Raw genomic sequence first — 72089 nt, forward strand, 5'->3', positions numbered from 1 at the left:
AAAATTTTATTGAGTGAAGAATTTTCATTCCCTTCTCACTCATGTGCCCAAGCCTAATATGCCACAATGTCATATATGCTTCTACATATGCTAAAACATTAGAAAAATTAGAAATAGCATTGAATAAATACAATGTACTCGCCTTTTCTCCTTTTAATATTATTGAGGTTCCTTTAGTGACCTTGTAGGCTTTGTTTAGAAATTTAGTTATACATCCTCCACCTCCAAACTTCCCTATTTAAATTAGAGTTTTTTCATATCTAAAACATGTGCTACCTCCTATAGCAACCACTAGTTGCATTCTATTTTTTTATATGTACCTTTACCCATTGAAATAATTTTACACGGTTTATCATCACCCATAATTTTATTAATAAACACTTAAATAAAACTTACAAAACTCTTCTTAAAATGTTATAAAATTCTTAGGGTTTAGGGTTTAGGGTTTAGGATTTATGGTTTGGGGTGTAGGGTTAAGTGTTTAGGGTTTATAACAATTTAGCAAATTCTTTGAATAAACACTTAAATAAAAGTTACAAAACTCTTTTTAAAATGTTATAAAATTCTTTGGGTGTAGGGTTTACGGTTTATAAGGCTTTAGTAAATTCTTTTAATAAACACTTCAATAAAATTTGCAAAACATTTTTTAATATGGCATAAAATGCTTAGGGTTTATAACACTTTAGTAAATTCTTTTAATAAACACTTAAATAAAAGTTACAAAACGATTTTTAAAATGTTATATAATTCTTAGGGTTTATGGTTTAGGGTTTAGGGTTTAGGGTTTATAACACTTTAGTAAATTATTTTAATAAGCACTTAAACAAAAGTTACAAATAGTTTTAAAATTCTTATAAAATTTTTAGGCTTTAGCATTTAGGGTTTAGTGTTTATAACACTTTAGTAAATGTTTTTAATATACACTTAAATAAAAGTTACAAAACTCTCTTTAAAATGTTATAAATTAATTAGGGTTTAGGTTTCATTTCTTAGGGTTTAAGGTTTATAAAACTTTAGTAAATTCTTTTAAACACGATAAAAAAAAGTTACAAAACACTTTTTAAAATGTTATGAAATGCTTATGAAACTCAGCGCGATGCCAAGTTAGCAAATGAAGCCCATAAAAGACGCATCAAAGCACAATATGACAAAAGTTTCAAGCCTAGAGTGTTTTCAGAAGGATATCTAGTTCTTTTATATCTAGTTCATATTTGGCCATGACATTTATTGTGAAACTCGGGTCAAGAAATGGATTTGGAATAATCATTTTCCCAATATAAATTGTTATTATTATATTACTAAGGTCATCGCACTTATTAGGTGGGGTTTTTCCTAGCATTAGTTATGATAGCATCCCTACAACATTAACAATGGGAGGATTCTTAGTTTTCCAACCAATCCTTTTTACACGTATCCCCCTTACATTTTTAAAACCAATTGAGATGTCCATGATTGTTCTAAGCAATGGAATACTAAAACAAATATTTTTCAATTATTTCATAAATTCAAACTTAATGTTGAAAATGCAGCAAGAAAAGTCTCTATTTTAATTTTTTCCTTAATTAAAATTGAGGAAATTAGAAATTTCAATTTCAGCAGAATACTTGGAGGTAGTTAACTAAGGTGACATGGCTCTTATCACTCAGTTAAATCAGTAAATTAAAGTTGGAGACACTTGAGTTCAGTTATACATGATTTCTTGTTAATTTGTAGCAATATATTTCAATTAATTTAAGTTATTGTAAGTTTAACTAGTTCTAACCGTTTGAAGAAATAGTGGAGGTCATGTTTTGATTGTGGAACTTTTTCCACAGTGAGTGATCAACCAGCAAGCTAATTAATCAACCCAAAATATGCATGCAAAGAATTCTAGTTACCTAGTTGATATTGGAGTTCAAGGGTAGTGTACTATCAGTTGTAAACTAATCCAAGTTATAGAGGTGGTGCATGCAGTCATAGGATTAGCCTATGGTAATTGCGCAATTCCTTGGTGTGAAATTCCTAAATAATAGGGTAAATTTCCCAAGGGAACAATGCAAGGAAATAGGAGCTTGGGAAGGCTTGAAATTGGATAAGTATTGGCCAAATTTGGTTAGTTAGGAAGGGGGATAGACTATACTAGTGCAGGGTGTCGTTAGGCTTGAGAAAACATTGTATTTCTTCTCTATTCTCTGATTAATGCAATACAGATAGTAATGGGTTTTAGGCAGTTGTTTTACCCCTATATAAATCTTTGTGTATATGTGATGTTTCCTTTTGCATGAAAATGATTCTTGTTTTATACGGTGAATTAACTTTTGCAGATGATAGAGTAACATCATGTCTTGTGATTTAGTAAATTTCGTGAGCAATTTTTAATATACACATTAATTTCTACACTTAACACATGGATCCGTTTTATCTACATAAAATATTTTTTATAAATTAAATAACATAGAAATGAAACACATAAAATATTACAGAAACACAAATAAAAAAAATCCATAAAACAAGAGAGACAGATATACATGGCTCACCCAATTTGGGGTACGTCGTCAGAGAAATAGTTATTCATTCCTTTATATAATCTAAAAAAATGAAGGGAAAATAAATTCAAAAAATATGTTGTAATGTCCTCTTCACCATCACACAATATCCTATTTTTTTCCCATATAGAATAATACACAGTCGCAATAAAATTCCCTCATAAAAATTGAGGGTTTCCATTTAGGGAAAAAACTTAAATTAACATAGATTATATCGTCAAATATTCCACCTAATGAATAACCTAAATTGACTAAAAAATTACATTCTTTTACAAGGAAATTTGTATCTAAATTTATCCACGAGGATGCTTCCCAGAACCCTAGCGAGTGGGGGGCTAGAATCATGCTAACACCCCCTCACGATGATAGTGTGGGGCCAAGCCCCCCCACACCCCCTTGCCGGGGACTAGGATCCAAACATGGCTAAAAAGTGACCTCTAAATGAAGAATATAATTAGGCTCCACACCCAATAATCACCCATTCAGAGACTAATCTTTAACAGTCCACCACTGCTTCACTTATTGGACAATGCTTCTGCCTGGCCTTATTGTTTCTCATCTTTACCATCATACTTGAAGTTCAATTGAAATTTATTAGAATATCAATTTATCCATAGTCACCACCTTTGTTAACATGTATGTAATATTCTAGCTAGTGTGTATCTTTTCCAGCTCCAATTTTCCATCTTACAAAACTAACTGTATGAAACGGTAATTGAGTTATCTATTTTTCCTCTTAGAATGAAATGTTTAGTTCTTCGAAACATGAATGACACTCTGGTTGCCACTGTATAACCTTTCAATCTCCTGCTTCTTGCCCAATTGGTCCATAAACATTTGTAACCAAATCATTTCTTTACTCCAAACTGTAGCAACAACATACTCCACTTCCATCGATGAAAGTGCAACAATGAATTGAATTTTAGAAAATGAAATTATTTTTGTTCAACCTATCATATGGTGCTCATAGTATTATCTCTATCACCTTCCATATCTACATCAACATATCCCCTTAGAACAATGTTTAAACATCTAAAACATAATGCTTGATTAGTGGTGCCTCTCAAATATTTGAGAATCCACTTCACTGTCATCTAATTCTCTTTTCCTAGATTGCCCATATACCTTCTCACAACTCCCATTACATGTGAAATATGAGGCCTTGTACACATCATTGCATCCATTAGGCTTCCAACTACTCATACATATGGAACTTCAGACATATAATCCATATCTTTCTGAGTGTTGGGACACATATCCATACATAGTTTGAAATGGCTAGCCAAAGGTATATTAACATATTTTTCATTATAAATTTTAAATATTTCCAGTACTCACTCCAAGACAATGTTAATTTTCATTTTTTCTTGTCTCCAGGTATTCTCATATGAAGGATTTTCATTCCAAAACCAAAATCCTTCATTGCGAATGAATTAGCCAATTTTCCTTTGAGCACATTTATTTTTTGCATGTTATACATTGCAACAAGAATGTCATCTACATAAAATAACAATATAATATAGCTTCCATGATTCTCCTTCTTAAGATAAACACAATGGTCAGACTAACATCTAGTATAACCTTGTTCAGACATAAACATGTCAAAGTTTAGATATCACTACATAAAACTATCCTAATGATTTTATGGTTTTCGTAATCATATAAATGATAATGAAAATCATTAACACCATATCAAGTGAAGGTACACTTCTTTAATTTTTCCTCAATATTTGTTCTATTTTCTTTATTAATGTGGACAAATGCTTCACAACCAAAATTCTTTAGAAATGAGTAATTTACCTTCTTACATGTACATGTCTCCTCTGGAATTCCACCATCGAAGGAACTTGAAGGCCCTTTTTTATAAGATAAATAACAATATCAATAGAATTTTCACGACATTGTAAAGGTAACCTAGGATGCAATCTCATACACCTTAGATTCTCCATGGTTATTTTGTTCATCCTTTCTGACACACCATTTTCTTGTGGTGTTCCTTAAACTATCTTCTCTCCATGGATTTCATGGTATGAATAGTAATTATAAAAATACTTGCTACACTATTCACCTCCATTGTATGATATGAGATACTTTATGTTCTTTCCTATCTCGTTCACGACCAAAGATTTCTATTTCTTAAAAGTATAAAAAACATTAACTTTATTTCTAATACAATAAACCCATGTTTTTGTATTTACATCATCAATAAAAGTAACGTAATAGTGAGAGCCATGAGAGATGATACCTGACAAGGTCCCCATACATATATATGCACAATATCTAACTTTTCACTCTTCTTTTCTTTCTCAAATCTGAGAAATTTGACACTCTTCTATTTTCCATAAACACAATTCTCAAAAAAATCTAAATCAACATACTTCAAACCCGAAATTTTTTTTATTGAGTGAAGAATTTTCATTCCCTTCTCACTCATGTGCCTATGCCACAATGTCATATATGCTTCTACATATGCTAAAACATTAGAAAAATTAGAAATAGCATTGAGTAAATACAATGTACTCACCTTTTCTCCTTTTAATATTATTGAGGCTCCTTTAGTGACCTTGTAGGCTTTGTTTAGAAATTTAGTTATACATCCTCCACCTCCAAACTTCCCTATTTAAATTAGAGTTTTTTCATATCTAAAACATGTGCTACCTCCTATAGCAACCACTAGTTGCATTCTGTTTTTTTATATGTACCTTTACCAATTAAAATAATTTTACACTGTTTATCATCACCCATAATTTTATTAATAAACACTTAAATAAAAGTTACAAAACTCTTTTTAAAATGTTATAAAATTCTTAGGGTTTAGGGTTTAGGGTTTAGGATTTATGGTTTGGGGTGTAGGGTTAAGCGTTTAGGGTTTATAACACTTTAGCAAATTCTTTGAATAAACACTTAAATAAAAGTTACAAAACTCTTTTTAAAATGTTATAAAATTCTTCGGGTGTAGGGTTTAGGGTTTATAAGGCTTTAGTAAATTCTTTTAATAAACACTTCAATAAAATTTGCAAAACATTTTTTAAAATGTCGTAAAATGATTAGGGTTTATAACACTTTAGTAAATTCTTTTAATAAACACTTAAATAAAAGTTACAAAACGATTTTTAAAATGTTATCTAATTCTTAAGGTTTATGGCTTAGGGTTTAGGGTTTATAACACTTTAGTAAATTCTTTTAATAAGCACTTAAATAAAAGTTACAAATAGTTTTTATAATGTTATAAAATTCTTAGGCTTTATCATTTAGGGTTTAGGGTTTATAACACTTTAGTAAATGTTTTTAATATACACTTAAATAAAAGTTATAAATCTCTCTTTAAAATGTTATAAATTAATTAGGGTTTAGGTTTCATTTCTTAGGGTTTAAGGTTTATAAAACTTTAGTAAATTCTTTTAAACACGATAAAAAAAAGTTACAAAACACTTTTTAAAATGTTATGAAATGCTTATGAAACTCAGCGCGATGCCATGTTAGCCAATGAAGCCCATAAAAGACGCATCAAAGCACAATATGACAAAAGTTTCAAGCCTAGAGTCTTTTCAGAAGGATATCTAGTTCTTTTATATGACCAAGAGGTCGATAAGTTAGGTCTAGGAAAGTTCTACCCTATGTGGTTGGGCCGATACATTGTCAAGTGCGCCCTTGTAAAAGCGGCCTATAAGTTAGTAGTACTCGATGGAGTTCCACTGGCGTAGCCTAGAAATGGGTTGTACCTCGAAAAATACTATGCTTGATCCCTTCTCCCACTCTCTCCTCTCCTGTCTCTCTCTTCCCCTCTCCCTATTTCTCCCCCTCTCTCCGCCCCCTCTATCTCTCTCACCCTCCCTATCCCCCTCCCTCCCCCCTCTCTCTCTCCCTCCCCCTCTCACCCCCACTCCCTCTCTCTCCCCCTCTTTCCTTCCCCCTCTCCCTCTCCCTCCCCCCCTCTCTCTCACTCTCTCTCCCCCACCATCCCCCTCTCCCACTCCCTCTCCCACTCCCCTCTCTCTCTCTTCCTCTCACTCTCCCTCTCTCTCTCCCTCTCCCCCCTTCCCCTCTCTCACTCCCTCCCCATCCTTCCCTCTCTCTCTCCCTGCCCCCCTTCCCCCTCTCTCTCCCCTCCCCTTCTCTCTCCCTCTTCACCTCTCTCCCTCTCTCTCTCTCCCTCCCTCACTCTCCTCCTCTCCCTCCCCTTCTATTCTTTATCCATATCCATCCCTTCCTCTCTCTCTCCCCTGCCCCCCTCCCCCTCTCTCTCTCCCTCTCCCTCTCCCTCCCTCCCTCTCTCTCTTCCTCCTTCCCTCCCTCCCTCCCTCCCTCTCTCTCTCTTCCTCCTTCCCTCCCTCCCTCTCTCTCTCTCTCTTCTTCCTCCTTCTCCCTCCCTCCCTCTCTCTCTCTTCCTCCCTCCCTCCCTCCCTCTCTCTCTCTCTCTCTTTCTCTCTCTCTCCCTCCCTCTCTCTCTCTCTCTCTCTCTCTCTCTCTCCCATTATCTATTTCTCTCTATCTATCTCTCCCTCTCCCTCTCTCTCCCTCTCTCTCTCCCCCACCCTGCCTCTCACTCCTTCCTTCTATCTCCCCCTCTCCGTCCCTCCATCTCCATCTCTCCCTCCCTCTCTCTCGCTCTCTCTCTCTCCCCCCCCTCCCTCTCTCTTCTCTCTCTCTCTCTCCCCCTCACCCCCCTCTCTCTCCCTCTCTCCTTCCCTCCCTCCCTCACTCCCTCTCCTCCTCTCACGCCATCTCTCTCTCTCTCTCTCTCTCTCTCTCTCTCTCTCTCTCTCTCTCATCCCTCCCCCTCTCCCACCCTCTCCTACTCCCCCTCCCCCTCAACTACCCCCTTACTCTCCCTCACTCCCTCTCCTAATCCCCTCCTCCCACTCTCTTCTCCTTCCCCTTCCCCACACCCTCTTCGTCTCCTTCTCTCTCTCCCTCTCTCTCTCTCTCCCTCTCTTGCTCTTTCCCCCTCCCCCTCTCTCTCTCCCCTTTCTCCTCCCACTCCCACTCTCTCCCACCACCTCTCCCTCTCTCCCCATCTCCCTCTCCCTACGCCCCTCTCTCCTCCAACCTCTCTTCTATCCAACCCCCCTTCTACACCTCTCTCCCCCTCCACCCCTTCTCTCCCTCTCCCTCCCCAACTCTCTCCCTCTTCCACCCCCCTCTCTCCCTTTCTCTCTCTCACCCTCTCCCTCTCTCTCCCCCCTCTCCCTCCCTCTCGCTCCCTGACTTTCCCTCCCCCTCTCTTCTCGCTCCCTCTTCCCCTACCCCTCTCCCTCTCTCTCTCCCCCTCTCACCATCTCTCTTCTTCTCCCTCTCCTCCCTCACTCCTCTCTCCAAATCTCTCCCTTCCTCTCCCTCTCTCTCCGTCACTCTCCCCCTCCTCTCTCCCCTCCTCCCTCCCTATCTCTCTCCATCTCCCTCTCCTCCTCGCCCTCTCCCACTCTCTTCCCATCCCTCTCCCCTTCTTCCTCTCCCTCTCCCCTACCCCCTTTCTCCCTATCTATCCCTCTTCCTCTCTCTCACTAGCTCTCTCCCGCTTTGCCCCCTTCTCTCCTTATTTCCTACCTCCCTCTTCTCTCCCCCCCACCTCCCCCTCTCCTCCCCCTCTCCCTCCCTCTCCCCCTCTCCCTCCCTTATCTCTCACTCTCTCCCGCTCTCTCTCCCCCTCTCCCTCTCCCTCACCCTCTCTCTCTCCAACCCCCTCTTTCTCCCTCTCCCTTTGTCTCCCCCTCTCTTCCCCACCCTCTCTCTCTCCCCCTCTCCCCCCTCTTTCTGCCTCCTCTTCCCCCTCTCCATCTCTATCTCAACCTCCCCTTCGCCCTCCCCCCTTCCCCCTCTCCCTCTCTCTCTCAACCTCCCCTTTGCCCTCCCACTCTCTCTCTCTCGTTGCCCCTCCCAGCCTCTCTCCTGCTCTCTCTCCCCTCTCCCTCTCTCCCTATCCCTCTCCCTCCCTTGATTTCTCCCACTCCCCCTCTCTCTAGCTCCTCTCCCTTTCTCTTTCCCTCCCACTTCTCTATCGCCCTCCTTCCCCTCTCTCTCCCTCTCCGCCTCTCTCCCCCCCTCTCTCTCTCTCTCTCTCTCTCTCTCTCTCTCTCTCTCTCTCTCTTACCCCCCCTCTCTCTCCCACCCCTCACTCTCATCATCTCTCTCGTTGTCATTATCATCATCATATTATCTAGGAAATACAATCATTATACCATCTAACAAACAATAAAATGAATACATACATAAACATATACAATGTATATACATAAAAAACAATGTCTATACATAAATATCAATGTCATGTCATCTAACAAATATATCATATTATAAAAATAATACAATTTATGGGTACATTTAAAATAATTTTTTTTAAGCCTCTTTTCACATTTAAATAAACAAACACATCCATTTCACATATCTTATAGAAATAAAATAATTCTACTCATGAATAAATTATTTTATATTATCCAATTTCCAAAAGGTAAATAATTAAATATAATAAAATGATACAAAGATATCCTTTCACATTATAAACAATCACTTATAAATAAAAAAAAATCAATTCATAAAAATATTCCTTTTATTATTATATAATTTCAAATCAATAAATAATTATATAAACACAATTATAACTAAACAATTCAATATATAGTAATTAACCAAAAAAAAATGCATTCACTAATAACAATAACAATATAAATGTGGATATATATGATATAAATTAAATACGATAGAATATAGAACAATAACTTTAATTATATGATATTAATTTAATTTTCTATATATAAAATAATTTAATATAAGTATTTATTGAATAAATTAAATATTTAAAACAAAAAAAATCAAATATTTAAAAAGAGAAAATAAAAAATGAAATGTATAAAATCTAAGAAAATAATTTATATAAAAATTTAAAATATTATAATTCGAGAGTTTAAAATTTGATATTTAAAATGTATAATGATATAAAAATGATTAGAATATATTAATTATAAAATTCATATATAAAATTAATGGTGCATTAAAGTCAGAGGCCTATTGGATAGGAGATAATGGCATGTAGACATTGGTGAGACGAAATTGCATATAGCTTTGGGCTTTCCTATATCACAATTAGTTAGACAAAGTGAAGAAAAGCAATAACTCCTGTGGTTGATGATAAAGGGCTCAGAATAATTATTTAGAGGTAAAGAGTATGATGAGCCAAACTCTGAAACTAAACTGAACTGATGATATATGTGTTCAGTGTTTGAACAATTCCAATTTCACACTTCACTACACTTGAGAATTAATATGAGCTTAAACATTTTAGACTAAAAAAAGAAAATCATGAAAATAGTAATTGTTGGTTAAGAAAATAATTATACAAACATTGATGACTTTAATGATTTGGTAAGACTATTTTCAATAATTTTATATAACCATTTTAAACTAATAAATTTTATAATGTGCATCCACACTTTGAAAATTAAATAAATACACTCCAGGAATGATTCAACCCACGTGTTGAAGTTGAAGCGGTAACAAAAAGCACAGAAATAGGTAAATGGATAAAGATAGCCTGTCTATATCTATTTTTAGATACACAAATATGTGAATTAAATCTTGTCCTTAGATTATAGAAAATATGTCTTCATCTTTAAAGAAAAAAAGAGAAAAACCATTCACTCATAGAGACAGAGAGAGTTTTTTTTGTTTAGTTCATTTTAAATAAAGAAAGATATTGATCTGTTTGTTGTATAGCTAGAGTAATAGAAAGACAATGAAATTCCTTACAAATTGCAAATGATCAAACAACTCTGCTCTTCTCCATAAAAACTACACGATGCAGACACACAACAGAGAGACAATATAGACGGAAACAGAGTAACCAATACAGAGTCATAGCTACATAAGCATTGACACGCACACAAAAAAAATCCGCTGCAAATACAGATGGCATGGCAAATATAGATGATAGAAGAAGAGGATGTGAACCAAAAAAAACTTCTAACTATTCGTTTAAAGTTGCACGCTATGTGCAATTTCTATATAGTGTGTGAGCAATTACTGCGAGGGCTTATGATATAATGATATATAAAGGGCAGAGAATAATTATGTAAAGCTATTTAGCTGGTTAGAGTAAACATGATGAGACCATCTTTGAAACTGATAGGTTATGGATTAAAACTATTCACTCAACTGTCCATGGGAGCTTGGTTGTTTGCGGAGTAGTTAGTTATATGTTAACTACTTTAACAAGTCCAATGTCACACGAGGTGAACATAAACGATAGCACAAATATTTTGAATTTCCAGAGAAATCAAATAAAATCATGAAAAAATAATTGTAAGGGAAGATTCAGAGCATTTGATAAGATCTATATTGGCTATTTTAATAATTATAATATCCACTCGCTGGATGGATGCCTCTTGCATTATGGCTATATTGATATGTTTGTTGGATTACTGGATCGATGCGTCTTCTTGCATTATGTATTAGTAAAATTAATGTTGCATTATGTATTAGTAAAATTAATGTTTCATGTCTGTATTAGTAGAATTAATGTTCCATGTAAAGGCGTGACAAGACAGATGAAGAGGAATTAATGGGATTGGGTATTAGTAGATTGTTTCAAGTAAAGTAAAGGCATGGTAAGACAGATGAGGAGGAATTAATGGGATTGGGTATCAGGATATTTTAAATAAAATAAGGGCGGACTTAATGGGATTGGTAACCAGTAACATAGTGAAAATATAAGAAGAGAGAGATGGGATTCTGTAGAACATACCCAAAAAAATCAAACAATAGAAATTAAAATAAGGACTTAATGAGATTGATAACCAAGAACATAGATAAAAAAGGATTATAAAAAGTAATTATTTAAGAAGATTAATAAGACTGCTGACCAAGAACAGATTAAATTTTTTTTATGGATTGATGATTATAAAAAGATTAATGGATTCGATCTGGCCAGAAATAATAACATAGTCTATAGATTTACCTAGGTTTATCTAGATAAAGAAGAGGGAATGGAAACCACTCCAAATCACTAAATTATAAATACAGGTTTACTTTGGAAGGGGTACATTTTATTGATCGTTAGGTTGTGGTGGAAAATGGAGGATCTAAATTTCGAGTTGGGGTGGATCGATAATTTATTGCGGGGCTGTGTCATTTGAATATAACCTGAGGGAATTGTGAGGGGTGGTTGTACACCATTATCCTTTGGATCAAATTCCACCAAACAAGTGGCTTTCGTAGTCTATATTTGGTTCAGTAGCGGGGAACAAGAAAATATTATTTTTGGTATCTTCACCATACATCACCATAAACCTCAATATATAGTTGATAAATGCATCAGTGGGGCTAACCATGGTCTACCTAGGATTATACGATGCCCTCCTAAGGAGGCTTTAGGATACAACAATAGGAAGTCAAAAATACACTCCTAAGAGTCCATAAAAATGAAAACATCTTCTAGAATCCATTCTAGTAATATTTTAGATTGATCAACTAGTGCTAACATAGTGGGAGTAGGTATAAGGTTAGTAAGTCCAATAAATTATAGTTCATATTTGGTCATGACATTTATTGTGAAACTCGGGTCAAGAAATGGATTTGGAATAATCATTTTTCCCAATATAAATGGTTATTATTATATTACTAAGGTCATCACACTTATTAGGTGGGGTTTTTCCTAGCATTAGTTATGATAGCATCCCTACAACATTAACAATGGGAGGATTCCTAGTTTTCCAACCAATCCTTTTTACACGTATCCCCCTTACATTTTTAACACCAATTGAGATGTCCTTGATCGTTCTAAGCAATGGAATACTAAAAAAAATATTTTTCAATTATTTCATAAATTCAAACTTAATGTTGAAAATGCAGCAAGAAAAGTCTCTATTTTAGTTTTTTCCTTAATTAAAATTGAGGAAAATAGAAATTTCAATTTCAGGAGAATACTTGGAGGTAGTTAACTGAGGTGACATGGCTCTTATCAATCAATTAACTCAGTAAATTGAAGTTGGAGACACTTGAGTTCAGTTATACATGATTTCGTGTTAATTTGTAGCAACATGTTTCAATTAATTTAAGTTATTGTAAGTTTAACTAGTTCTAACCGTTAGAAGAACTAGTGGAGGTCAAGTTTTGCATGTTGAACTTTTTCCACACTGAGTGATGAACTAGCAAGCTGCCAAAATACGCATGCAGAGAATTCTAGTTACCTAGTTGATATTGGAGTTCAAGGGTAGTGTACTATCAGTTGTAAACTAATCCATGTTATAGAGGTGGTGCATGCAATCATACGATTGGCCTATGGTAATTACACAATTCCTTGGTGTGAAATTCCTAAATAATAGGGTAAATTTCACAAGGGAACACTGCAAGGAAATAGGAGCTCGGGAAGGCTTGAAATTGGATAAGTATTGGCCAAATTTGGTTAGTTAGGAAGGGGGATAGACTATACTAGTGTAGGGTGTCGTTAGGCTTGAGCAAACATTGTATTTCTTCTCTATTATCTGATTAATGCAATACAGATAGTAAGGGGTTTTAGGCGGTTGTTTTCCCCCTATATAAATCTTTGTGTATATGTGATGTTTCCTTTTGCATGAAAATGATTCTTGTTTTATACGGTGAATTAACTTTTGCAGGTGATAGAGTAACATCATGTCTTGTGATTTAGAAAATTTCATGAGCAATTTTTAATATACACATTAATTTCTACACTTAACACATGGATCTGTTTTATCTACATAAAATATTTTTTATAAATTAAATAACATAGAAATGAAACACATAAAATATTACAGAAACACAAATAAAAAAAATCCATAAAACAAGAGAGACAGATATACATGGCTCACCCAATTTGGGGTACGTCGTCAGAGAAATAGTTATTCATTCCTTTATATAATCTAAAAAAAGGAAGGGAAAATAAATTAAAAAAATATGTTGTAATGTCCTCTTCACCATCACAGAATATCCTATTTTTTTCCCATATAGAATAATACACAGTCGAAATACAATTCCCTCATAAAAATTGAGGGTTTCCATTTAGGGCAAAAAACTTAAATTAACATAAATTATATTGTCAAATATTCCACCTAATGAATAACCTAAATTGACTAAAAAATTACATTTTTTTACAAGGAAATTTGTATCTAAATTTATCCACAAGGATGCTTCCCCGAACCCTAGTGAGTGGGGGGTTAAAATCACGCTAACACCCCCTCACGATGATAGTGTGGGGCCAAGCCCCCCCACACCCCCTTGTCGGGGACTAGGATCCAAACGTGGCTAAAAAGTGACCTCTAAATGAAGAATATAATTAGGCTCCACACCCAATAATCACCCATTGAGAGGCTAATCTTTAACAGTCCACCACTGCTTCACTTATTGGACAATGCTTCTGCCTGGCCTTGTTGTTTCTCATCTTTACCATCATACTTGAAGTTCAATTGAAATTTATTAGAATATCAATTTCTCCATAGTCACCACCTTTGTTAACATGTATGTAATATTATGGCTAGTGTGTATCTTTTCCAGCTCCAATTTTCCATCTTACAAAACTAACTGTATGAAATGGTAATTGAGCTATCTATTTTTCCTCTTAGAATGAAATGTTCAGTTCTTTGAAACATGAATGACACTCTGGTTGTCACTGTATAACCTTTCAATCTCCTGCTTCTTGCCCAATTGGTCCATAAACATTTGTAACCAAATCATTTCTTTACTCAAAACTGTAGCAACAACATACTCCACTTCCATCGATGAAAGTGCAACAACGAATTGAATTTTAGAAAATGAAATTATTTTTGTTCTACTTATCATATGGTGCTCATAGTATTATCTCTATCACCTTCCATATCTTCATCAATATATCCCCGTACAACAATGTTTAAACCTCTAAAACATAATGCTTAATTAGTGGTGCCTCTCAAATATTTGAGAATCCACTTCACTGTCATCTAATTCTTTTTTCCTAGATGGTCCATATACCTTCTCACAACTCCCATTACATGTGAAATATGAGGCCTTGTACACATCGTTGCATCCATTAAGCTTCCAACTACTGATACATATGGAACTTCAGACATATCATCCATATCTTCAGGAGTCTTGGGACACGTATCCATACATATTTTGAAATGGCTAGCGAAAGGTGTATTAACATATTTTTCATTATACATTTTAAATATTTCTAGTACTCACTCTAAGACAATGTTAATTTTCATTTTTTCTTGTCTCCAGTTATTCTCATATGAAGGATTTTCATTCCAAAACCAAAATCCTTCATTGCGAATGAATTAGCCAATTTTCCTTTGAGCACATTTATTTTTTGCATGTTATATATTGCAACAAGCATGTCATCTACATAAAATAACAATATAATATAGCTTCCATGATTCTCCTTCTTGAGATAAACACAATGATTAGACTAACATCTAGTATAACCTTGTTCAGACAAAAACATGTCAAAGTTTAGATATCACTACATAAAACTATCCTAATGATTTTATGGTTTTTGTAATCATATAAATGATAATGAAAATCACTAACACCATATCCCGTGAAGGTAGAATTCTTTTATTTTTCCTCAAGATTTGTTCTATTTTCTTTATTAATGTGGACAAATGCTTCGCAACAAAAATTCTTTAGAATGAGTAATTTACCTTCTTACATGTACATGTCTCCTCTGGAATTCCACCATAGAAGGAACTTGAAGGCCATTTTTTTATAAGATAAATAACAATATCAATATCATTTTTTCAACATTATTAAGGTAACCTAGGATGCAATCTCATACACCTTAGATGCTCCATGATTGTTTTGTTCATCCTTTCTGACACACCATTTTCTTGCAGTGTTCCTCAAATAATCTTCTCTCCATGGATTTAATGGTATGAATAGTAATTATAAAAATAATTTCTATGATATAAGACACTTTAAGTTCTTTCCTATCTCGTTCTCGACCAAAGCTTTCTATTTGTTAAACTTATAGAAAAACATCAGCTTAATTTCTAATACAATTAACCCATGTTTTTCTATTTACATCATCAATAAAAGTAACGTAATAGTGAGAGCCATGAGAGATGATACCTGACTAGGTCCCTATAGGTATATATGCACAATATCTAACTTTTCACTCTTCTTTTCTTTCTCAAATCTGAGAAATTTGACACTCTTCTATTTTCCATAAACACAATTCTCAAAAAAATCTAAACCAACATACTTCAAACCCGAAATTTTTTTTATTGAGTGAAGAATTTTCATTCCCTTCTCACTCATGTGCCCAAGCCTAATATGCCACAATGTCATATATGCTTCTACATAGGCTAAAACATTAGAAAAATTAGAAATAACATTGAATAAATACGATGTACTAGCCTTTTCTCCTTTTAATATTATTGAGGCCCCTTTAGTGACCTTGTAGGTTTTGTTTAGAAATTTGTTATACATCCTCCACCTCCCAACTTCCCTATTTAAATTAGATTTTTTTCAGATCTAAAACATGTGCTACCTCCTATAGAAACCACTAGTTGCATTCTATTTTTTTATAAGTACCTTTACCCATTCAAATAATTTTACACGGTTTATCATCACCCATAATTTTATTAATAAACAATTAAATAAAAGTTACAAAACTCTTTTTAAAATATTATAAAATTCTTAGGGTTTAGGGTTTAGGGTTTAGGATTTATGGTTTGGGGTGTAGGGTTAAGTGTTTAGGGTTTATAACACTTTAGCAAATTCTTTGAATAAACACTTAAATAAAAGTTACAAAACCCTTTTTAAAATGTTATAAAATTCTTCGGGTGTAGGGTTTAGGGTTTATAAGGCTTTAGTAAATTCTTTTAATAAACACTTCAATAAAATTTGCAAAACATTTTTTAAAATGTCGTAAAATGCTTAGGGTTTATAACACTTTAGTAAATTCTTTTAATAAACACTTAAATAAAAGTTACAAAACGCTTTTTAAAATGTTATCTAATTCTTAGGGTTTATGGTTTAGGCTTTAGGGTTTATAACACTTTAGTAAGTTCTTTTAATAAGCACTTAAATAAAAGTTACAAATAGTTTTTAAAATGTTATAAAATTCTTAGGCTTTAGCATTTAGGGTTTAGGTTTTATAACACTTTAGTAAATGTTTTTAATATACACTTAAATAAAAGTTATAAATCTCTCTTTAAAATGTTATAAATTAATTAGGGTTTAGGTTTCATTTCTTGGGTTTAAGGTTTATAAAACTTTAGTAAATTCTTTTAAACACGATAAAAAAATGTTACAAAACACTTTCTAAAATGTTATGAAATTCTTAGGGTTTAGGTTTTAGGTATAAGGTATAAGGTTTAGGGGTTGGGGTTCAAGGTTTAGGGTTTAGAGTTTAGGGTTTATAACATTTCAGTAAATTCTTTTAATAAACACTTAAATAAAAGTAACAAAACACTTTTTAAAATATTATAAAAGGCTTAGGGTTTAGGTTTTTCAGTTTAGGCTTTAGGATTTATAACACCTTATTAAATTATTTTGATAAAAACTTAAATAAAAGTTACAAATTTTTTTTTAGAATGCGATAAAATGCTCGAGGTTTAGGGTTTATAAGGCTTGAGTAAATTTTTATAATAAACACTTAAATAAAAGTTAAAAAAACACTTTCTAAAATGTGATAAATTGCTTAGGGTTTAGTGTTAAGGGTTTAAGTTTTTTTAACACTTTAATATCAATACAAAAAAATTAACCCTTTCTACTTTTAAATTATCAATCATCTATTTAAACAAATTAGAACACCAATATAATATACCAAGGAAGTAATTCGCAATAAAGATAAAATTAGTAAACATTAGCCTTGAAGACAAATGAATAAAATGAAACCCCATATTATTTTTTCTTCTTGTTTAAAATTTTTCAATAATCGATTGAAACAAGGTAGAACCACGTTGTCCTCTTCATTATTTGTGAATATTTTATGTGGAAACAAAAGAAAAATTAAAGCTTCAACAAACCCAATGTTTAAACTTACATTGGATGGTTTGAGCATAAATTCATTGTTCTGTCCATGGGAGTTAGGTCATAGAAATTCATGAGAACAGATGAGAGATCCTAGCTCAAAAATCCAGTTTACAATTAATGCTAATGAGAATATTACTTCAGATAGTAAATAAATCCTAAATGTGTATGTGAATGAATGTTGAAGGGGAAATAGGCCCTCCCTCATTCCATCCCTTTTTCACACACTCTCCCTCTCAATCTCTATAATTGTTGCTCTATCTTGCTCCTGTTATCTCTCTCTCACAGTGTCTCAATCTTTCTCTTTATGACTCTTACTATGTGTGTCTCTCACTCTCTCTATGATTTTGTATCATTCTCTATCTCTCTCTCTCCATTAGTTCCTCACTGTATCATTCTTTGTATTACTCTCTCTCTCTCTCTCTCTCTCAATTTCCACTTCCTCCTCCCTTCCCTACTCTCTCCTTCTCTTCGTCTATGTCTTGGTTTCTTTCTCTCACTTTCTCTCCCTCTCTCCTGATATCTCTCTCTCATTGTCTCCCAATAATTCCATTTCTCTCTCTGAGAATGTCTCTCTCACACAATCTCTCTAAGATTATATCCTTCTCACTCTCTCTCTAATTCTCTTCCCCTCACTCCCTCCCTTTCCTCTCACTCTCATTTTGACTACCTCTCTCTCTCCCCCTCTCCCACTTCCAATCTTTCTTTACCTCTCTCTCCTATCCCTCTCTATCTCCCTCCTCCTTGCTCACTCTCCCTATCTCTCATTCCCTCTACCTCTGTCTCTCACTCTTCCTCTCTCTCATTCTCCACGTCCGTCTCTCTCTCTCTCTCTCTCTTGATATCCCCCACCCCTCACCCTCCCTCTCTCTCCCCCTTTCTCTCTGTCTCTTGCACTCCTTCCCTCTCTCCCTTTCTTACTCTTTCTCTCTTAATCCCTCTCTCTCTTCTTATCTCTCATCCTTTCTCTCATTCTCTCTCCCCCTTCCCCTCCCCCGACTCTCTCTCCCTTAACATCTATTTAAGTCTCTCAGACTCTCTCTCAATCATCTCTTACCCATTCACTCCTCTCCCTCTCTATCTCTACGTTACCATTGCTCCCTCCCTCTCTCCCCCTAAGCCTAAAACTAAAATCTTAAATCTAATTTTGAAACCTGACTTCACTTAACATTACTTAGCATTAAGCGAAACTAATTCTTTCAACAAAAAACATATGCTGACAATATACAATTTTGTGTACATCAAAAACAAGGAATTAATTTTACAATATTAATCAACGAATCACAACCCATTGTGCCATTTAAAGTGCAATTTATAAAATTAAAAATAAAAACATACATTCTAGCAATTTTGATAAAAAATACACACTTCACTTAACATTACTTAGCATTAAGTGAAACTAATTCTCTCAACAAAAATATATGGTGACAATATACAATTTTATATACATTATAAACATGAAATCAATTTTATAATATTAATAAAACAATCAATCACAACCTATTATGCCATTCAAAATTCAATTTTAAAACCTACAAATAAAGACATAAATTCTAGCAATTTTTATAAAAGAATACATTGTAACAGTAATAATTTTGATCCACTCATAATAACCCTGCAATATTTAAATACCTGTTAAATAAATATACATTTTCATATTCTAGAAGGCAATCAAGTTATTAGTCGGAAGGTAAGTCGGAAGTAAGTCAGTCAATATAGAAGCAGGAAGGCAGTCAAGGTATTCGGAAGGTAGCATGACTCTCACACAAGCAGTACTCTAACGCTGGGCAAGCATTCAAGGGGTAAGTCTCAAGGTCGAGTGAAGAAGCAGTAAATCTGACCTCTCTCTCGGGAAGATATATGAGCGGCTCCAAGGACCCAAAGGTGTCCGAGGATATCTCCAAACCAGATACGGTGAGTTGGCATAGAGCCAACCGGAAGCCCACACCATTTCCAAAAATCTGAAAGATAACCCAGGTGATGAATAACGGGCGGCTTCGGTTGTTAGCAAGTATAGCGGACGGAGTAAGTGGATCATTCTTCACTCTATAGGCGTCAACATTGAGAAAATGACTTCCTTGCACTAGGAAGCGCAAGCCCCTCCGGTACCTTTTCAATCTAAAGCTCGAATGTTGGTCTTGTCCATATAGCGGAATGAGCGAGCTCAACCAACTAGTTTAGCAGAAGAGCTACACTTGAAAAAAGGAAAATTTACATAAAAATAATAACGGACAGAAATTAAATAACAAATTTATATTACGTTACATTAAAAATACATATTTTATCATTAACCCAACTGAATGCGGTTTTATAATAAAAAACAAATAAACAAATATATGATTATAAAAAATATAATTTTATTTTATATATATATATTTTCAAGTATTTTTTTAGTTAATGGAAAAAACAAAACAACTCGAGCATCTCGCAATAATAAAATAGTCGTTAAACAAAATGAAAGTGAAAAAAACATAATAATAAATTTAGTGGAAAAACAAAAGAATAGAGAATGAAACTAATAATAGAGAAACTATTTAATCCTCTACCTACATACTCCATTTGTAAAAACAATTTAATAAAGTTTAGGGAGGGTATCTGCAATTCGGGCCATTGTGCGATGTCATTCTGTCTGGTTTGAGATTTGCCTACGGAGAAGATGATGGACGGAACGAGGTTTTCAACGAGGGAAAGAATTGGAGTAAGATCTGTGAAGGTTCTCTGTAACAACAATTTGAAATGACAATTTCTTATCCCATCATTTCTTCCACGAGCAACGACGACCTTTTCGTTCATTCTTGTTGCGATAATAGAGGTTGAGATAAGACCAAAATGAAATACTTTGTGAAATGCTGAAGAAATTAACAGTAATGAACGACAGACTAGGGTTTTGATGAATTCAGAGATTGGAAAATAACAAGGCGTGAGTAATAATAAAATTTACCTCAAATTAAATAGGTTTCATGGTGAACAATGCTTGTTAAAATATAATAACATAGATAAACAGTGAATTGAAATAAAGAATGACAGAATGAAATATAATCAATATAGATAAAAACGAACTGAAATCAAGAAATATTTTCCATGGATAACGATCCGCAACCTAAAACCAATTTGCCTACTTTTCACTGGATAACACAACAACCTTAGATTTGAACAATAGAACATCAGTTTTTCTTGATAAGAAGATGGTGGAAGGAATTGAGTTGAGTTAGAATTGTTCGGAGTCACTTTGAAAATCCATAGAAATAATTCGGCAGTGTTTATGAATTGGCTCTGCCTGCAATGGTGGATTTCTTGAAAGATCAATTTCAGCTCTACCAACAATGACCTATTGTAACATAGGAGGCCTAGATCATTTAAAGAGATCAACGAATTTAACTCTCAAGCCTTTGATTAATGTTGATGTAACTCTCAACTATCAAAGAATATTCTATCTCTTGGCGAAATACATTACTATTACTGTTGATTTAATTCTACAACTCTCAAAGAATATTATATCGCTTGACCAAACAAACACAGCTGCACAAAATAAAAAAAAACTAACCGTGAAGCCTGGCTGGCTTCATCCTCATCCAATCACACACAGAATGGACGAGAAATGAACCGTGAGGGCTGGCTGGCTTCATCCACATCCAAACACACAGATGCATATGCTCCATTGCCATCACGTGCTCAAGCCTTAAAGAACGCGCTCAACCCATACAAGCAATTGTAGTGGTTGTATGCAGAGCTCTGCACAAGCTATTGTAATGGCTCTGTGTGATATACAAATGTTTTCAGAATCCTTCCCTTCTTCACTTTGCTTTTCTCTCGAGGCTTTTAACTTTGTTATAATGGAAACATCATTAGCTTTTACGCTTTTTTATGCTTAAATCATTTCTCTTTTAGAATATTTTGTTTTTGGCTTTTTCCGAGGCATTTAACTTTGTTATAACGGCAACCTCATTTTTATTTTTTTTAAATCATTTCTCTTTTGTGATTAGAATCTTTTGTTTGCTTAAATCATTTCTCTTTTTTTCATATTGTGATTAGAGTCTTTTGTTTTTGGCTTTTTTTTTTAAGGCTTTTAACTCTGTTATAACGGAAACCTGATTAGCTTTTGCGCTTTTTGGTGCTTAAATCATTTCTCTTTTTTCATATAGTGAGTAGAATCTTTTGTTTTTGCTTTTTTCTGAGTTTTTTTAGCTTTAGTTTAATGATTTTCATTAACATCGAATTTCATTCATTCATTGATTTTCTTGGTCGACTTTAGATTTAAATAACATTCGTTTTGACAAAACAGAAGGACAGACCCACAGGTATATGAAAGAAGCAATCAATGCAAAAGAAGCAATCAAATGCAAAAGACAATGAAAGAAGCAATCAATGCAAAAGACAATGAAAAGCAAGAGAGATAGAGGATATAAGTGTGTATTTCACGTGCCTTTGCTACCCATTAGAGTGTTTATTTCCTAGAGACATCGACTCACAGAGAAGAAGCACTTCCACTGCAAATACAATAAAATATCATACACAAGACAACGAGCCATTTTACTGCAAATGCAAATGATTAAACATCTAGGCTCTTCTCCATGAAATAGTACACCGTACAGACACACAAAACAGACACAATTTAGACAGAAACAGAGGAACCAACAGAGAGTTAAAGGAGCGGATCCCTCATGTATTTCAAAAAAGTTGTGATCCGTTGAAGGAGCGGATCTCAGACCATTCCTCGTGTATTTGAAAAAAGCTGTGATCCATAGGGTAAAACTTGTTGAAATCTAATTTCAACGCAGACCAAGAAAAACCGTGAACCAAGCCAGAAACCGTTCACCGGATTTTCTCGGAGCTATTTGCCGACGAAGGAATAATCCGGGAAGGAGCTCCGAGAAAATATGGAGCTGACGCGTGGTTGACCCCTGACGTAACGCAACGTAAGAATCTCGGAGGTTAACTTTCAGCACTTGTTGGTCTTCCGATATTGTTCTCCACCGTTGGATTTGCTCCCGTGTTCTCCGCCGTTGATCACCTGGAGCTGCATACGAACCCACATCAAATCAATGTTTTGCGTGGAGTAAAAGGTTTATGGTTGACCGCCGTAGGTAAAAGAATTTAATGATTGGTACAAGATTTTGGTGAGGCTCTTTTAATATGAGCATGGGCATGTTATAATATATGTTTTTATATATATTTATATACGGCATGTATTAAATAGGAAATCGTATGTAATAAGTTTAATGTTTTTTTTGTATTGATTTTTTTTTAAAAAATGTTATGCATTGCACACGGGAGGCATGTATGGGTATTCACAGCAGTGAAAAATGTTGATGGTGCGGTAAAAGAAGAAGAAGAACCAGAGGATGTATGCACAGCAGTGCATGAATACATTCAGTAATGTTTTGTGAAGTTTTTTAAGTAGCGAAAACCATGTGTGGTTTTGCACGAAGTAAGTTTTTGTAAGTTTGTGTAAGTTCTGCTTTTACAGCAGTATGTAAAATTGTTTTACACCAGTGAATGAAAATGGAGACTTTACAGCAGTAAGTTATTTTTCACAGCAGTGAATATAAAAGGGATTTTACAGTGGTAAATCTTGGTATCAGTTTTTAATGAATAGAAAGTCTTATGGTGGTGAAATACTCTGTTTCTCAGTGAAATTTCTTTTAAGTCTTCTGTGTGCACAAAAGATCTTGGAGCAAAAGAAACAGAGCATTGTCTCTGTGTGTTTGAATATTTGGTTTTTGGTATTTTCCCCATTAAAAATCCCCAACAGTGGTATCGGAGCAGGCTTAGGCTCTTTGAAGGAGACAAAGAAGCTGAAGGGAGAAGGTTGTTGCTGCAGCAAAACTTCTCAGGCAGACAGAAGATAGTCAACAAAAGATTCAGGTATTCCAAAAAGTTTTTTGTGTTGCTGAAGAAGCAGTGATTTGTTTTAAATACACAGTCAAGGAATGGCCAGCACAAGCACTGGTATGGGTTTGTTTAACACCCAGCTCCCACAGTTTAATGGGAAGAACTATGACTACTGGTCAATAACTATGACAGCTCTGCTTGCTTCCCAAGATTTATGGGAAATAGTTGAAGAAGGTTTTGAAGAACCAGCAGATGAAACTGAGTTCAATGCATTAACTCAAGGAGAGAAGGATCTGCTGAAGAACAATAGGAAGAAAGATTCAAAAGCCCGTGTGTTGTTGTATCTAGCAGTAGACCAGAGTATGTTTCCAAGGTTAGCAGCAGCTAAGACAGCCAATGAAGCATGGCAAACCCTCAAGACAGCCTATCAAGGCATGGAGAGAGTGAAGACAGCAAAACTACAATTGTTGAGAAAGGATTTTGAAAACTTGAACATGAAGGAGTCAGATAACATTGACTCATTCTTCACTCATGTGATTGGTGTAATCACACAAATGAGAACTCATGGAGAAACCATTGAAGACAGAAGAATTGTGGAGAAAATATTGAGGGTCTTACCCTCAAGGTTTGATGCCATAGTCACCACCATCGAAGAGACAAAGGATCTCTCAAGTTATTCAGTTGATGAGCTACATGCATCACTGATAACACATGAGCAGAGGTTGAGTAGGAATGAAAACTCATCTCTTGAGCAAGCCTTCAAGACCCAGATGTCCTTTGGAAGAGGCAGAGGTCAAGGCAGAGGAAACAAAAGAGGAAGAGGCAGAAGCCAGAATAGAGGTGGAAGGAACAACTCATCAAATGCACAAGGAAGAGGCAACAATCCAAATCAGAACCAAGGCCAAGGCAGCAGCCAACAAGGAGGACAACATCATGCTCAAGGACAAAGGTATGATAAATCTAATGTTCAATGCTATTATTGCAAAAAGTATGGACATTATGCTAGTGATTGTAGAAAGAAACAGCATGATATGAACAGCAGACAAAATGCAAATGTTACAAGAGAAAACAGCAGTCAAAATAATGTCCTGTTAGCTTGTAACATGGCTGAAACACATAGTGAAGACATATGGTTTTTAGACTCAGGTTGCAGCAACCATATGACCGGAAACATAGCCTTCTTTTCTGCCCTAGATAAAAATGTGAAATCAGAAGTCACACTAGGAACTGATAGTAAAGTGTCTGTTATGGGAAAAGGAGAAATAAAAATACTTTCAAAGCAAGGAGAAAGGAAAACCATAGCAGATGTATACTATGTCCCCGGAATGAGATGTAATCTCTTGAGTATTGGACAGCTTGTCCATAAGGGCTACAATGTTTTCTTTAAAAATGATGTGTGCACCATCATGGATATACCACCCAGCAAGAGATGCATTGCTGAAGTGAAGATGACAAGGAACAGGATGTTCCCTCTCCGGATCAGGGCAGACTTGAAGAACAAAGGTGAAATTGCAGCAGTCACCCAAGAGGCCTTCCAAAGCGTGCCAAAGGATGAGAACTGGTTATGGCACTTGAGATTCGGGCATCTAAATTTTGGAGGTCTAAACTTGTTGAGCAGGAAAGGAATGGTAAGAGGATTACCATTGATAGAGAAACCGGACAGCCTATGTGAAGGCTGCATTTTGGGAAAACAACATAGAGAGAGTTTTCCATCAGGGAAAAGTATAAGGGCAAAGGCACCCTTAGAGATTATCCACTCAGATTTGTGTGGACCAATGCAAGCTCCATCATTAGCTGGCAGCCAATATTTCCTAACATTCATTGATGACTGTACAAGAAAGACTTGGATATACTTCCTTAAAAACAAAAGTGAAGTGTTTGAGAAATTTCAAAACTTCAAAGCACTTGTGGAGAACCAAAGCGGGCTGCATATAAAAGTTTTGAGAACTGATAGAGGAGGTGAGTATATCTCCAAGGAATTCCTAAGATTCTATAGAGAAAATGGAATTCATAAACAATTTACAACTCGGTACACCCCACAGCAAAATGGAGTTGCTGAAAGGAAGAACAGGACCATCATGGATATGGCGAGGAGCATGTTGAAGGCAAAACATTTGCCAAATGAGTATTGGGCTGAAGCTGTACATTGTGCAGTTTATATATTGAACAGGTGTCCTACAAAAGCAGTCATGAACAAGGTGCCAGAAGAGGCATGGAGTGGGAGAAAGCAAGGAGTCACCCACATGAGAGTTTTTGGGTGTGTGGCCTATGCACACATACCAGATCAGCTAAGGAGGAAGTTGGACAGCAAAGGGGAGAAATGCATCTTCATTGGATACAGTGATGAATCCAAAGCCTACAGGTTGTACATTCCATCTACCAAGAAGTTCTTTGTCAGCAGGGATGTTCAATTCATTGAAGAGGAAGCTTGGGATGGAAGCATAGAGAAAACAGTTAATGTTAAACACTGTTTGTCTCATGATGAAGATGAAGAGGAGGTGGCCGAAATGAATCCCCAAACAACAGCGCCAACACAAGGACAGCAAGGTACACCATTGAGGATCAATGAGAGTGCTTCTCCAAGCACACCACAAGGAGGAAATTCAAGTGCATCTTCAAGCACTTGCACACCAAGTGAACGAGGTAAGAAGTTTAGAAATCTAAGTGAAATTTATGAAGAAGGAATGAATTCCTTATTTGCCTTGTATTGTCATGTTGATGATCCTATTCATTTCGAAGATGCAATCAAAGATAGGAAATGGATAGAAGCTATGGATGAGGAGATGAATGCCATAGAGAGAAACAAAACATGGGATTTGGTTGAGTTACCAAAAGGCAAAGAAGTCATTGGTGTGAAATGGGTCTATAAGACCAAGAGCAATGCTGAAGGCAAGATAGAAAGGCACAAGGCAAGGCTGGTTGTCAAAGGGTACAAGCAGCAGTATGGAAGAGATTATGAGGAGACTTTCGCCCCGGTTGCAAGAATGGAAACCGTGAGAGTAGTGCTGTCCATGGCAGCACAAAACAAATGGAAAGTCTACCAAATGGATGTGAAATCAGCATTCCTAAATGGAGTGTTAATGGAAGAGGTTTATGTGGAACAGCCTCTCGGATATGAGAAGAAAGGTGAAGAGCACAAAGTGTGCAAATTGAAGAAAGCTCTTTATGGGCTGAAGCAAGCGCCAAGAGCATGGTACAGCAGGATAGATTCATATCTATTGGATAATGAATTTGACAAGTGTGAAGGAGAACCCACAGTCTACATCAAGGAAAATGATGGTAAGATTTTGATTGTGGTCTTATATGTTGATGATGTTATTTTCACAGGTAATGATGATCAGCTCATTAAGAATTTTAAATCAGTCATGAAGGATGAATTTGAAATGACTGACATGGGTTTCTTGAGATACTTCTTAGGCATAGAAGTAGATCAAAATGAAAAAGGAATTTTTATATCTCAAGCAAGATATGTAAATCAAATTTTGAGCAGATTTAAGATGGAAGAATGCAAGGCAGCAATCACTCCCACAGTGATGGGATTAAAGCTCAGCAGAGAGGACAGCAGCAAGGATTTTGATCCTAGTTTGTATAAAAGTATTGTGGGTAGCCTTATGTATTTAACAGCTACTAGGCCTGATTTAATGTATGCTGTTAGTTTAATTTCCAGGTTCATGGAGAGGCCAAAGGAGGCACATTGGTAGGCAGCAAAGAGAATTTTGAGGTATGTCAAAGGCACCAAAATGTTTGGAATTTTATATCATGCCTCAGAACATTCAGATTTGGTTGGATACACAGACAGCGATTGGGCTGGAAGTGTAGATGATCGGAAGAGCACTTCCGGTTATGTTTTTAATATGGGTTCAGGAGCCATTTCATGGGCTTCTAAGAAGCAGTCCATTGTAGCATTGTCTACAGCAGAGGCTGAATATGTGGCAGCTACAGCAGCAGCATGTCAAGCAGTGTGGATGAGAAGAATGTTGAGAAGCTTAGGCCAAGAGCAGGCAAAAGCGACAGTGATCTTTTGTGACAATAGCTCAGCTATTGCATTGTCAAAGAATTCAGTGTTTCATAAGAGAACGAAACACATTGATACCAGGTTTCACTACATCAGATAATTGGTGAACAATGAAGAAATTGTCCTAGAACATTGCAGGACTCAAGAACAAGTAGCAGACATCTTGACAAAGCCATTGGATCAGAAGAGCTTTGAATTTTTGAGAAAGTGTCTGGGTATGACTGAATGCCCAGCTGTTGAAATTAAAGGGGAGTGTTGAAATCTAATTTCAACGCAGACCAAGAAAAACCGTGAACCAAGCCAGAAACCGTTCACCGGATTTTCTCGAAGCTATTTGCCGACGAAGGAATAATCCGGGAAGGAGCTCCGAGAAAATATGGAGCTGACGCGTGGTTGACCCCTGACGTAACGCAACGTAAGAATCTCGGAGGTTAACTTTCAGCACTTGTTGGTCTTCCGATATTGTTCTCCACCGTTGGATTTGCTCCCGTGTTCTCCGCCGTTGATCACCTGGAGCTGCATACGAACCCACATCAATTCAATGTTTTGCGTGGAGTAAAAGGTTTATGGTTGACCGCCGTAGGTAAAAGAATTTAATGATTGGTACAAGATTTTGGTGAGGCTCTTTTAATATGAGCATGGGCATGTTATAATATATGTTTTTATATATATTTATATACGGCATGTATTAAATAGGAAATCGTATGTAATAAGTTTAATGTTTTTTTTGTATTGATTTTTTTTAAAAAATGTTATGCATTGCACACGGGAGGCATGTATGGGTATTCACAGCAGTGAAAAATGTTGATGGTGTGGTAAAAGAAGAAGAAGAACTAGAGGATGTATGCACAGCAGTGCATGAATACATTCAGTAATGTTTTGTGAAGTTTTTTAAGTAGCGAAAACCATGTGTGGTTTTGCACGAAGTAAGTTTTTGTAAGTTTGTGTAAGTTCTGCTTTTACAGCAGTATGTAAAATTGTTTTACACCAGTGAATGAAAATGGAGACTTTACAGCAGTAAGTTATTTTTCACAGCAGTGAATATAAAAGGGATTTTACAGTGGTAAATCTTGGTATCAGTTTTTAATGAATAGAAAGTCTTATGGTGGTGAAATACTCTGTTTCTCAGTGAAATTTCTTTTAAGTCTTCTGTGTGCACAAAAGATCTTGGAGCAAAAGAAACAGAGCATTGTCTCTGTGTGTTTGAATATTTGGTTTTTGGTATTTTCCCCATTAAAAATCCCCAACAGAGTTGTTCCTTCCACCTCTATTCTTTTCAAGAGAGCGGATCAACGTATATAACGAAAAAGCGTGAGATGCTTTTCTTGAAATTCTCGTGCAAAACAGTTGGGTAAAACATCGAGAATCTTTTCAAGAAATTATCTTCACATTCGGTGCAAATTTGGAATGTTCACTCAAGTTTGGAATGTCCATGAATTACTTTGATATTCGGTAAATGGTAAATAGTACGTATTTTATGAAATAATCTTGGCATACGCCTTTTCTGGTGTTATGCTTTTGGAATGTGGTTCAATTTCAATTTGAATTTAAGGTGGAATTTTTGATACTTTGTATATACAGTATTTTACTTAAGAATTTTGAGGAGAGTAAACTTGGAATGTGTGAGGTCTGAGCGGAGATCCGATGCACAACTACTATCAGTTCACTAATGAAGAACCTTAAGGACCTAGTTTAGATCAGGACAGGGACCTAGCTTACATTGTGATAGGCTACACTTGTGATTCACTAGTGCGAGAAAAATAATCATAGTGTATTCATATTTTAGGAGGCCCGTACAATTGCACAGAATTTGAGTAAACTTGTTGCTTCAATATAACTTCAATATAATATGAACTCCCCAAAATTGCAAATAATTTCAGTAGAAACTTGAGTATAATATTAAGTGGGATTTACAAGAAACAAAAACTAGTAAGCCTGTGAAGTTGTGCATAAATTGAGTGGAAAATAGTTATTTCATTATAATATTGAGTAGCATTCACAAGACATAGGAACAAGTAATTTGTATTCATATTCACTAGCTGGAACTGTATAGGGCCAAGAACTATATTAATTTATTTTTCTCACTTACAATGTGTATGATTCAATTCTATTGGAAATTGAAACAACTATAAGTTATGTTATCCAAAGTATAATATAGATTAATTAAATTGTAACATGTGAAAGCTTGTAGAAACATTTATGATTGAACTTTTCTCTTTCAAATTTGATGAGATATCCAATGTAGTTAATTAAGAGAAAATGAGAGGTATGTCGTTGGACAACATACAAGCATATTGACTAGATCATGAACTAAGATCAGGTAAGACATTTTATGATTAATGTACAAATTTTTAGTTTTTTCTCATAGAAAAGAATAAAAAATAAAAAGTTTCGTATAGTTTCAAGAATTATGTTTGCATTTTTTTAGTACTAGAAAATTTAAAATGATGTTGTTTATTAATTAAGTGAACAAAGTATTACTATAATACAACCTATAATAATTATAATTTGTGTCATGATACATTCAAATAAGCTAAGATTATATGAAACACATTTATTAATGTAGTTATGTTAGTTAACTAATATAAGTTAAAATTTGTAAGTATTGATAAGAGTAAACCATTAATATTATTACTCATAGTATGAATTAATGGTAGTTATCATCATGAAAAAATTGAGATAGACAAAAAAATTATAGCGTAATTAAATTATGTTAGGACAATTATTTTAAATTTAAATTATTAGAATATATTAAAAATTATTTCTTTATAATAAATTAAAGTTCTAATATAGTATTACAATATATTAAAAGGAAATAAATATGTATTACAACAAATTAGAATGTAGTTGAAGAAATTGAAGGTAGATGTTGAATCATATTAAATAATTTCTTAAATTCAAAAGTTTTAATGTAGCGACAATTTTAATATGGTCAATAATAGAAATAATAAATTACGGATTATTTTAAAATAATAGAATCAGTTCCTGTATTGATCCAATCTTTATTCTACAATTATAAATGAGTAGTTGTTAGTGTTGACAACTAGCAAAACCACATTATTAAATGTGGTTGATATACACTGTAAGCTACAACTTATTATATACTATATTATAAACTTATAATAATATTATAAGCTCACAAATTAGAAAATGCAACATATTATTCATATTATAAACCAAAGGGGTTATAAAGCACAACCAAATTAATAAATGTGGTTAATACACACTGGTAAGCTAAACCAATCACATACATAAACATATTAGTAAATGTAGCTGAAATAAACCAATAGGCATTAACTGTATAGATTTAACATCCATATTAATATTTTTTTTTCTCTGCAAATACTAAATTCTATTAACTGAAAAGAAGAATATTTTTGCATAGAGTTGAGGCCTCAGATATCAGAGCTTGAGGGCACTCAACACAGCAGAACTGCCCCCTTACAAAAAGAAGCTGGGGAGACCAGTTACATATAGCAAGAAACCAGATATAAAACTCAGAGGATGACGTGTTTAGCTGAGAAGGAGACATTGGCAATAGAAGCTCGAAATCATTGCAAACCATCCAGTAAGTGTATCACCATTTCCCCAACGTGAAGCCAAAAACAACAGGCCATGAGTGCTGAACCCTGACTGTAAGCAAAGATGCCTGTAGGTGGTTATCTGAGTAGTAGCAAAAACAAAAGGGGAAAAAGCAGTCCCAAGTGGCGCTAACCTTCCTTAACCTTGCCATGATTCTTTTCCTCAACGAGACACGCACTGTCGATCCTCAGACTGTCATTGCCATCCATTTCGCTGACAGGGATTGCCATGGAGTGACTTGCAGCACCAAGAGTCCCTTCCTCAACAACAGGGCCTATGTCTTCAAGGGGCAGAATACTTTTAGGAAATTCCTCTTGACCGGACTTCACACTTTTCCAATAATCTGGGCTATCTTTATCCATGGAATGCTCACTACTTTGGGAAGGATCAGGAGCAATGCATGCCAGAGGGGAGACGTGATTTTTCTCTTCCAAAAGGATTATAGTGATGTGAGCAGTAATCAGAGGAATGTTCAAATTTCTTTGAAATTTAAAGTGTGTGGTTTGGAAAGCACTATTAGGAATTGTGTTGCACCCAGAGCTCAAAGGTGGCACAGCCTCATGGGTGGGGGGAAGATTGATGGGCGCCTGCTCAGGTTCCACAGAGTGACCGGCAGATGAGTGTAAGCCACTGTCACGACGCCCCCCAAAGCGACGTCTTTTACCCGAATGAACCATTATGAATGACGAAGGGTAGGATGCAGTGAGACTAGATAGACCAGAGACTACAATACAGGGTTGGTTGAAATGACACAGATAGCGAATTGACTGCACCAAAAACACACAAGACGAAGGCACAATACTACCAATGCTTAAGTCAAGAATTGAGGAGAGCTTACCCCTAAAAGAGTTAGCTTGGAGCTCGCATCTGTGTGCAAGAATCAACCCGTCACCATCGACCACAGCTAACCAGGTTCTGTTGCCTTGAGACTAAGCGCAAGGTGTGAGGAAAACACATAGGGTCGACATGATTATAACAGAGATAATGTTGCGTTGAACAACGCAATCCATTAATGCAAATCTCCTACCAAATCCAGCTTTAAAAACTCCCTCCCGCTTGCGCAAGGTGAAGTCTTGGGAAGCCACGCTTCTCTGCAGCTGGTAGTACCAAGATTTAATGTTCTGCATGATGAGCATTAAGAGCCGTAGTGCCACCCGCATCTGGGGACATCCATATTAATATTGATAATGATAGATAGATATAAATAAAAGTAATATTATAGAAATAATAATTATATTATATTATATTATATTATTATTATTATTATAAATCCAAGGTACTAATATTATTAACTCTTTGGATTATGAATCCTAATGACTAATATTATAAATCCTAGGGATTTTTAAAACCAAAGGATTATAAACACTAGCGATTATATTGTTAATAAAGGGACCAATAATATAAAACAAATGGATTGATACTATAAACCCAATGGATCAATAAACCAAAAGGATTAACAATATATACCCAAGGGATTATTTATAATAATTTATTTATATATTATATACAAGTTTAATATATAAATATTATATATATAGATAAATATGTTTAATCACTACAATAATAAAATGTAAAACTAAACATAATAAACACTTATAAATATATATATTTGAAAAGAATAAAACATCATAGATTAATAATTTTGCTATCATATACTTCTAGACTGTGTTATTTATAATAAAAAAATTGATGCACATTAATAGTAGCATACAAATATAACAAAGAAAAATATATGTGGAGACATATTTTAAATAATAAAAATTATTTCCAATAAGTCATTAAAACCAAATATTGATGTTGGTATAGACAACTATCGACTCAAATGAAACATAATAATAATTATCCAATAAATTCTTAGACCAAAACCCTTTTAGTAATCACTCTTGTTGCTTCTATATTCATGTTGTCTACCTATAGTTTAGTCTATTGGACGGTAGCATTATGATCTAGTTGGCTGGCACCACATCTCCTTGAATTTATGGTTTACTTTGGAAGGGGTACATTTTATTGATCGTTAGGTTGTGGTGGAAAATGGAGGATCTATATTTCGAGTTGGGGTGGATCGATCATTTATTGCGGGGCTGTGTCATTTGAATATAACCTGTGGGAATTGTGAGGGGTGGTTGTACACCATTATCCTTTGGATCAAATTCCACCAAACAAGTGGCTTTCGTAGTCTATATTTGGTTCAGTAGCGGGGAACAAGAAAATATTATTTTTGGTATCTTCACCATACATCACCATAAACCTCAATATATAGTTGATAAATGCATCAGTGGGGCTAACCATGGTCTACCTAGGATTATACGATGCCCTCCTAAGGAGGCTTTAGGATACAATAATAGGAAGTCAAAAATACACTCCTAAGAGTCCATAAAAATGAAAACATCTTCTAGAATCGATTCTAATAATATTTTAGATTTATCAACTAGTGCTAACATAGTGGGAGTAGGTATAAGGTTAGTAAGTCCAATAAATTATAGTTCATATTTGGTCATGACATTTATTGTGAAACTCGGGTCAAGAAATGGATTTGGAATAACCATTTTCCCAATATGAATTGTTAGTATTATATTACTAAGGTCATCGCACTTTTTAGGTGGGGTTTTTCCTAGCATTAGTTATGATAGCATCCCTACAACATTAACAATGGGAGGATTCCTAGTTTTCCAACCAATACTTTTTACACATATCTCCCTTACATTTTTAACACAAATTGAGATGTCCTTGATCGTTCTAAGCAATGGAATACTAAAACAAATATTTTTCAATTATTTCATAAATTCAAACTTAATGTTGAAAATGCAGCAAGAAAAGTCTCTATTTTAATTTTTTCCTTAATTAAAATTGAGGAAATTAGAAATTTCAATTTCAGCAGAATACTTGGAGGTAGTTAACTGAGGTGACATGGCTCTTATCACTCAGTTAACTCAGTAAATTAAAGTTGGAGACACTTGAGTTCAGTTATACATGATTGCTTGTTATTTGTAGCAATATATTTCAATTAATTTAAGTTATTGTCAGTTTAACTAGTTCTAACCGTTCGAAGAACTAGTGGAGGTCAAGTTTTGAGTGTGGAACTTTTTCCACACTGAGTGATCAACCAGCAAGCTGATTAATCAACCCAAAATATGCATGCAAAGAATTCTAGTTACCTAGTTGATATTGGAGTTCAAGGGTAGTGTATTATGAGTTGTAAACTAATCCAAGATATAGAGGTGGTGCATGCAATGATAGGATTAGCCTATGGTAATTGCGTAATTCCTTAGTGTGAAATTCCTTAATAATAGGGTAAATTTCCCAAGGGAACAATGCAAGGAAATAGGAGCTTGGGAATGCTTGAAATTGGATAAGTATTGGCCAAATTTTGTTAGTTATGAAGGGGGATATACTATACTAGTGTAGGGTGTCGTTAGGCTTGAGCAAACATTGTATTTCTTCTCTATTATGTGATTAATGCAATACAGATAGTAAGGGGTTTTAGGCGGTTGTTTTCCCCCTATATAAATCTTTGTGTATATGTGATGTTTCCTTTTGCATGAAAATGATTATTTTTTTATACGGTGAATTAACGTTTGCAGGTGATAGAGTAACATCATGTCTTGTGATTTAGTAAATTTCATGAGCAATTTTTAATATACACATTAATTTCTACACTTAACACATGGATCCGTTTTATCTACATAAAATATTTTTTATAAATTAAATAACATAGAAATGAAACACCTAAAATATTACAGAAACACAAATAAAAAAATCCATAAAACAAGAGAGACAGATATACATGGCTCACCCAATTTGGGGTACGTCGTCAGAGAAATAGTTATTCATTCCTTTATATAATCTAAAAAAATGAAGGGAAAATAAATTCAAAAAATATGTTGTAATGTCCTCTTCACCATCACACAATATCCTATTTTTTTCCCATATAGAATAATACACAGTCGAAATACAATTCCCTCATAAAAATTGAGGGTTTCCATTTAGGGCAAAAAACTTAAATTAATATAAATTATATCGTCAAATATTCCACCTAATGAATAAACTAAATTGACTAAAAAATTACATTTTTTTACAAGGAAATTTGTATCTAAATTTATCCACGAGGATGCTTCCCCGAACCCTAGCGAGTGGGGGGCTAAAATCATGCTAACACCCCCTCACGATGATAGTGTCGGGCCAAGCCCCCCCACACCCCCTTGTCGGGGACTAGGATCCAGACGTGGCTAAAAAGTGACCTCTAAATGAAGAATATAATTAGGCTCCACACCCAATAATCACCCATTGAGAGGCTAATCTTTAACAGTCCACCATTGCTTCACTTATTGGACAATGCTTCTGCCTGGCCTTGTTGTTTCTCATCTTTACCATCATATTTGAAGTTCAATTGAAATTTATTAGAATATCAATTTCTCCATAGTCACCACCTTTGTTAACATGTATGTAATATTCTGGCTAGTGTGTATCTTTTCCAGCTCCAATTTTCCATCTTACAAAACTAACTGTATGAAATGGTAATTGAGATATCTATTTTTCCTCTTAGAATGAAATGTTCAGTTCTTTGAAACATGAATGACACTCTGGTTGTCACTGTATAACCTTTCAATCTCCTGCTTCTTGCCCAATTGGTCCATAAACATTTGTAACCAAATCATTTCTTTACTCAAAACTGTAGCAACAACATACTCCACTTCCATCGATGAAAGTGCAACAACGAATTGAATTTTAGAAAATGAAATTATTTTTGTTCTACCTATCATATGGTGCTCATAGTATTATCTCTATCACCTTCCATATCTTCATCAATATATCCCCGTAGAACAATGTTTAAACCTCTAAAACATAATGCTTAATTAGTGTTGCCTCTCAAATATTTGAGAATCCACTTCACTGTCATCTAATTCTCTTTTCCTAGATGGTCCATATACCTTCTCACAACTCCCATTACATGTGAAATATGAGGCCTTGTACACATCATTGCATCCATTAAGCTTCCAACTATTGATACATGTGGAACCTCAAACATATCATACATATCTTCAGGAGTCTTGGGACACGTATCCATACATATTTTGAAATGGCTAGCGAAAGGTGTACTAACATATTTTTCATTATACATTTTAAATATTTCCAGTACTCACTCTAAGACAATGTTAATTTTCATTTTTTCTTGTCTCCAGTTATTCTCATATGAAGGATTTTCATTCCAAAACCAAAATCCTTCATTGCGAATGAATTAGCCAATTTTCCTTTGAGCACATTTATTTTTTGCATGTTATATATTGCAACAAGCATGTCATCTACATAAAATAACAATATAATATAGCTTCCATGATTCTCCTTCTTAAGATAAACACAATGATTAGACTAACATCTAGTATAACCTTGTTCAGACAAAAACATGTCAAAGTTTAGATATCACTACATAAAACTATCCTAATGATTTTATGGTTTTTGTAATCATATAAATGATAATGAAAATCACTAACACCATATCCCGTGAAGGTAGACTTCTTTTATTTTTCCTCAAGATTTGTTCTATTTTCTTTATTAATGTGGACAAATGCTTCGCAACAAAAATTCTTTAGAATGAGTAATTTACCTTCTTACATGTACATGTCTCCTCTGGAATTCCACCATAGAAGGAACTTGAAGGCCATTTTTTTATAAGATAAATAACAATATCAATATCATTTTCTCAACATTATTAAGGTAACCTAGGATGCAATCTCATACACCTTAGATGCTCCATGATTGTTTTGTTCATCCTTTCTGACACACCATTTTCTTGTAGTGTTCCTCAAACAATCTTCTCTCCATGGATTTCATGGTATGAATAGTAATTATAAAAATAATTTCTACACTATTTACCTCCATTTTATGATATGAGACACTTTAAGTTCCTTCCTATCTTGTTCTCGACCAAAGCTTTCTATTTCTTAAACTTATAAAAAAACATCAGCTTAATTCCTAATACAATTAACCCATGTTTTTCTATTTACATCATCAATAAAAGTAACGTAATAGTGAGAGCCATGAGAGATGATACCTGACTAGGTCCCTATAGGTATATATGCACAATATCTAACTTTTCACTCTTCTTTTCTTTCTCAAATCTGAGAAATTTGACACTCTTCTATTTTCCATAAACACAATTCTCAAAAAAATCTAAATCAACATACTTCAAACCCGAAATTTTTTTTATTGAGTGAAGAATTTTCATTCCCTTCTCACTCATGTGCCTATGCCACAATGTCATATATGCTTCTACATATGCTAAAACATTAGAAAAATTATAAATAGCATTGAGTAAATACAATGTACTCGCCTTTTCTCCTTTTAATATTATTGAGGCTCCTTTAGTGACCTTGTAGGTTTTGTTTAGAAATTTAGTTATACATCCTCCACCTCCCAACTTCCCTATTTAAATTAGAGTTTTTTCATATCTAAAACATGTGCTACCTCCTATAGCAACCACTAGTTGCATTCTGTTTTTTTATATGTACCTTTACCAATTAAAATAATTTTACACGGTTTATCATCACCCATAATTTTATTAATAAACACTTAAATAAAAGTTACAAAACTCTTTTTAAAATGTTATAAAATTCTTAGGGTTTAGGGTTTAGGGTTTAGGATTTATGGTTTGGGGTGTAGGGTTAAGTGTTTAGGGTTTATAACACTTTAGAAAATTCTTTGAATAAACACTTAAATAAAAGTTACAAAACTCTTTTTAAAATGTTATAAAATTCTTCGGGTGTAGGGTTTAGGGTTTATAAGGCTTTAGTAAATTCTTTTAATAAACACTTAAATAAAATTTACAAAACATTTTTTAAAATGTTGTAAAATGCTTAGGGTTTATAACACTTTAGTAAATTCTTTTAATAAACACTTAAATAAAAGTTACAAAACACTTTTTAAAATGTTATCTAATTCTTAGGGTTTATGGTTTAGGGTTTAGTGTTTAGGGTTTATAACACTTTAGTAAATTCTTTTAATAAGCACTTAAATAAAAATTACAAATAGTTTTTAAAATGTTATAAAATTCTTAGGCTTTAGCATTTAGGGTTTAGGGTTTAGAAATAAAAGTTATAAATCTCTCTTTAAAATGTTATAAATTAATTAGGGTTTAGGTTTCATTTCTTAGGGTTTAAGGTTTATAAAACTTTAGTAAATTCTTTTAAACACGATAAAAAAAGTTATAAAACACTTTTTAAAATTTTATGAAATGCTTATGAAACTCGGCGCGATTCCAAGTTAGCCAATGAAGCCCATAAAAGACGCATCAAAGCACAATATGACAAAAGTTTCAAGCCTAGAGTCTTTTTGGAAGGATATCTAGTTCTTTTATATGACCAAGAGGTCGATAAGTTAGGTCCAGGAAAGTTCTACCCTATGTGGTTGGGCCGATACATTGTCAAGTGTGCCCTTGTAAAAGCGGCCCATAAGTTAGTAGTACTCAATGGAGTTCCACTGGCGTAGCCTAGAAATGGGTTGTACCTCGAAAAATACTATGCTTGATCCCTTCTCCCACTCTCTCCTCTCCTGTCTCTCTGTTCCCCTCTCCCTATTTCTCCCCCTCTCTCCGCCCCCTCTATCTCTCTCACCCTCCCTATCCCCCTCGCTCCCCTCTCTCTCTCTCCCTCCCCCTCTCACCCCCACTCCCTCTCTCTCCCCCTCTTTCCTTCCCCCTCTCCCTCTCCCTCCCCCCCTTTCTCTCATTCTCTCTCCCCCACCATCCCCCTCTCCCACTCCCTCTCCCACTCCCCTCTCTCTCTCTTCCTGTCACTCTCCCTCTCCCCCTTCCCCTCTCTCACTCCCTCCCCCTCCTTCCCTCTCTCTCTCCCCTGCCCCCCTTCCCCCTCTCTCTCCCCTCCCCTTCTCTCCCTCTTCACCTCTCTCCCTCTCTCTCTCTCCCTCCCTCACTCTCCTCCTCTCCCTCCCCTTCTATTCTTTATCCATATCCCTCCCTTCCTCTCTCTCTCCCCTGCCCCCTCCCCGTCTCTCTCTCTTCCTCCTCCCTCCCTCCCTCCCTCTCTCTCTCTTCCTCCTTCCCTCCCTCCCTCCCTCTCTCTCTCTTCCTCCCTCCCTCCCTCCCTCTCTCTCTCTCTCTCTCTCTCTCTCTCTCTCTCTCTTTTCTCTCTCTCCTTCCCTCCCTACCTCTCTCTCTCTCGCTCTCTCTCTCTCTCTCTCTCTCTCTCTCTCTCTCTCTCTCCCATTATCTATTTCTCTCTATCTATCTCTCCCTCTCCCTCTCTCTCCCTCTCTCTCTCCCCCACCCTGCCTCTCACTCCTTCCTTCTATCTCCCCCTCTCCGTCCCTCCATCTCTATCTCTCCCTCCCTCTCTCTCGCTCTCTCTCTCCCCCCCTCCCTCTCTCTTTCTCTCTCTCTCTCCCCCTCACCCCCCTCTCTCTCCCTCTCTCCTTCCCTCCCTCCCTCACTCACTCTCCTCCTCTCACGCCATCTCTCTCTCTCTCTCTCTCTCTCTCTCTCTCTCTCTCATCCCTCCCCCTCTCCCACCCTCTCCTACTCCCCCTCCCCCTCAACTTCCCCCTTACACTCCCTCACTCCCTCTCCTAATCCCCTCCTCCCACTCTCTTCTCCTTCCCCTTCCCCACACCCTCTTCCTCTCCTTCTCTCTCTCCCTCTCTCTCTCTCTCCCTCTCTTGCTCTTTCCCCCTCCCCCTCTCTCTCTCCCCTTTCTCCTCCCGCTCCCCCTCTCCCACTCTCTCCCACCACCTCTCCCTCTCTCCCCATCTTCCTCTCCCTATGCCCCTCTCTCCTCCAACCTCTCTTCTATCCAACCCCCCTCTTCTCCACCTCTCTCCCCCTCCACCCCTTCTCTCCCTCTCCCTCCCCAACTCTCTCCCTCTTCCACCCCCCTCTCTCCCTTTCTCTCTCTCTCCCTCTCCCTCTCGCTCCCCCCTCTCCCTCCCTCTCGCTCCCTGACTTTCCCTCCCCCTCTCTTCTCGCTCGCTCTTCCCCTACCCCTCTCCCTCTCTCTCGCCCCCTCTCCCCATCTCTCTTCTTCTCCCTCTCCTCCCTCACTCCTCTCTCCAACTCTCTCCCTTCCTCTCCCTCTCTCTCCGTGACTCTCTCCCCCTCCTCTTTCCCCCTCATCTCTCCCTCTCTCTCTCCATCTCCCACTCCTCCTCGCCCTCTCCCACTCTCTTCCCCTCCCTCTCCCCTTCTCCCTCTCCCTCTCCCCTGCCCCCTTTCTCCCTATCTATCCCTCTTCCTCTCTCTCACTAGCTCTCTCCCACTTTGCCCCCTTCTCTCCTTATTTCCTACCTCCCTCTTCTCTCCCCCCCACCTCCCCCTCTCCCCCTCTCCCTCCCTTATCTCTCACTCTCTCCCGCTCTCGCTCCCCCTCTCCCTCTCCCTCGCCCTCTCTCTCTCCTCCCCCCTCTTTCTCCCTCTCCCTTTGCCTCCCCCTCTCTTCCCCACCCTCTCTCTCTCCCCCTCTCCCCCCTCTTTCTGCCTCCTCTTCCCCCTCTCCATCTCTATCTCAACCTCCCCTTCACCCTCCCCCCTCTTTCTGCCTCCCCTTCCCCCTCTCCCTCTCTCTCTCAACCTCCCCTTCGCCCTCCCACTCTCTCTCTCCCGTTCCCCTCCCATCCTCTCCCCTGCTCTCTCTCCCCTCTCCCACTCTTCCTGTCCCTCTCCCTCCCTTGATTTCTCCCACTCCCCCTCTCTCTGGCCCCTCTCCCTTTCTCTCTCCCTCCCACTTCTCTATCGCCCTCCTTCCCCCTCTCTCTCCCTCTCCGCCTCTCTCCCCCTCTTCCTCTCTCCTCTCTCTCTCTCTCTCTCTCTCTCTCTCTCTTACCCCACCTCCCCCCCTCTCTCTCCTGCCCCTCACTCTCATCATCTCTCTCGTTGTCATTATCATCATCATACCATCTAACAACCTAAAGCATGCCATTTAACAAACAAAAACATAATTATCATTATCATAATCATATCATTTAACAAATACACATTTTGTAGCAAACAAAACGATATTATCAATTAGAAATCAATAATCATCATATTATCTAAGAAATACAATCATTATACCATCTAACAAACAATAAAACGAATACATACATAAACATATACAATGTATATACATAAAAAACAATGTCTATACATAAATATCAATGTCATGTCATCTAACAAATATATCATATTATAAAAAGAATACAATTTATGGGTACATTTAAAATAATTTTTTTTAAGCCTCTTTTCACATTTAAATAAACAAACACATCCATTTCACATATCTTATAAAAATAAAATAATTCTACTCATGAATAAATTATTTTATATTATCCAATTTCCAAAAGGTAAATAATTAAATATAATAAAATGATACAAAGATATCCTTTCACATTATAAACAATCACTTATAAATAAAAAAAATCAATTCATAAAAATATTCCTTTCATTATTATATAATTTCAAATCAATAAATAATTATACAAACACAATTATAACTAAACAATTCAATATATAGTAATTAACCAAAAAAAATGCATTCACTAATAACAATAACAATATAAATGTGGATATATATGATATAAATTAAATACGATAGAATATAAAACAATAACTTTAATTATATGATATTAATTTAATTTTCTATATATAAATAATTTAATATAAGTATTTATTAAATAAATTAAATATTTAAAATAAAAAAATCAAATATTTAAAAAGAGAAAATAAAAAATGAAATGTATAAAATCTAAGAAAATAATTTATATAAAAATTTAAAATATTATAATTCGAGAGTTCAAAATTTGATATTTAAAATGTATAATGATATAAAAATGATTAGAATATATTAATTATAAAATTTATATATAAAATTAATGGTGCATTAAAGTCAGAGGCCTATTGGATAGGAGATAATGGCATGCAGACATTGGTGAGACGAAATTGCATATAGCCTTGGGCTTTCCTATATCACAATTAATTAGACAAAGTGAAGAAAAGCAATAACTCCTGTGGTTGATGATAAAGGGCTCAGAATAATTATTTAGAGATAAAGAGTATGATGAGACAAACTCTGAAACTAAACTGAACTGATGATATATGTGTTAAGTGTTTGAACAATTCCAATTTCACACTTCACTACACTTGAGAATGAATATGAGCTTAAACATTTTAAACTAAAAAAAGAAAATCATGAAAATAGTAATTGTCAGTTAAGAAAATAATTGTACAAACATTGATGACTTTAGTGATTTGGTAAGACTATTTTGAATAGTTTTATATAACCATTTTAAACTAATTAATTTTATAATGTGCATCCACACTTGAAAATTAAATAAATACACTCCAGGAATGATTCAACATACGTGTTGAAGTTGAAGCGGTAACAAAAAGCACAGAAATAGGTAAACGGATAAAGATAGCCTGTCTATATCTATTTTTAGATACAGAAATATGTGAATTAAATCTGGTCATCTTTAAAGGAAAAAGAGAAAAACCATTCACTCATAGAGAACAGAGAGAGGTTTTTTTGTTTCGTTCATTTTAAATAAAGAAAGATATTGATCTGTTTGTTGTATGACTAGAGTAAAAGAGACAATGAAATTCCTTACAAATTGCAGATGATCAAACAACTCTGCTCTTCTCCATCAAAAACTACAGGATGCAGACACACAACAGAGAGACAATATAGACGGAAACAGAGTAACCAATACAGAGTAAACATTGACACGCACACAAAAAAAAAATCCGCCGCAAATACAGATGCCAAATATAGATGATAGAAGAAGAGGATGTGAAGAAAAAAAACTTCTAACTATTCGTTTAAAGTTGCACGCTATGTGCAATTTCTATATAGTGTGTGAGCAATTACTGCGAGGGCTTATGATATAATGATATATAAAGGGAAGAGAATAATTATGTAAAGCTATTAGCTGGTTAGAGTAAACATGATGAGACCATCTTTGAAACTGATAGGTTATGGATTAAAACTATTCACTCAACTGTCCATGGGAGCTTGGTTGCTTGCGGAGTAGTTAGTTATATGATAACTACTTTAACAAGTCCAATGTCACACGAGGTGAACTTAAACGATAGCACAAATATTTTGAATTTCCAAAGAAATCAAATAAAATCATGAAAAAATAATTGTAAAGGAAGATTCATAGCATTTGATAAGATCTATATTGGCTATTTTAATAATTATAATATCCATTTACTGGATGGATGCCTCGGCTATATTGATATGTTTGTTGGATTACTGGATGGATGCCTCTTCTTGCATTATGTATTAGTAAAATCAATGTTTCATGTATGTATTAGTAGAATTAATGTTCCATGTAAAGGCGTGACAAGACAAATGAAGAGGAATTAATGGGATTGGGTATCAGGAACATTATAAATAAAATAAGGGCAGGCTTAATGGGATTGATAACCAGTAACATAATGAAAATATAAAAAGAGAGAGATGGGATTCTGTATAAGAACATACCCAAAAGAAAATCAAACAATAGAAATTAAAATAAGGACTTAATGAGATTGATAACCAAGAACATAGATAAAAAAGGATTATAAAAAAGTAATTATTTAAGAAGATTAATAAGACTGTTAACCAAGAACAGATTAAATTTTTTTATGGATTAATGATTATAAAAAGATTAATGGATTCGATCTGGCCAGAAATAATAACATAGTCTATAGATTTACCTAGGTTTATCTAGATAAAGAAGAGGGAATGGAAAACATTCCAAATCACTAAATTATAAATACAGGTTTAGCTCCTTCTGAACATAGAAAGAGAGAGATATGGGTTACAAGACAGAGTTATAACAATAGTTTGGCATTTGAACGGGTTACAAGACAGAGTTATAACAATAGTTTGGCATTTGATACCGCTCCAGATAATAACCTAGTCAATACATTTAACTAGATAATAACTTAGTCTATACATTTAACTTGGTTTTTCTTGATACAAAAACAGGGAAGAAAAAACATATCAAAACACGGGAGGAAAAATCATTGTCAAATGTAGTGGGTCATGAGCTTCGATGAGGAAGCAGAGCTATCTCTGCTAATGGAATAAAGAAAATTTTAATCTAATCTATGAATCTAAGAAATAAATCATGAATATAAAATGAATACAGGAAACATACCTGTCCTGGCTCCAGCAAATATCATTGTTACGTCTCTCTGGTTCCCACCTCTCCACTGTAAATACCTTCATTCATTCGATTCAGCTGCTTCGATTAATGACATTCGACAACAGCAACCTTCATTCGATCAACCATCCCTTCTCGCTGATTCTCTTGATCTATATCCAAATTTAAACAATACAAGGGACCGACAGAGAGACAGACAAAACATAACACAGAGATAAATTGGTTGTAAATGGAGATGATACAACAACTTCAAATTATTCGTTTCGACTCACCACAACGTCACCTATTCCAGGCTGAACTCTCCAAATTTAAGAAAACCCAACTGCTTTGCACTGATGTCAAGGAATTTATTGAAAAGCATCTCAAGCTTTTTGAGGTGAAAGAATTTCATGAAAAGCATCTCAAGCTTTTTTCATGAGAAGAATTGTGATGTGATCCGCTCCTCTAACGGTCGATCAAGCTTTTTCCTGAGATATTGAGGGAGGGAATCTTTATGCGTTTTTCTTGGAAACAGATAGTGTGGGTGCATATATGGAGGTATTTACAGTGGAGAGGAGGGAACAACCACTTTTAAATCTGAACAGCGGGAAGGGATGCTTTAAATCTGAACATGAGGGAACAACCACTTTTAAATACCTCCATTCACGACAGTATCTACAATAGAGAGGAGGGAACAGGGATGACAGGTATGTTTCATGGTTTATTCTTTGTTTAGAGGGAACAGGGATGACAGCATCGAATCCCAAATTAATTTAGTGTGATTTAGTTTTTCCCAACAGAGTTCTCCCAGCATCGAATCCCAAATTAATTTAATGTGATTTAGTTTTTCCTTGTACTCTCGTCTTATTACACTAACCATCCACGGGGTGATCCACTTTATGAACTTGTTGCAAACTACACGGACTTAGCCTGGCAAACCTTAATTACCGTTTCGGTTTCGTTCCATTAACCGCCTGAAGAAAGCATAAGCACCATAATTCCCTTTAGTCCTTTCATTTAAGGTGGTTGCGGATTAGGTTAAAAATAAAATCCGTGAATACCAAATCCCATTAAGTGTTCTTCGTCTGTCGATGATGATGAGGATGAGAACAGCGAACTTGGTGAGGATGATAATGATGAGTATGCTGGAGACGACGAAGTTGAGTACGCGGAAGAGGTTTGCTTTTGGTGGTATTTTTCCCGACCACTGGCTGGATTCGCAGTATTTTTTTGGATTCATAACTTTTAATTGATATCGGTTTACGTTAATTTTTTTATTTTATATTATAATTAATTTCAGATTTGCATTCCTCAATACTTGTGGGTGTATGAATTATTGGGTTGTTTTCAAGAGGTTAGGTTTATGCAGTTTCTTTTTACTCTATTTAATTGTTTTTTTTTCAATGATTTGCTTACGTATGTGTATGTGCTTTTTATTTGCGAGGGTTTTCGAAGGTTTGTTTCACACGTATATTGGTTACACAAATCTTTTTCTGATGTCTCCATATAAAGAAATGATTTTCTTGGTAAAATTTTTGGTAATGATTTTGCATGTATATTAGTTAGAAAGACTTTCAGTGTATGTGTTTTTATGTAAGAAATTAATGTCATTTTTGAAGTTGTTATATAGCTTTTATTTTTCAAAGATTAGAGAGTAGAATATTGTGATGTTTTTTAAATTTTCTAGTTATACAACAAACAGATCAATGTAGTTACTTTTGGTTATTTACAAAAACTAAACATGAGAGCCTTTCACTTTCTCTATATTTTCTCTCACTATGTCTAAGTGAAACAATTTTTCTTTATTTTCTTTTAAAAGTTTTTTTTATTAGTGAAGACAAATTTTATATAATCTAAGGGCAAGGATTAATTTACATGGACATGCAATCAAGTCATCATTCTGCATTCTCACACTTTCATCGTTATAATGGATGACTCTCGTGTTTAGTTTGATTTCTATTTTTTTTACTTTTTGCAATTTTTAATAGATAACATTAATCTTTTCTATAAAAAATAGATAAGAATAAAATGTAAATAAATATATTTACCATACATAACTTCTCAAGATTATTTATGTTTTCCTCAACGTATATGTAGGAGTAAAATTGTACATGTGTAACTTACTAGTGGTTATTACTCACCAAAATTTATGTAACTACATATGCCTAACCAAGCAATTAATTTATCAACTTCACATCTCCAATTATTAGTTCCTCTTAAAGCAAGCTTATATAATTATATTATATTTTCCCATTAACCACTGTTGATTTAGCTAACATTGACCAATATAACTAAGATTTATTAGTTTGGCCAACTTATCTATCAACCACTATTGGTTTAGCTAACATTGACCAATACATGGTTGTTTATAATGTAAAATGATATGCATTATTTAATTATATTTGTATTCTTATTTTTTTTTAAATTTTACAATGTATAACAAATTTATTCATGAATATAATTTCTTTATTTATTTAAAGTATCTCAAATAAATGTATTTTCTTATGAGAGAGAGAGCGGAACGGAGGGAGGCAGAGAGGGAGGAGGGAAGGAACGAGAGAGAGAGAGAGAGAGAGGGAAGGGGGGAAGAGGGACGGTGGGAGGGAGGAGGAGAGGCAGGGGGAGAGAGAGCAAGAGAGAGTGATAGAGAGAGAGAGAAAAGGATGGGGGGGGAGAGAGAGGGGGAGAGAGAGAGAGGGAGAAGGAGAGAGGGGGAGAAAGAGAAGGGGGCCATGGGGGAAGAGAGTGAGAGAGAGGGAAGCAAGGGGTGGAAAGTAGAGAGTTAGAGAGAGGGAAGGAGGGGGAGAGGAAGGGAGAGGGAGAGTGAGACAAAGGGGGAGAAGGAGGGAGAGAGAAGGAGTGGGAGAGAAGCAAGTTGGGGTTGGAGGGGGACAAAGGGAGGGAGAACGAGAGGGAGTGAGAGAGAGAGGTAGAGAGAGAGAGATGGGAGATAGGGAGAGAGAGGGAGTGATCTGAAAATGGGGCTCTTAGGCTTCTTGTCTAGCTTACAAGAACCTCTCCCACTTCCAAAGCTTGAATTTTCCCAAGTCTTTAATGATTAACCAATGCGGAATTAAGAAATGATTGAAAATATAGGTGTATTCTTGTAGTTGTTTTCAGCTGGTTATTTGCTTTAAGATCTACTATTTGTGCTGATATGTGAATGTGCTTAAAGTGATATATAAATGCATATAATAGTGAATAATGTAGCAGTAAAAACGAACACATAAGACAACACATTAATATGGAGTTCACCCTAATATCTTGGGCTATGTCTCCTTGAGCTCTAATCAACTCAATTAGGCTCTTTAGGATTATGGATGAATTCTTTCACAAGTCCGTGACTCAACTCCATATGGTTTAAGAATGAACCAATGGGATCAGAATACCATCTTACCCCTGGCTGTCCTTTAGCTACAAACAGATCTGGGCTTCTCTAGACTAATTCTTTCAGTTAGTGCTCTGAGCTCCTTTGAGCTTCTAGCTTCTCTGACCCCCTCAAAATTGTTTACTGTCTCTGGACTCCTTCTTCTGTCTTCGACTCAAACAACACTAGGAACAACTATATCATTTTGGTCTCTCTTTTGTTCTGCAACTTCCTCGTAGCTTCATGGCTTGTAGAAGTCAATTTAGAGCTCTCTAGCTCTGCGGCTCTGCCTTTACCAAGCCTCCAACCTCTGGCTGGCTCCTTTCTATCGACCGCTCTTGATCTTTGGCTCTGTCTGGCTTTTTGGCTCTCTACGCTTTGTTTCTGAGTCCTCTCGAGTGCTTCACTTACTCTGCAAACAGTCTACCCTGCTCTGTCGACTGCCCTCCTCACATAAATCGAGAATTTGAACAGATTCCTCAGCCTTCACAGCCTCTGAGCTTCCTCTATGCAATCTTTGTTTCTCTTTTTTACTCTCAGCATCTGCGTGAAACCCCTGTCAATTCTTCTTTTTGTGTATTTAATACATAGCAGTTACAGTTCTCCTGAAGGGTGGGATCCATTGTTTCCTCTCAAGAATCAGTTCATAATTGAAATGTACTGGCAGCATAGGAAACCCGGTCGTTTGGCCTCCTCTCTGCAGAAATCTTGAAAATAGCCATGTAACGGCGATACACAGGCAAACGCATTAAAAACACATCATGAGCCGTTTAACTGGACTTCAAAATACATTTAATCGCACATATAAACTTATAGGGTCCGCCTTTGATCGCATATGTCAATTGCAACAGGCAGGAGCCCCGGTCCATGGTCTTAACGCAAATAGTGATGCGATATTCCCCATTAAATCTCCATTGTCCGATCAGACTCGCGATGCAACGGTCCATATGCGATCGCATTATCGCTCATCACATGTCGCATATGTAAACGACCCAAGGTCCATTCAACGTTCAATGGAACGTTGCAATCTGATATCATGGCAATTGCATATTGCAATCGCTTGAGGCCTAAAGGTCGCATCCACTCTGATGGAATTTCTCCGATGTGATAGAGTGGAGATTACAATTGCATATCACTTGTGCTTCAGGCTTGTTTTCTGCCCTTTATATTATTGTGTTGCAATATATATATATATATATATATATATATATATACAAGCCCCTGTTCTGCACCATTGATTGGTCCATTGCTTTATTAAGGTTTTCTTGTAAAAGCATTTATCTCCATGATCCTCCCTTTGGCTTTTTCTATGCGATAAAGCAGTAATCGCATATCACAATGCTTTAAGGCCTATGGTTAAGTCCTTCCCTTTGGAAAATTTGCAATGTGATATTTCCTCTTTGACCAATCAAACAGGGCCACATCGCCCAATCCCGGTTGCCATGTGTCAGCTATGGATTGGCCCGTGAGACTATACTAAAAAACAAAATTTTCAATATAGTTCAAAATTCAATGAAATTGCCTCCTTTTCTAAGGACATTGGGCAATTTTCATTTTACAATAACGTCTTCATCCAGAGTCCATTTTGGTCTGTTCAAATTTGCGTTGGATTCAGAATGAAGAGGTCTTTGCAATAAGACTATTTCCAGGAGCATCCTATGATTTTCATTTTCCTATGATTTACAAAGGATTTGTGCCATTTGGCACCTTTTACCTCTTGCCTGAAGTATTTTAGACTTAGAGGTTTATCCAGGATCCATTTTTGGATCACGCCTTCCCACTAAAAGAACTTTTGGTCTCCAAAAGATTGATATATTGATCTGAACAGTAAATGAGAGTGACTCACCCTCTTCTTTCAACCTCCCTATAGTTGCCTTCGCAAAGTGCCTCTGACCCAAAGTTTCTGACCACTTCCCTTGTTGGATGGGTTGGTCTTCCTGAGAAGAACTATCTTCCTCCTTGCCTTCCTACAAAACTTCTATTGAAATGGTCATAGAAGGTAGTTCGAGCTTTTTTTCCTTGACCATTGATCCAAGGTGGCTCAACAATGTGAAGTATATCTGCTCCACAAAACTTTCATTTGTACATGTTTGACAAGCTACCAACAACAACTGTTAACAACAACAGGCATACAGACAACAACTGGATGGACTAAACACCTGCTTCAACAAAAGAAACAAATTTCACATCTTGTGAACACATCCATGTCTTACATCTGCATACAAATGATGGACTAGATAACAAGCCCACAAAATATGCCTTTAAACAGATGAGCCTTAAGTCAAGCATGTAGAAAAAGACCATTAAGATACTTTTCAAAATATGAAGCAATTTCATCATTATCTCCACCAAACGAACTTTACATGCATGTTTACAGCAATTCATCAACCCTTCAAGTCATTCACACACACATGTTCCCAAAAACAAGGAAAATATAAACATCCCTATGTTCATGCACATCATCTCATGCACACATTTCATCCTTCAACTTTCACTTAAGCACATTGTACTTTCGAAGCTGAAATGAAATATAATGTTGCAGTAACAAAGTGAGACTCCTACCGAACCTTTTCCCATTCACCTTCTTGGTAGAAACCTACAACTTGCATTCAATTACCATAGAAATGCAAATAGTACATTAATATTAATAATAGTATAAATTTATAGGTCATGTATAGTTATTCTGGCAAATATCTTGCTTTGAGGAGAATTGACTCCATGTCTTTCCATTCATGAGATACTTTAAAGTTAGGATATTTTGGAAAATATCTTACTTTGAGGAGAGTTGACTCCATGTCTTTCCATTCACGAGATACGTTGATGTTAGGAATTTAACCGATGGAGCAAACCCTCCTAAATTTACGAATGAACAACCTTTGCAAATCTTGCACTCCAAACCTCTAAAACCAATATGATGGATGATAATGGTAGTAGTGGCTCCAAGTGTTTCAAATTTTAAATTAAATACAATATTTGACAAGTCAAAAGTTAAGAGGGAGAATTCTTAACCACACTTGAATAAGGGTGCATCTAAGGGGATCAAGTGTCTTTGAGATAGAATATTGATGGGATAAGTGAACAACAATATGACTAAGTCAAGGATAAATCAACAAGGATCCACCATCCCATGTGCAAGTGAGCATCACAAAACGAGTTAAACAATGATGACCTAATGTTTATGTCCAAATGAGAAGAATGGAACTAGAAGGGATAAGAAAATCATGTATAGTGATCACGGAACTTTAGTTTTGATATTGATGTTTTATGGAATGATTATACATCCAACAATATATTAATGATGAATTTCATTAAATTTCTTTAGGGAAGGAAGAATGCATGACTGGAGATTAAGGTTTGACATGTCGAGGCATTGAAATTTAAAAATGTACTTAAATAAATGTACCTACCATGTAAATAGTAAACTTCCTAATTGAATGAAACAGAATGATTATTAAGTAGTTGGAATCTTGATGAAACCATGACCTTAATAGTACCAGTGAAATAACATAGATCCTAGAGGGATGTTGTATAATCTTAATTCATAGTTAGTAATCATTGTTTATAAGTAAATGAAATTAGTTCATGATAAGAATTCTTAAAGCGTAATGTTGTTCTATATTGGATAAGTATTGAGATTATTACCATGTTAATTAGGTTTCATGATGTGATTGTATGTAATAAATGGATATAGTTTTGATGAAGTGGTTAATGATGTATATGTGGTGGTTATTTATTTATTTGTTATGATAATGATGTTGAATGGTCATGATGGATATGATATGCATAAAGATCATGGTGTTATGATATTATGTATATTGACATGTGGTCCATTTATTATATGATGTCATGATATATCTTTGATGTTCATATGTTGATGTTGTAACTTTTGAGGATATTATGATGTGAAGCATGTGGTAATTGCAAGCAGATTTTATAACATGAGAATGTGGTGATTAACGATGATGCTATGTTATCATGATGACATGCAAGAGTTGGCATGTAGATTATCTTTCTATGATATTATGATTATAACTAATTCAATGGTTGCATGTTGAGATGTGGTGACTGACAGGAACTCCACAAATGGGTCGAGAGGGCCGGTTTATTTGATGATATCGTGGGAGCCCATACTTGTGAGGGAGAATATATAACACCATATGTGTTGGGGACATACTCAATCAACACTACATATGCCAGTGGTTCCTTTATCTTGTATAACTCTTGATGGATAGCTCTTGATGTATAGCTCTTGTATAGATTTTTTTTTTAAGTATTTTTTTTTAAGTATCTTTTTTTAAGATTTCAATACATAAACATCTAGATCTCTCTAGAAATAACTTCAATGGCTTTGTCCCTTCCACCTTCAACCAACTAAAAAAGTTGGAAGCCTTAACTATTTTCTCTAATTTTCTCAATGTTACAATTCCATCCTTTGTAGGAAATCTTCTGAATCTTTTACAATTTAACTTAACCTACAATTTTATCACTAGAGCCATGCCTTTTGAGCTAGGAAATCTAAAGAACCTATAACATCTATGGCTAGTGGGTTGCAACCTTCTCGGAGAAATTCCTTGGATGTTGTAGCATCAGGTAATGATTCTACTTCCTACAATCACTTCTATCATTTAATATATTCTAATGAAATATGTAGCACAATATGTTTACTCCAAATCTAGAGAGGGCATCTATAGAAGAACGCTTACCATTTCTATTATAGTAGGGATATCAATATATGTCTCCATTACCTCCTCATCATCATAAGAATAGCACTACCTATATTATATCTTTCTTGGTTTATTCCTTTGTGAATGAGGTAATTTCTCTTTTGGGCTATTGTTGTCAGTTGATATCTTCCACTACTCTAATTATCCTTTAATGTAAGATAAAAATAATTTCCGCAATTCAAAATTGATACATGGGTTTAGAAATTCAATGCTAAACAAATAATATAAGAAAAATCCTCAACACAACTACTTTGCTGAATATGTTAGGTCTTTCTAGATAAACTAAAACTACAATTGGAACATAACCATCGTACTTCCAAGAAGAATTCAAATTTTTACTCGGAAACATGACAAAGCTAATGATAATCACAATGGGTACCTTATGAAAGACATCAATTTTGGTATTTTCATAGAATCAAATCAAAATTGCAATACATATAATTAAATTTAGAAAAACATATCTATACTTTGTTAATTTTAGTCCATCGAGGGATAAAGTGGAAAAAATCATATTGTTTTATAAAATCTGAGATACATACAATTAATGTTGTGAAAGCATAAGCATAATAGCTTAAATGGGCTTCACACAACAATATTAAGGCCTCAAGTGATCTACAAAATATAGTCCATTATCATATCATTAATTTGAAGGAGCTACACTTGATTCACCTTTATCTTCGCTATGTTAAGCCACTTTAAGTATATATAAGTTATATTTAATGTGCTAAATATTAAATTTTATGTGCGTTGTGACTTTTTAAGAATTATAATCTCTTTATCTTACACTGTACTAGGGTGCATAGTTTTTAGAATTCATTGTGTTAAAGATCATAGTGCACTATGGTTTACCAAATTTTATAGTTAGTATGTTAAGGATTATAAAGTCATCAATGTCATTTTTTGTTAATGGTAATAGTGGTTAGAGGTCGCATTGTGGAAGGGTTTGTAATTCTCTAAAAGTACTAGTGATCACAATAAATTAGGGGTTATATGGGTTATGGGACATCTTCATAATGACTTTTGGTTAAGGAGACATTATATTAGATATTATAGTGGTCATAGTGGTCAAAGGTTACATTAAAGAAGAGAAACAATTAGTGGGAGTTAATATATGGTGCAATGAATAGGAATATCTAATAATAAATTTATTATAATTAGTGAATTCAAAGATACATATATTAATATATGTATTTTAAAATCAAAATATTATTGGAAAAATTAGTGGATGCTTCCATATGATTTCCCTCATTGTTGTAATACCACAACTACTGGATTATAGCTAAACAAGCCCTCAAAGATTTAGTAACTAAGGTTTTTCAAAGGGTTAGGTAAATAATTTATTTATATAATGTATCATTCAAATTTTTCTAATCTAAAAATATTTAGAAAAAATATAAATTAATTATTTTTTTATTATTAATTAAAAAAACTATTAATCCATATGACTTTTTTGTATTTATTAGAGAATAATATTATTAATCCATATAAATTCTAATAGAGAATTTTTCTATTAAAAAACCTATCTTTAAATGTTATTTTGATAATTTTATTGTATAGCAAAAAAACACTAATTATAACTACCCTAGTTGCTCATTCATTTTCATTATTCGAGAGGTCATTGACATGTTGTGTAGATAAAGGACATCCATGGTTGTTTATATAGAGACTCAGCTTTTGAAATCACTTCTTAACTTTGTGCGTTTTTGTGCACTTTCGTGAAAGCAATTCATGTTTTTTAAACTGTGTACTTTCATGAGGCAATTTACTTTTTTCTATCATCTTTTGTTTGTTTGCCAAAATCATTTTTGTCTTTTTAAACTTAACTAAGTAATTTCTGGAGCATTGCAAAATGCAATTGGGATTTTGCTTTCTAATTTTAGTTGTTGACTTTTTGCCTTTCAAAAGTTTAATTAATATTTCTTAAATTCATGAGTTGGATTTAGTTTAGAGTTAATGGAAATATTCGAGAATGTAAATTATTTTTTCTAAATATAGTTGTTATCTTTTTGCTTTTTTGAACTTTCAAAAATGTAATTAATATTTCTTAAATTTAATCATTAGAGTTGATGGCTGTTATTTTTTTCTTTTCTAAATTTTCAAAAATGTGATGCAATGGTGGAGTGTAAGAACACAATTTTCAAACTGGAATATGGTGAGTCTCTCATACCACAGTTTCAAAAATAATTCCCAACAAAGCATTATGTGAATATCAGATAAGAACACAACTTTCAAACTAGAATATGGTGAGTCTCTCATACCACAGTTTCAAAAATAATTCCCAACAAAGCATTATGTGAATATCAGATAATAATGCCCATGGCCATTTGAAAAATTATCTTCTCACCTTAGGGAGGGAGTCTCACTATTTGAAAAACCTGATGGATTTAGCCTCTTTTAAAAACCTTATGGAAGCAGTCTCACTATTAGAAAAAACCTATAATGCGACTTTTTGGAGATTCCGGTGACGGAATCCGGCGGAAGAAATTGAGGTTAAATCTTGATTTGTTGCAGTTAAAATGGTTTTTTAACTGCATATTTGGATTCAGCACCCTGAAAAACCACTGGGACGCTTTCATTGTGCAGAAACTAGCTATCAAACTTGCGATTCCAATAAATTCCTGCCGGATTTCAACCGGAAAAACCCGCCGGAAAGGCTTTCAAAAAGTCGCGTTATAGACAACTGCAAGCATTTATATCACACATTCTAGCAATATTATTTCTCAAGTAAAAAGCCATGTCAGAAACTTGGGAGTTATTTAACCGTGGAAACGAATTTAAATGCAGATGCCTAAGTGGGTATTTGTGTGACAGGTAATGCGAGTAGTGGGCGCTTGGAGTTCATCGAACGGTCAAACAAATTTTTCGAAGGAGTGGGCCTAAGTGGGTATTTGTGTGATAGGTAATGCGAGTAGTGGGCGTTTGGAGTTCATCGAACGGTCAAACGAATTTTTCGAAGGAGTGGGCGCCTGTAGTTTGTTATAATCTCTGACAAAAAAGCGGCATATTCCATTCCGACAATGCCCGATGCGCTTGTTATGGGTTAAATTTTATATTCTCTGACAAAAGCAACATATTACCCTCCGTTATGGGCACGTGTCTGAACAAAAGCAAGATGGTCAAGTTCGTTATATTTTCTGGGAATATAGGCGTTTAAGGAAGTGTGGAAATCGCTATACAAATATGCAAATCGCATAAATTCAATTCTTATCTATGTTCTTATTGACAAGTCTGTGTGCTTGGTTTGAGTCTGACTCTGAGTAAGGCTGTGGTTTGAGTCCGTCTCGGTTTGTCGTTGTGTGAGTTAGTCATGTTATGTCCGTGTCTCGATAGAGGAGAAGCTTTGCATTTTTGGAGTTCATGGAGTTCAATTACCATCGAATTCTAATTTTATTTATTCGGCATGATTTGAGAAGAAGCTTTACAATTTTTCAACTCATGAAGATCAGTGACTAGCGAATTTTAATTTTATTTATATGGTATGATTTTAGGCTCTGTCATGGCATCAAATTTCATATATATATATATATATATATATATATATATTATTGTTTTCTCCTAATTTAATTGCAAATGTTGCAGGTTTAACTACTTGTTCATTTCTTGGTAACGTGTTCATATTATCCTATGTTGCAGGAGGCTGCTAATGTTGATTTCTTAGATGAGCTCAATGGAGAAAAGAAGAGAAACGAGACTTCAATATCATGAAAACCCTTCGACATCTTTTACGAGACAAATTTCAGCTACCAGTATGTAATACCTTCCATTCACATTGAAAGTTTCCGGATAATGCTATGTAGTCTAAATTTAATAGTTTATGAATAATGGTTTTCACAAACATTTTTAATAATAGAAATAATTTGCCATATTTCCCATAAACTTATCAGTATATCATATTTCCCATCAAATTGACCAGTATTTCCTTGTTTAATTAGTTTTTAAAGTGTTTTAACTATCTTTATCTAATTAAATTTTTTATTGGTTTCATGTTAGTTTAATTAATCCATCAGATTTAACAGGCTTATGTTTGTTTCTGGAATTAAAAGTTGTTTTTATTTCCATCAAGTTAACTGGACAAATGTTTTTGCCTTTCCTATATAATAGAGTATAAATCTTTTTTACAAATAAACTCACCTAACTACACCTAACTACGACTAAACCTATGCGTAATATTCAAGTTAACTCGTTGTACGCGACATGTGAGAAGGACCTGTAATCTCTTATCCACATGAAGATGAAGCACCTGTAACAACGGTTCTCTCCCTGGAAGGGCATCTTCTCCCCATAATTCCTTGTTGTGATGGATAACATTTATGAATAATTCCTTCCGCAACTATGGATAACATTTATAGATAATTCTGTTTGCACATTTGAAATACTGAGCACTAGTTTCGAAGTGTTGTTTATAATTATTTTTCTGCGCATTTATTTATACTTTTAGTGGCCCATTATACTTTTGTTCCCGCACTTCAAATTCTGACCAATTTCTTATCAACACTCGTCTCTCGTCACACACAATCAGAGTTAGTCCTCACCCATCGCTAGGCAATTGAATTTTCTTCAGAGATATTAACACAAATAACGACCAAAGTTGATCAATTAGTTGAAACAGAGCGCAACAGGTGCGTAACAAAGTGCTACAAGTACATTGTCTTAATGCACCTTAACAACAAAGGTATTGAAGACAATGACCAACTGGCATACGAGTATAGTACTCTTGTTTTTGTAATTTTCTCTTTCGGCCACCCTATTTGCAATTACATTTGAGACCACATGAAACCATAGGATATGCGAGATTATAACAGTATTATTAATATAGAATATGCCTGGTGGTGTTCCATCCTATTTTCAATTACATTTGAGACCACATGAAACCATAGGATATCCGAGATTATAACAATATTATTAAAATAGAATATCCCTGGTGGTGTTCCATCGTACTTACGTTTTTTGAAGTTTTTTCCTTCTGTTTGTACATTAATTATATTTGGGGTCTCCAGAATTTAAGGAGGAGGATGAGGGGATGAGGTGGTAGAGGAGGAAATAGACAAAGGTTGAGGTGGAAGGAAAGGAGGTTGGGGAGGAGGGGGAGGTAGAGGCAGGGGTGAGGAGAGGTTGCGGGGAGGAGGCAGAGGGGAAAGAGACAGAGGAGGAGGTAGAAGAGGTGGGGCAGGAGAAGGAAGTGTGAGGAGGGTGTTGCATGGAGGAGGCGTAGGGGTAAGAGATAGAGGATGAGGTAGAAGCTCCAAACTTTTATCCATCTCTCAATTTTTTCCCAAACAGGGCCCATAGTTTTGGAACTTCATCTCCTAAGGTTAGGTTTTTGGATGTTTAGGGTTTTCCATTATTTCTCAATAATAAATAAGCCTTCGATCCTCATTGTAACACAGTTCAGAGGCACGTAGCCGCCACATCTCTTCTCAAAGATAAGCTACCATCGCCTGAGCTAGTTTATTTCCATTTTGTTTGTAAGCTTATTTCAGTATTTGATATTAATGAAATGAAGTGTTATTTCTGCTGCATCTCTATATTTATGGTTATATCTGTAATTTGTTGTGTTCCTCTCTAAGTTTGGATCACACTATCAAAAATTGGTCCTTGTTTTAGGCCCGACAATATTTAGTCTTCTAGTAGATGAAAGCTCGCTATGACATTGCCGATGACAAGAATTGAATAAGGCCTAATGTCATAAAAAATAACTCTATTCTTGTGCATCTAGAGGGACTAAGAGACAAAGCATGGAAATTCTTGTATGGGTGCATCACTTAACCTTTTTAACCACTTCTCAAAGGATGCCACACATGAATTCTTGTTACAAAAATTCGGGCATTTAATGAAGCAACAGATCTTAGCTTATACTTCCATTGCAAATTTACATTGGACAAAAAGATGATCTATTAGTTCATTGTTTTGGTTACATAACACACACGAGGATGCTCCTGTCTAACCCAATTTTTGTTGATTATCTTGTGTAAGGAATTTTTTCTGTAGCGCAAGCCATAAGAAACATCATATCTTCAAAAGACTAGAGCATTTCCAAATAACCTTATACCAATGGAAGGACTGATGAAATTATTTTCCCTCTTCTAAAGCTAGATATGCTAGTTTCTTTTGTGACTTGTCCACTCTCCATGTTCTTATGCTAGACCAGTTTATCTCATCCACTATGTATTCAAATTTTTCTTTGTCTGAGTAATGAAAGAAAATGTATCCATTCCTTCGCTAGTGCACCTATCAGTCCCAAGTAGGAACTGACATCCACCTCGTCAATATTGTTTATTTGTCCTATTAGAAAATGTTTGAAAGGTAAATGAGGCCTCAAATGTTGAAAGTTGTTGGAAGGTTACAAGACAATTGGCCTTTTCGTTGATCTCCTCACCAAGAATCCCACCCTATTCTTCTTCTCTTTACATCCCCAATATGCCAAGTTGTCCAGTTTTCACCACTAGAACTACTTGTAATAGAACCTTCCATAGATTTGAGCCATTTGTAGGTCTCAAAGAGGAGCCTAGCCAACTAACACACATTCCCTTGTGGGATATACTTGTCTCTGATAATTCCCCCCCAAAAACCCGTGTCAAAGAGTCTTCTCTAGAGGCTCTTTGTCACCAATACCACCGTAAAAGGAAATATGTTTCTTATCCCCAACCTCCAATTTGCTTTGGTCGAGCTAATTTTTCCATCTAGCAAAAGTATATTGAACATGTATTTCTCCTTTCCAAAGAAATTAGAAATAGAGTCAATGAATTCTTCCTAATATCATCTTAGGGATATGTTGATGCTTCTAAGATCGTTGCACCAACATTGGGTGATAACCACCTGGTCCGGACCTTAAAGCAACTCCTTTTCCATTTGGTATGGTGGCTCCGACTTGATAGTATGGGACCAGTTTCCCAATAAAGTGTGATTTGATGAATGGGTGTCTAAAATATATAACAATATGATAGATGGTTTGATTTGTAAACTTATGAAAATATACAAATAGATCTTTATAACCCGGGTGATTTAATATCAATGCGATTTATAATGATTTCTAGTAGACAAATGCTAATGAAAATTAATCACTTACCTACAGAAAGTTAATCTTGAATGATGATCACTTTGAATAAGAAGTTAAACAAAGTAATATAAAAACATATCGCATATCAGAATAATATCAACTGTTGACATATGTATTCAGAATATTAATTCTAACCTTTTCAAAAGTGATATAATGCAGAATTGTATGAGACATGTACATATAACAACAATATCAAATCAGAAGACTGTTAATTGCATAAAACGAGACAAAAAGGCACTGATAAAAGTACCATATATATTTGAGTCTTCTTATGAAAATAACAATCTGGTTCGCTCTTCTTATTCCGAAAACTTGAATAAGATACAAAAATGCAAGTCCTCCTGAAGTCCCTTTACAACAAGTTTGAACCTTGATCCACTGTTTCCACAAAAGTAAATTAAGAAATGCAGAAGTGCTATCTTCTTTAAACAATTTTATACAATTTGAGGACCCTTTCTTAGTTGACATGAAAGGGTCTTTATAGGAAAAATAAGAACTAATTATTCGTACAAAGTGCTTAGGGAGGTTGGAACAACCTTCCCTAAAATATGGGATTATATGTTCAAAATAGAACTGTTGATAACATTTTGAAAGATGCATTGCATCTACTGTTTATCCTGCGGCTTTAGCTGATAAATCTCTAGCATAGTCTAGATTTCTGGCGGATGACTCATCCCAGAGTGCAACTGACCTATGTATACTGCATCCGAGAGTTCTGGTATCATGCGTTCTACCGCGTTAGCGAGACGTTTTATCATCATTTGTTGGATATGTGGTTTAACTAGGTAGAGCCAGTATGTTTCCCAATTGAGGCTTGTTAACTTTTTAATTCTTTCCTCTTTGGTTTTCGAATCTTGTATCCATTGTCTCTCTTAAACTTTTGCTTTTGGAAGACTTTCGAGGGAACATTCAAAAATTAAATTGGCGGTGAGTAGGTTATCATTTATCAGCTCAATCATGTTATTCATTACTGCCCTGGCCCTTGAGGTTGCTTTTTCTGCTTTCTTCAGCTGTATATCCCATTTTGAAAATAATATTTCCTTATGAGATTCTTCAATTATTTGCAAATTAGCAGCGCTTCCTTCTTTTGTGTTTTTCCAGGAGATGTAACTTGTTATTTTATCATCTGCATTTTAAAATTCCATTATGGAATTAACTACTTGATCTATCAATGTCTTGGTTTTGATACACAATGGGTAAATGAGAGATATCTTTGGCAAGAGTTGGACTAGATGTTGAAATAACAGAGTATTAATCTCTAAGGATTCTTTTACAAACTCTTCAAATTTGGGATCGTCTTTCAACTATTCCATTGAGTATTGGAGTTGCTTTATCTGCTCTTCCTTAGCTTTTATCTCTTCCTGATGTTTTAATTTTAGTTGTTCAAACTCTTGATGGATCTGTTGTTGTCTTTCTTTGAATTATGATCAATAACCTATTTTTCCATCATTAATTGTTCCTCTAGTTGCTTAATCTTTTCATCCTTTTCCTTAACCAGTTGATTTACTTCAGTTTCTTTATCTATTGTAGCAGCTGTATATGCTCCTGAAAACTGAGACAATTTGGTTAAGTCTTCAAAGGGATTGACCCTTAAGTCTTTGTAGATGATATTCATAGATTCATCTTTAAGAATTGTTGATGATGTTTGCTCCATATTTCTTTTCTTCTTTGCCTCTTGATTATAGTTCTGTGTTTAGGGCTGTAGAACACGTCCAAAGGTGGAATTTCCTCAATGCTCAGTGTAATCTCTGATGAAGGATGTTCAGGGATTACCTCGATTTCTTTTGGAGTTTCCTCCTTGCTGGACGGTTTTTCAATTACCGGGTTTTGAATGATGGACTGTTGTATTAAGGGGGGTCCTGGTGTGATAATATTTTTCTGTATCATCTTGACCTTTGATTTGTTGGTCAAATTTCTACCACTCTTTGATTAATACTGGATCAATGTTAACATCTGCACTTAACCGTTTACTCAATTTGTCACTTATCTCAGCTCCACTTGAAGATTTCTCTAGATTATGTTATGTGCTTTGATCTATTTGCTGAATGACTGGTACAATGTTCAACAAGTCTAGTGGTATTGTCTGAAGCATTTTCGTTCTATATTGGATGAATTGGCCCATTTTCTTTGAATCTAGCTTGATGTTTTCCAGTTGACCCACTTGTGAGAATGTTTCTGCTGATCTGAATAGGTCATCCAATTCATCTTTCTCATGGAAGAATTGCCTAACCTTCACCTGAGCAGTGAAATTGTAGGCAACTTTGTTTGGGTCATACTGTATTTTTGGAATTGAAGCTAGATTCAAACCCTTTATTTTTTCGGCCTCAATTTGGGCATGTTCGTAATCGTGCAATGAATAAATGCCACAGGGAATAGGAAAGGTAGGCCATAACAGTTTCTTGACTTCTTTAAGATTTCCGGTGAGTCCTTTTTCAACTGTTTGATAGGCTATCTCCCTAGCCAATAGTTTGTCTGGGACATAAAGAGGAAGGACATACGGGTTGGAGATGCTTCCAAAAACCCTAATGTATGTGAAAATTTCCTTCCCAAACCAACTGCCAATTGAGGTTAAATCAATAGTAGCCTCCTCAGACAACCGAGGAGTTGGTTTATTAAAAATGGCTTGATGAATGGGTAGGATGAAACCATGACAAATTCTATATAAATGTTTCTTAAAATGGATTTTCCATAGGAATTTATGGTAAATATGGATAGAAGTTGGGTCCTGGATAGTCCATTTCCATCCCATAAAGGGAAACTTGGAATTGAAACAAATGGTATCAACTATGTAGGCACTCATAAAAAATGGGGGAACGACTTGAGTGGAAACATATATGTTTTTCCTATAGTCAAGGATTTGGACGACCATTTTATCTAATAGAATATTAGCCCAATCCATCACATAAGAGCTTGATGCTGCTTCTATTAATAGAACCATTTCAATAGAAAATTTACTAGTATTGGAATATCCAAACAGTCTACACATCATTGCGACAACATAACAATATGGAGACGCTAGGGAGTCCACAGAATACATACTCGATGTTTCATGTTTGTGTTTGTTTAGGAAGTGTCTCCATTGTTTGATGGGATTTGATTCTACTTGATTTTCTTTCGATAATTCTTGGAGGAATGATTTGTTGTAGAACTTCTGGGGTTCTGGCAAATGATACATTCTCTTCAATTCTTCAGGCTTGAAAGATCCAAAGACTCTTCCATCAGCTGTGAGGAGCGTCCTGTCTATTATATTGATGCTTTCAATCACCCATTTTACCATATCAGTATACGGAAAAATCTTTGGCTGGGCCGCTATTCGGTGAAGAAAAGAGTTGGATAAATCGTTAAGTGTATCTCCTGATGGAACAGATTCATCAGATGTTATTTGTTCGACTGTTACCTTTGGCTTCTATTTTTCTAACATATCATATATGTCTTCCCATGTAGTTGTTCCACAGTCCTTACATGTAGTGTTCGAGATTAACATAAGCCTTTTGGGTCCTTGCGCCGTTGCAGGGTGTGGGATAACTTTTGTCTTTTTAGCCTTCTTCGACATTTCGTCTGGTTGCAAACTTTCATATTCAAACTGCAAAATGACACTGAGGGTAGTGATAGGCTAAAAACTTTCAAAGCAGCTTAAGCTTGTAGAGATAGTGTTAACATTAATATAGACGAATATCAGAGCGGTAACATTTAATCTGAAAGATTTCGAAATCTGAATTAAAAATAAACACGGGAAACTAAATCTTCTAAGGATCGCAGTCATAACTGTTATTAATGTTTGGCCGTAACTAACGACGTGATACTTTAATGTTAATTGAGTAGATCGCATCGCAAGTTTTCAAAGGTTTTTCTTAGAATGTGTGCCTTGATGCTTCTGTTTTGTGATTAGCGATTTTGATACATTAATATTTATGAAATATTTCAATTACTATAGAGCAATCACATATCGCAAATCGGGAGTTGTAAATGCCGTATTCTTAAGAGTCCTTTAAATCTCTGCGATTGTGATAAATGGTGAGTTGGCACGTAGAGTTGGCGAATTTCTAACTTAGAACATGTTTTCCCTTTGTTATTTGCTTTTTTGATTCATTTTATTACCTATTTAACATTGCATCGCAAGTTTCAGGGTGAGTGTTACATGTTTCCGCTGAAATTGCGATATGCGATAAGTGTATGTCGCATTGCAAGTTTTTACTGGGCTATTTTCCTTTGATTTTGGCGGTACGCAGAATACGACAAATATATCACATCGCAAAATTTCAATGGATCGTTGTAAAAACATGCCTTTGGAATCAACGATATGCGATAGGTTTATCACATCGCATGTTTGTAAATGAATTGTTTTCAGTTTATATTCAAAACCTTTGCGATAAGGAGTTTACGATAACTTAGATCGCATCACAATTTTTCAGATGAATGAACCTTGGCCTTACGCAAATGCGATTTGTGATGTGTGATTCTTAGAAAACTTGTAAAGCACATCTTATTTAAAAATCAAGAAATAAAGAAACAGGAAAAGTTTTATTGCTTTTTTGATAAACAAAAGGGACCTTATTTCCTATTTATCATCTTAGAATATTTAAAAAAAAAAAAAATTGAAATGGGGGGGTTGTTGTATAACACAACAATTGGCAATTCACTGGAAGAACCAATTATCTCTGAATAAAATAATGAAATTTCTAATCCTTTCTTAAGTACAAACAATTGAGGAAAAGGAAAGTATTTTGAAATTAATTAGATAAATAAGATTACTCTGAATAAGAAAAATTCATCTATTTTGCAATTTCTTTTACAAACCCTTATTGTAAATGAAAACATTTTTGGTTTATTCTAGTTTTTGATTGGTTGTTAGAGATAAAGTAAGGGGCTTTTCTAGCTTTAGCTTTTGAGTTTACTCATTTGTCATAGGTAGAGCCACTGCTGCCAGCGAATGTCCATAGTCTCGGCAAGGTTAGCTTTTAACCACCAATGATTCAGTATCCCATCCATCTAAGAGTGTGCTTCTACCCGCTGATCATTGATTTGTGTTAAAACAAGAACATAAGATGATTGAGTGGCTAAGGTACATAAAATAAAATGTTTAGAAAAATTCGGAGTATTCAACGCAGGGGCATTAATGATTGTTTGTTTGATTGTATCAAAACCTTCTCTCTCGTTATGTCCCCATTTGAAGACTGATTTTTTCTTAATCATAGATTGCAAGGGTAAAACAATGAACAAACCTTTTGACAAAATTTATCTGTCCCAGGAATGATTGCATAGATTTCTTATTTTGTGGTAAAGGAATATCAGAAATCTCCTTTATCCTATCAGGATCAATATATATGCCCTTTTTGGATACAATAAATCCTAGGAGTTTACCTTCACTAAGAGCAAATAATGATTTCTTAGGATTTAGGGAAATCCCATAATTTTTACAACGTTCAAAAATTTGCTTTATATCATACAAATGGTTGTTCTTTTTCTTAGAATATACAGTTATGTCATCCAAGTAAACAATGACTGTTTTGTTGATCAAACCTTTGAAAGCTATGTCCATGGCTCTATGGAAGGTAGCTCTAGCATTTATCAAACCAAAAGGCATTTTTTGATAAGCGTATTTTCCCCATTTGGTTCTGAATGTAGTTTTTAATATATCATCTGGATGTACCAAGATTTGATTATATCCTGAAAAACCATCAAGAAAAGACATTAATTCTGAGCCAGCTACTGATTGAAGTATCTATTCCATTGTTGGTAATGGGAAATTATCTTTTTGACATGCTTTGTTGAGATTTCTAAAATCTATACAAATTCTAATATCACCATTCTTCTTCCTGACAGGTACCAAATTTGAGACCCATTTCGAATGTCTGTCAGGAAAGATTATTTTGGCTTTAAGGAGTTTATTCAGCTCTGATTTGATCCGACTCTCAAGATTAGGGTGAATTTTCCTTAATTTCTGCTGGATAGGTTTTTCATTGGAAATCAATGGAATTGTTTATTGAATAATAGAGGTATCATAAGTTTTCAGATCCTCTTAATTCCAAGCAAAAACATTTTTATATTTTTTCAATAAGCTGATGAAGACAAATCTTTCATCAGGTGAAAGTCCAAGTCCTAGATTGACATTTTGTGGTTTTGCATCAGTACCAAGGTTTACTAATTCAAACCTTAAAGTTGAACTTTGAAGCTTTGAATTAATGACTTTTTTTAATCTATCCTTAATATCATAAAGATCTTCTAGTTTAACCATGGATTTAGGAATAGGATTTTCATTGAGTTTCTACTTTAATTGAAGATAATGATTGCTTTCATTGATAATTTGATCGTCATAAGATACTTCAGATGTCAAGAAATCTAAGATATCCTCATCATGATTGAACACACGCCAATTGGTGACATTATCTGGGATGGAAGGCCGAAAAATTAATTCAATAGAAAATCTATTTGGACTATAATCCTCATATGGAAGGAGCTTAGAAGCTACATTAGCTAGGAGATCTATTGTTGCATTCTGTGATTTGGGAATAAGAGAGATATCAAATGCCAGAAAATGAGATATAAGATCTTGAACAAGTGATTGATAATGTTTCAGATGTCCTGAGAGACAATGAATAGTATTTCTCACTTGTTTGATGACAATTTCGGAATCTCCAAATACTTTTAGATATTGGACATTCATGCCTATTGCTTTATATAGACCTTGAATCAATGCTTCATATTCTGCAGTATTATTGGTACACTCAAATTCTAATCTACATGATAACATCGTCTTTTCTCCTTCATGACTGACTAAAATACATCTTGCTCCTGCACCATCATTAGATTTAGATCCATCAAAATACAAAGACCAAAATAAAGGCTTAACTACAGATTTATCTACAAAATTAACACACTTAGAAGTATCGATCTGTGAAAAATTATCAACTTGTGATGTGACAACATTAACTAAAAAGGGCGATTGTTGAGCATTGAAGTTTCCTAAAAATGATTCAGCATAATAGTTTCCAAGAATATTATTATTGAAAGCTATTGGTTCATTTTCTTCTTCTAATTCTGTCACTATGTGAGTCAGATGTTTTTCGCGCTCGACTCTAATTTGATTTGGCTTCCCATTATAAGGAAGCCACATGTTAGACTAGTTAGTTGAAATATAACCATGAAGCTTTTCAGACCAATCTCTGGTAAGAATCAAACCATAAAACTCAGGAATATCAACAATCAATATATCAATAATTTGAACAACCCTTGGATAAGAGGATGGTCTAATAGTGACTGAATTTATTTCTCCTAAAACCTGAACTTTAGTTCGATCTAATTGAAGAATCGCAGTGCATTATATTAGATATCATTTTTGGGATTCAACTGCGTTAAGTAAGTCATTCGACCATTTCTAGTCGTATGACTTCATGATTTTTGAATAGTTCACTTAGCCTCATTGCATAAGGAAGCCGAATCACATAGCATCAATCATCACTTCTGGGGCTTGCACCCGGTAACCAGGACTTAGGAGGTTGAAAACTGTGGAGTAAATCAAGCCCACTTAGCTTGCTAATTTGCTTAGCAAGTATTGTGCCTCATGAACCATTCAGGTAGAGATCTCTGAATTTAAGTATGGGGGATTTACGCAATTATATTAGATATCAATTCAACTGCGTTATAAGTCATTCAAAGTATGACCATTTCATGAGAGGTAGTCGTAAAGTGACTAATATCTCATGATCACTTATTGCATATGCTCACATGAAGAAGTTTGAAACAGTGACGAATCACTTGGATAACCAGAGGATGAACTCCTCTGGCTCAAGCGCGCTTAACTAGTGCCCACTTAGCTTGCTAATTTGCAAAACCTTAGCAAGTATTGTGCTCATGAACTTCAGGTAGAGATCCCTGAACTGCATTATATTAGATATCGATTCAACTGCGTTAATTAAGTCATTCAAAGTATGACCATTTCCATGATAGTCGTAAAGTGACTGAATAGTTCACTTAGCACTCATTGCATCGGGTGATGCTCAATGAAGAAGTGGGATTGAAACTAGTTGTGGAGAACGAATCACATAGCATCGGGGCTTGCACATTAGGAGGTCACGAACTGCAGACTTCTGGGGTTCAATATTTAATTTGGAGCAAACTGACGCTGACATTATATTTGATGAAGCCCCTGAGTCAATCAAGAAGTTATGCAAATTCCTATAGTATATCTCATAACTTAAGAGAAAAGGAGGAGTATGAGAATTTGATCTATCCCCAATTAAAACGACATCGATAGAATCCACCTTATTAGATGGTGGCCTACCCGATCCTCTGACAGCCTTGGATAATACACTAGTTGGAAGAGGAGAAGAAGGTACTGCATTTAATTTCTTAAGTAACAACTTTTGTTGATGCTTGAGCTTGCTAAGTTCATGAAGAGAAATGTTTGCTCGAGTCTTCTTCATATCTTCAATTATGTTATAATCCATGGAATCTGAAACTACTAGAGTTTTTGATGATGATGGAGGATTAGATGAAGATGGTTTTGATTGGGGAGATGAAATTGGAGATTTCTTTGTGGGAATTTTCTCTTTAGTAACAGGAATTGGGGTTTTTTTCTTTTGAATTAACTGATTAGGCTCTATAGGACTTTTACTTCTGGTGTTTACCGGTAGGGCTTCTTGCTCACTCTCGTTGTTAGAGTTGGGTAGAATAAAGTCCCACATTCCATGAAGTTCAACTGTTTCTTCTTCCTATGTTTCTTCAGCTGATAAGATTGTATCTTCTTCTTCCTCATCATCTAAATCTAACTCTGCATTTGATATAGTGTTCGGAGGCTGAGGATTTGTTGTTTGATTTCTTTCAAAATTCCTAAAAGGTCTTTTTGATGAAGATTCAGCTACTTGCTTCTTTATCTCTACCATTTCATTGGACACAGTTTTAAGAACCTTTTGCAGGCCTTCCATGTCATATGGGTCTTTGGTTGCTTTCTTCTTTACTTCATCTCTAAATGTAACCTTTTTAGTTTTTTTATCTTCCTGTGCAGTTTTCTTTTCTAAAGCAAGTATTCTTTTTTCAATAGACAACGCTTCTTTCAAATTCTCTAATAGAGTTTTCTTATTTGCTCTATCTACAAAAATAGCCATATTAGAAGGCAAGGCTGAAATATACCATTCTATTTGTACATCTTCACTAGGACAAGATGCAGTTGGGATTTTACGCAATAATTTGTTAAATCGTGAATTGAAATCTTTAACCTTTTCATCAGGTTTAATTTTGATATTTGAAAGATCATTGATCAAGGCTACAGTTGTTCGATCATCACCAAATTTGGTCAAAAATTGCTCTTCAAACAATGCCCAACTATTAATAGATGCTGGTGGAAGGGAGAAATACCAAGAACCAACTGATCCTTGGAGCGTATAAGGAAACAATCTAACCACACAATCTTCTTCCTCAACCCCATTGAGATTGATGGCTAACATATAATTATTGATGTGTTCCTCAGCTGGTAATCCATCATCTGGGTTATATGTAGGAAGCCATCGTTTGTGGTGTTTGGGAAGATCATGTAAGGGTCCTTGCATCTGCACAGCTCCACGATTAGCCCAAGGTCTTGCTGCCATTGGAGTTTGGGGAGGAGTTTGTGTGGGTGATAAAGGTGATTGAGGTGAAGAAGAAGGCGATAGATTAGATGGAGAGGGAGATTGTGAAGCGGGGATGATGATAACAGGATTCGGTGGAGGAAAAGAAGGTGTTTTTGGAGGTGTATTGGATAAAATCTCACTAGCTGAAGATTGTGACTCAAATTTCTTGCTCCTTTTCTTGTAAGATGGAAGGGAAATTCAAAAGGGGGAATACCAAGTTTTTCACTTTGGGAGCGAGTCAAAATTCGAGTTGGTTGGAAGATTGAAGTAACACTTCCTTCAGATGTTTCAGATGGTCCATATTTTTCTGCTGAAATTGAAATTTCTTCCAATTTCTTTATCAAGGATTGGACCTTAGGAGATTCTGGATTATAATATGAAGACGATACCTTAGGAAATGTACTAGGAGATTTAGGAGGTGACTGCTTAACTTCAGATCTTGAAGAAGAAACTTTAGATGGTGATCTAGAAGTTGCAGGTGATCTTGAAGGGGATTGACTTCTTGAATGGATTTTAGATTTAGATGGAATTCTTCCATCCATTCATAGTCGGCCCTCCTTCTAGCGCCAAAAATGTTGATGCCTCTAAAATCGTTACACCAACATTGGGGGATAACCACCCGGTCTGGACCTTAAAGCAGCTCCTTTTCCGTTTGGTATGGTGGCTCTGACTGGATAGTATGGGACCAGTTTCCCAATAAAGTGTGATTTGATGAATGGGTGTCTAAAATATATAACAAGATGATAGATGGTTTGATTTGTAAACTTATGAAAATATACAAATAGATCTCTATATAACCCAGGTGATTTAATATCAATGCGATTTATAATGATTTCTAGTAGACAAATGCTAATGAAAATTAATCACTTACCTACAGAAAGTTAAGCTTGAATGATGATCACTTTGAATAAGAAGTTAAACAAAGTAATATAAAAACATATCGCATATCAGAATAATATCAACTGTTGACATATGTATTCAAAATATCAATTCTAACTTATTCAAAAGTGATATAATGCAGAATTGTATGAGACATGTACATATAACAACAATATCAAATCAAAAGACTGTTAATTGCATAAAACGAGACAAAAAGACACTGATAAAAGTACCATATGTATTTGAGTCTTCTTATGAAAATAAAAATCTGGTTCGCTCTTCTTATTCTGAAAACTTCAATAAGATACAAAAATGCAAGTCCTCCTGAAGTCCCTTTACAACAAGTTTGAACCTTGATCCACTATTTCCACAAAAGTAAATTAAGAAGTGCTGAAGTGCTATCTTCTTTAATCTAATTTGATACAATTTGAGGACCCTTTCTTAGTTGACATGAAAGGGTCTTTATAGGAAAAATAAGAACTAATTATTCGTACAAAGTGCTTAGGGAGGTTGGAACAACCTTCCCTAAAATATGGGATTATATGTTCAAAATTGAATTGTTGATAACATTTTGAAAGATGCATTGCATCTATTGTTTATCCTGTGGCTTTAGCTGATAAATCTCCAACATAGTCTGGATTTTTGGCAGATGACTCATCCCAGAGTGCAACTGACCTGTGTATACTGCATTCGAGAGTTCTGGCATCATGCGTTTTGCCGCGTCAGTGAGACGTTTTATCATCATTTGCTGGCTATGTGGTTTAACTAGGTAGAGCGAGTATGTTTCCCAATTGAGGCTTGTTAACTTTTTAATTATTTCCTCTTTGGTCTTCGAATCTTGTATCCATTGTCTCTCTAAAACTTTTGCTTTTGGAAGACTTTCTGGGGAACATTCCCAAATTAAATTGGGTGTGTAGGTTATCATTTATCAACTCAATGATGTTATTCATTACTGCCCTGGCCCTCGAGGTTGCTCTTTCTGCTTTCTTCAGCTTTATATCCCATTCTAAAAATAATATTTCCTTATGAGATTCTTCAATTATTTGCAAATTAGCATCCCTTCCTTCTTTTGTGTTTTGCCATGAGATGTAACTTGTTATTTGATCATCTGCATCTTCAAATTCCATTCTAGAATTGACTGCTTGATCTATCAATGTCTTGGTTTTGATACACAATGGGTAAATGAGAGATATCTTCCAGCAAAGTTGGACTAGATGTTGAAATAACAAAGTATTAATCTCTAAGGCTTCTTTTACAAACTCTTCAACTTTGGGATTGTCTTTCAACTATTCCATTGAGAATTGGAGCTGCTTTATCTGCTCTTCCTTAGCTTTTATCTCTTCCTGATGTTCTAATTTTAGCTGTTCAAACTCTTGATGGAGCTGTTGTTGTCTTTCTTTGGCATGATGATCAATAACCTGTTTTTCCATCATTAATTGTTCCTCCAGTTGCTTAATCTTTTCACCCTTTTACTTAACCAGTTGATTTACTTCAGTTGCTTTATCTATTGTAGCAGTTGTATATGCTCCCACAAACTGAGACAATTTGGTTAAGTCTTCAGAGGGATTGACCCTTGAGTCTTTCCAGATGATATTCATAGATTCATCTTTAAGAATTGTTGCTGATGTTTGCTCCATCTTTCTTTTCTTTCTTTGCCTCTTGACTACAACTCTGTGTTTAGGGCTGTAGAACACGTCCAAAGTTGGAATTTCCTCAATGCTCAGTGTAATCTCTGATGAAGGATGTTTAGGGATTACCTCGATTTCTTTTAGAGTTACCTCCTTGCTGGACGGTTTTTCAATCACTGGGTTTTGAATGATGGACTGTTGTATTAAGGGGGGTCCTGGTGTGATAATATTTTCTGTATCATCTTGACCTTTGATTTTTTGGTCAAATTGCTCCCACTCTTTGATTAATACTAGATCAATGTTAACATCTGCGCTTAACTGTTTACTCAATTTGTCGCTTGTCTCAGCTCCACCTGAAGATTTCTCTAGATTCTGTTCTGTGCTTTGCTCTATTTGCTGAATGACTGGTACAATGTTCAACAAGTCTAGTGGTACTGTCTGAAGCCTTTTCGTTCTATATTGGATGAATTGGCCCATTTTCTCTGAATCTAGCTTGATGTTTGCTAGTTGACCTACTTGTGAGAATGTTTCTGTTGATTTGAATAGGTCATCCAATTCATCCTTCTCATGGATGAATTGTCTAACCTTCACCTGAGCAGTGAAATTGTAGGCAACTTTGATTGGGTCATACTATATTTTGGGAATTGAAGCTAGATTCAAACCCTTTATTTTTTCGACCTCAATTTGGGCATGTTTGTAATCGTGCAATGAATAAATGCTGCAACGAATAGGAAAGGTAGGCCATAACAATTTCTTGGCTTCTTTAAGATTTCTGGTGAGTCCTTTTTCAACTGTTTG

This window comes from Pinus tabuliformis, chromosome 5_1, assembly GCF_031772625.1.
Source record: "Pinus tabuliformis cultivar Carrire ecotype Pingquan chromosome 5_1, CPIR1, whole genome shotgun sequence".
NCBI classification, from domain to species: domain Eukaryota; kingdom Viridiplantae; phylum Streptophyta; class Pinopsida; order Pinales; family Pinaceae; genus Pinus; species Pinus tabuliformis.